This window comes from Diadema antillarum, unplaced genomic scaffold, assembly GCF_040938485.1.
Source record: "Diadema antillarum isolate AM-2024a unplaced genomic scaffold, OU_Dant_1.0 seq00001905_RagTag, whole genome shotgun sequence".
NCBI lineage: Eukaryota > Metazoa > Echinodermata > Echinoidea > Diadematoida > Diadematidae > Diadema > Diadema antillarum.
Genome location: NW_027272571.1, coordinates 161,957 through 219,029, shown reverse-complemented (window position 1 = coordinate 219,029; position 57,073 = coordinate 161,957). Strand labels below are relative to the sequence as shown.

The window sequence follows — 57,073 nt, the reverse complement described above, 5'->3', positions numbered from 1 at the left end:
AATAGTATTCTAGCCCCCCCCCCCCCACCCCCCCCCCAAAAAAAAAAAACCAAAGGCTAGGCATACGTTAGATCAAATTCTGACCTCCTGCAGCGACTCCCGCATTTGTTTTCGTTTGGTTAGTTTCAATATGCTCGCTCACAAACAATAACTATTTAATAATAATTTAATAATAATTGTTTGTTCGCATATATGCGAACAAACAATTTGGTGACTCTCATCAGGGAGGTGTCACCTCCCTGCTCTCATACACCACAGAATATGCTATCACATCTCAGTAAAGAAACAACATTCGAAGTAAGCCTACACACAAAAAAAGGGGGGGCGGCGGGGGGCGAAGAAGAATCAGAGCAAATGCCTTGGGTTGTGATTACATTCATCCGCCCGTGACCGCAAGCGCGCCCTTTGTTCACAGTCCAGCCGATCGAGGCGCACAAGCTTTTTCTTTGGTCAAGTCATTTCGACCGTGACCACCCATTCACAGAGGCACACTCTATTCTCATTATGCAGTGCAGCTTGGCGCCATATTCAAGCAAATGAGTTTCTACCACATCAGTGTACTCAGGTCAATTTATACTGCTTGAAGCAAGCACCGAAAAGCTATTTATATGAGCGTGTTGTCGCAACACAGCATGAACTAATTATGGTTTACGTTGTTTTAGTAAAACAAAGTAATAGTAGTAGCTCTACGATGTACTCAGTGATTTATTTTATAGCAGGGAAGCTCGCCTTTTAAGACAACCAAAGAAGAAAGCATTTCGTACTACAGAAAATATATTTTATAGGCCTACCTGACGCTACAGAGTTTGACTTTTGGAAATCCCTTTGTTGTTGTTTTTTTTTCAATTCATCAAGGAAACTAACCATTACAGAAATTTGAAGTTGAGATTCGTTACTTACGTCGTTACGATGGAGGAATACGTTCAAAGCAAACCCTAAACTGTAGGCCTAAGGCCATAGTTTTTGAGTGACCCAAACTATTACAGTATATTTTTGATCTTTTTGTTATTAAGAATTAACAAGTAATTCAGTGAAAACCCATGTTATTCACTCAAACACGTAATCTTATCAAACTAAAGCAGAAAAAAAGTTTTTCATGAAGTGAACTTTTACAGCCAAAATTAAATTTCAAAATATGCTTTTTGCACAAATAAAAAAAAAATCAATATAGGAGACTACACCGACATTGCATGACATGACTCACAAATGTCTTATTATGCAAATATCTCAGCAGTGAATAGAGATAAATTCTTGAAATTTTTGTATTGGTGTCATATCAATGTACAACACCGAGTAGAAAATTTGGAAAACCATTTAGGAAAGTTTGAAATATATTGTATATTTCATATGATAATATGTAGGCCTAATTATTCATATAATTATAGATATACATAATTATGATATAAAAAGGCACCAACACAAAAAATAGAAAAAAAATAAATTTGAAGAATTTTGTTTCCTGAAGGCCTATTACTAATATGGGCGGATCCAGGAATTCCGCAAAGGGTGGGGGGGGGGACTAATTCTTTATATTTCTTTTGTTCTAACAAGGAGGGGCGCGTGCCCCATGCTCCCCCTGCTGGATCCGCCACTGATGAGGTATCCTTTACTAAAAACTAGAAATGACGGCTGTGTGTTATGACTAAATCACACAACATAAAAAGGTGGGTATAAGAAAACGGTGAAAAAACAAACAAGTATAAAATTCGATAGGTTTCGTAGAGAGATCGACGTGAGAAACAGAAGTTCATGTGACCCGGCCTACATACCTTTCACGGACGGGAACGACTCGATTTCACCGAGGGATAGGTCTTACTGAAATCAGAGTTAGCCGGGGTGTTTCACGAAGAATTAAAGTTAATTAAAACAAGTTAAGAATTTTAACTTAAATTCTTCGTGTAGGGCAGGAAAAATTGAAATCATCATATCTAGTAGCTTAAGAGTTTGTGAAGAAAATGTTGGAGTTACTACCTATAATAACGAGTTATGAGTCTTGCTGTCGTGCTCTACTTAGTATTTCATCGATCGTTGCTGCAATCAAGAATATTACTGTAGATCTACCTACACGTAAACTCAGCAAACGTTTGTACTGAGCTGTTTACTAGTTAGTCAAGCAAAATACACATTATCGCGATATAAGATACTTTTTCACTTCATTTTGTTACTGATCATACATTCGCACATCAGTTTAGTTAGTTTATTTAATACAATAATGTACTGTAAACTGCAGAATGCTGACCAAAAAGAAAAAACGAGAGAGAGAGATTTCATGACTTCTAATAATCTTATTGATTCGTACAAAGCACGAGCGGCGTTACATACATCAGGGGGATTCGTGTCATCTTGTACACTCTGCTGTCCTATTTTACACCGTGTAGTATCCACATGCTACACTGCAGGCGAGCCACCCAAGATATTCGCAGACAGAGTAGAGTTGCGTTCTAACTAAATCTGAATTTGGCGGTAGTATGTAAATCTATGATAATTTACTCGTTGCCGCGAAAGCTCCGCCCTAAGCACGCTCCGATTGGTCACAGTACTTCCTGAAACGCTCTCATTGGACAGTCAGGAAATCAGACTGATTCACTGGATCCGCGCGGTGAGTATAAATAGGTTGACGATGTCTTCCGAAGCTATCAGTTTCTGAATCTCTTCAGCGCTAAACAAAGTATCAATCAACATGTCTGGACGTGGTAAGGGCGCCAAAGCTAAGGGCAAGGCCAAGAGCCGATCATCCCGTGCGGGACTCCAGTTCCCAGTCGGCCGTGTTCACCGATTCCTCCGCAAGGGCAACTACGCCAACCGCGTTGGCGCTGGAGCCCCCGTCTACCTGGCTGCAGTCCTCGAGTACCTGGCAGCTGAAATCTTGGAGTTGGCTGGCAATGCTGCCCGTGACAACAAGAAGACGAGGATCATCCCCCGTCACCTTCAACTCGCCATCCGCAATGACGAAGAGTTGAACAAGCTGCTCGGTGGAGTCACCATCGCACAGGGAGGTGTTCTGCCCAACATCCAGGCTGTCCTTCTCCCCAAGAAGACTGCCAAGGCCAAGTAAATACTTGTCCTTCGGTACATTCAACGGCTCTTTTCAGAGCCACCATTCACTCAAGAAAGAATCTGAAGTTTATCTCACTTTTCTAATCTGTTTCTATGGCTTTAAAGGGGCTGTAACAACACGTTATAGAATCCGCTACTGATTGAGGTGGGGGTTCATGTTTTTTACATTCCTAACGCTAGAAAAACGCTAAGTGAGATAATGAGAAACCTTATGAAATATGAAAGAGCATGTAATTTTAAGGATTCAACTTTTAGTAATCTGCTTTTTCTACATGACCCATTGCCATGAGGCCTAAGCCCTAACTGGAGTGTTAGGCCTAACATCGTTAACACATGTGTCACAGAAGTTGAACGTTGAAAATGATAAATTTTAGACAAGCATTCATTTTGTAATTCTAGGTAGGCCTATTCTAAGGTTAGATGTCTATTTAATGATAGACCCTCTTCTAGATAAGTTAGGGTCTAACGTTAGGAAAAAAAAAATTAACACTAACTTTAACTGTGTAACGAGTTAGGGAGAAACCATCCCCACCCTCTCCAATATTTTGATAAATGGATGGTCGAGTAGCGGTCCTACTGAGGATTCAGCTTTTCACCTTTTGCGAGATACCATAATTGTACCCGGTACTCAGTACAACAGTTCTAGCAATGTTAACGCTAGACTCTACATGTAATTTACAATGTACTTGTGAATGTAGGCCCCCTAACGTTACTTAGATTAGAAACCACTTTATCAAACTGAGAGGTGGCGGATCCAGGTGGGGGCTGGGTGCGCGCCCCACTTTATTTTCTGTTGAAACAAAATAATTTTGTAAAGGCCCCCTCTTTGGACTTTACGGGATTCCTGGATCCGCCCCTGAAGAGCGTACGTGTATTACAGTTAAATTATTCTAGAGGAATAGAACAAATCTAACGTGTTACAACGTTTATTTGACAGAAGTCACAGATATCTAACTAACGTTTAGAATCGGTTTTGTAATTTGAAGAGGGTGATTGTACAAAGACAAAGTATAGGCCCTAACTGTTAGATTTTCTAACCTCAAATTAATAAAGGAAAGCGATCCTAATAACAACGTGTTAGACTCTAACGTTATACAGTTACTAAGTGAATTAAAAAGTGGGTCCCACCGCACCGTTTTTTTATTGGGATCGCTTTGTTTTGGACATCTCGGCCATTTCATAACCAATTTTAGGCAAATAAACTTTGAATTCCTCTTAACGTTAGAATTATGATCTTTCATAACAGGTTTCTCGTTGTCTTAAAAAAAAATAATAAAAATTTAAAAAAGTCATCATCAAAAAACATTAAGTTAGTATTGAAGAGACCTGAAGACCCATCTCAACCGAAACTGTATAGAAACTCTACCATCCCTTTTTAAAGTGTCTCGGATATAGAGCTCCAGAGCCTAAATAGGATTTCGCAGACGAGGTATAAAATCGTAGCCTATAGATCTAAAGGCATATAAAAGTGGACATTATCACGATGTGGACATCTCTCATTTCGTGCAACATGCATGCTAGCGAGAAAACGTAAACACGCTATTTATTTCTTGTTTTTGTTTTGTTTTGTTTTGTTTTGTTCTGTTCTGTTTTTTTTTCTGTTTTTTGTTTGTTTATTTGTTTTTGCTTGATATCTCACTCAACTTCATAATTTGGTTCCGCGGAATATAAAACAAGCAAAGTTCATCTTACAAGGGTCGGAAAAAAAAATGCTCTCTCGAAAACTATGTAAACACAGCAGCGCCATCTCGTGAGTGATTCAAAGGACTGGTCACCCAATAGTCTGCTTGCATGCTACTGCCACTGCACAAACTGTAGTCTCCCGTAGTATTTTGTTGCAGGCATGTGATCAGTGGCGTATCTAGGGGGGGGGGGGGGGAGGGGGGGGCACGTGCCCCACCCGGGCGCCACTCCTTGGGGCGCAAAAAACGAAAAAAAACCGAAAAAAAGAAGAAGAAAAAGAAAAAAACGAAGAAGAAGAAAAAAAAAAAAGAAAAGAAGAAGAAGAATGTTTATTGTGTTCACACAAGAATTCCATGTTCTGTCAGCTGAAATACAAAAATTTTTGGCTCGCTCGCTGCATTCGCTCGCCAAAATTTAAAGAAGGTAAGAACAAAACACGATGATGACACGGACAAAATGACAATGTCTATCTGTGTTCACACATGTCATTTTATATTTAGCAAGCAAAATGTTTCACGGAGCAGCGGCTGCAATTTCTTTCGTTCTGAAGCGATCGCCAATTTGATCAAAAGAATGCGCCAAAGGTTTCGAACATACGGGGGAGGGGGGGGGGGGGAGGGGGAGGGGGGAGGGGCGCAAAAAATCAAGCAAGATAAGAACAAAACGTAATGATGACGAGGAAATATGCAAATTTCGGCTCACTCGCTCGTACAATTTAGAGTATTTTTTTCAAGTCCACAGTTTGTTGGTATAAATCGTTATCTATAAGGCCGTCACTATTATCTTGATTAGGATTGTAGGATTAAATAAGCAAAAAATGACAAGAATTCAACGTTTTGTAAGCTGTAATACAAAAATTTTCGGCTCGCTCGCTGCGCTCGCTCGCCAAAATTTATCCAAAAAAAAAAGGAAAGAAGAAGATAGGAACAAAACGTGACGATGACGCGCACAAAATGACAATGTCTATTGTGTTCACACATGTCATTTTATATTAAGCAAGAAAAATGTTACACGGAGCAGCGACTGCAATTTCATTCGTTCTGAAGCGATCGCCGATTGGATCAAGAGAGGACACCAACGGTTTCGAACATATGGGGGGGGGGCGCAAAAAAAAACAAATCAAAAAAGATAAGAACAAAACGTGATGATGACGTGGAAATATGCAAATTTTGGCTCACTCGCTCGTACTAATTTAGAATACTAGTATTATAAGTCCTCAGTTTGTTGGTATAAATCGTTATCTATAAGGTCGTCACTATATTTTGATTGGAATTGTAAGATTTAATAAGCAAAAAAATGACAAGAATTCCATTGTTTGTAAGCTGAAATACAAAAATTTTCGGATCGCTCGTTGCGCTCGCTCGCCAAAATTTATCCAAAAAAAAAGAAAGAAAAAAGAGATAAGATCAAAACGTGATGATGACGTGGAAATATACAAATTTCGGCTAACTCGCGCGTACTAATTTAGAGTACTTTTGAAATTCCTCATGCAGTTTGTTGGTATAAATCGTTATCTATAAGGCCGTCACTATATCTTGATTGGAATTGTAAGATTTGATTAGCAAAAAATGAAAAGAATTCCATGTTTTGTAAGCTGAAATACCAAAATTTTCGGCTCGCTCGCTGCGCTCGCTCGCCAAAATTTATCAAAATTTATTACATTTATATAAATCACCCTCAAAAGACCCCTTTAAAGTGCTTGAAAAAGCATATATTGTGGCAGGCGCGCCGGAAGCAGTTTTGGATTGGGGGGGGGGGGGGGGGCAAACATTGGAGGGGGCTCAAGATTAGACCTTGCATATGTTACATAATACACACACACACACACACACACACGCACACACATCTATTATATATATATATATATGTAAAGTGGCGTACGGCGGGTCGAAACATGGGGGGAACCATAAAGTAATTTTGACGGTCTATATGCTTGTGCGTGTGTGCGTGAGCAATAATGGGACTACAATACATTACGGAATGTGATACATTCAACAACGCAGTCATTGAGGAACATTGTAAGTTTTCCTTACATGGATTATGGAATGACGGTGTGAAGCGATCGACAAATTATATACTGTCAGCACTATTCTAAGGTGAATGGCATAACAATAAAATGCGAGCGAGCGAAGCGAGCGAGCTTGAAAATTTTGATATTCTACAGTTCCAAAACTGGAGTTTTAATTGTAGCTACATATTTCGCTTTGGAAATAAATGGGGGCGCATCGGGTGCAACTGCTGGCAATTATTGGCAGCAACATTAGGAGAATGGCATAACGATTCAATGCGAGCGAGCGAAGCGAGGAAGCTTGAAAATTTTGACATTTTACAGTCCCAAAACTCCCGTTTGTAGTTATATCTTTCGCTTTGGAAATTAGGGGGGGGGGGGCATCGGGCGCAACTGCTGGCAATTACTGGCAGTAACGTTAGGAGAGTGGCATAACGATTCAATTCGAGCGAGCGAAGCGAGCGAGCTTGAAAATTTTGACATGTTACAGTCCAAAAACTCCCGTATGTAGCTATATTTATCTTTCGCTTTGGAAATTAAGGGGTGGGGGCATCGGGTGCAACTACTGGCAATTACTGTCAGCAACATTAGGAGAGTGGCATAACGATTCGATGCTTCGATGACTCATTCTAGAGTCCAACAACTGCCGTCGTAGTTATGTTTTTCGCTTTAGAAATTAAGGGGGAGGCGCACCGGGCTCAAATGCTGGATGCGAGCGAGCGAAGCGAGCGAGCTTGAAAATTTTGACATTGTACAGTCCAAAAGCTGCCGTTTGTAGCCATATTTTTCCCTTTCATTCATATATATACATATTTATTTTATTTTCTTTGTTTATTCATTTATTTTTGTTATTACAAAATTATTATTCTTTCTTTTTTTTTTTTTTTTTTTTTTTTTTGGGGGGGGGGGCTTTTTTTTTTGGGGGGGGGGGGCAAAAATGCGTTTTGCCCCCCCCCCCCCCCCCCCCCCACTTCCGGCGCCTATTAATTATGTTCTATTATATAAGTGCAATGGGTGTGTTCCGTTCCTTTAGTCAAAAACAAAAATTGTTACAAGGGATAAAAAATGTTCAGAGGCCGTTGTCCAAGTCAAGCGATTTGCTTATTGATAACGGTCTCCCCCACCTGTACTCTTAAAGATCTGGAATGAAATTCATGTATTTTATTACGTGATAATATATCCCCCTTGTAATGTGAAATCTTGTTTATATTTTCATGACTTATGAATAATTATTATGTTTGATATTGTTGTAGGGCCTACATATCTTCTGTTATGTACAAGTGGAGAAATTTACTTATACAGAAGCTGAAAGTGAAACTTCAATTATAAAAAATGAGATCACTAAATCATCACCTATCCGATTTGCACGATACTTGGTGACCAATATCACAATTTTGTGAAAATGTGTGAAACCTCGGTATTGCCATTTTAACTTTCTTCATCTTTTTTTTTCTTTTTTTCGTGCCATTGCAATGAAATGTTCACTTCCCTATGATACACATAGCTGTAATAAATTGTTACTCAGTATTCTTGAATCCATCTAAAATGCTACAATCGTTACCCTGGATTGGCACAAACCCAATAGAATAGATTTAGGAATACTAGCAGTGAATGATGACATCTTTCTGAACGTGACGTATTAATGATCAATTACATTTCACCGGAATTGTCGTTTCTCAAACAAACTATACTTGTTTGTAGAAAATATGTTATATGTTGTTCCGTATACACAAATAGGTTGATAGCATAACCTTCTAGGGGATGGATTGTAGTACCTACATTATCAAGGAGAAACATTAGATAGGCACAGGTCTACAACAAAGGCAAACGTTCTGTATAATGTCTGTACGTGAACATATTTTGGACATTAGACCAGTCGGCCGTAAGGCAACAAGATTCCACTTTGCGCATGAGCAGAAAATGTAATTTGTATAGTGGCATGTGACTACAATTGTTATTATGGGGGTCTTCCAACAAGCATGTTGGTTTGTAAAATCACCTAGATAAGTAATATTATTGTGATAAGATGATTATTATGTGAAGTGGTGCTTGCCAGCACATCCATCAACACTTGACAGTTTATGTGTGTATTTTATTTTGGCTAACTGTTGATAGACAATTTTCTTATGCAAACCTACTGTATATGCATGAAATATACTTCCATTATAAGTGTCAATTAGATATGACTATACCATTCTGGTCATCTGCTCTGGGCAAGTTCATCACATTGTTTGAACATGAATTCCATTTAATTAGACGTCGGGCAATCCTGTACGTTTACTATCGCTGTGAAAACGAGTGAAAGAAAGGTATAGGCCTATAACTTTGTACCCGCGTGATCCTGTTTGGCGCCATCTGTAGGCCATAAACATCATAACGTATATTACCCAAATAAATATGTGGAGTGAATCAGCATGCAAGATTAGCAGATATTAGTGACAGTTCAGGAAAATCGGACAATCCGTTGAAAAGTTTGTGTAACCATCACTGGATGAAAGACCAAGTTATAGTTCGTGACATTGTGTATGGAAAACGTTAGAGCAAATTCCACAAAAATTGATAAAAAATAACAAATAAAAAGTAGGGAGTGCATTCCCTCGACTTGTTGCTGACATTATGTTGTAAGGGTTATTATTATTCCCCTGCTTTCTGAAGTAGGTAATTCAAGTGCTCTTTCATTAAACTATAGAAAATTAAAATGTGTTGAATTTTCTTTCTATTAATTTTTCTATCGTTTCCATCATCACAAAGACACAAAGTGTTGCTTTGATAGTGTGTTCTCAAGCAGCGATGGCATGCAGCACCAAAACTTAAAAATTCATAGAGAAATGTCCGAATTTCTTTACACTGTATGTCATTGATGTATTTTGTTAATATTATAATATGATATGATATAACATAATATAATATGATATAATATAATGTAATATCATATAATATAATATCATATCATATCATATGATATAATATAATATAAAGATTAATCTGTTTATACTATCAATAATCACCATATGCACATTTCTAATTCTATTTCATTTGCATTTCGAGTCGAAAAGAGAGGCTCGTGGGTAGATCACTAACTTATACTACTATATACTAGTAAGTTAGTGATCTACCTACAAGCCTCTCTTTTCGACTCGAAATGCAAATGAAATACAATTAGAAATATACAAATGTGCATGTGGTGACTATTGATATAAACAGATTAATTTTATATTATATTACATTATATTATTATATTATATCATATCATATATTTTATATTATATAACATTATATTATATTATATTATATTATATTATATTATATTATATTATATTATATTATATTATATTATTATTATATCATATTATGTTATATTATATTACATTATATCATATTATATTATATTATATTATACTATATTATATTATATTAACAAAATACATCAATGACATATCCAGTGTAAAGAAATTCGGACATTCCTCTATGAATTTTTAAGTTTAATGAATATATGCGAAACTTGTGAGTCATCATGCCTCATTGCCTGATTCTTATTTTGTATAATTCGTGGTTGCAGAGAAGAAAGGGAAAACCCCACCTCACCAAGGGATGCATAGCAAATTATTGCCCAATGAATAACTTGTGTGTGTTCGTCTATAACCCGAAGGTATACTTCTCTCCCATTTATCTATCTGACAGCATCACGGACCGGATATATTGAACTCTCTGCCCGAACGAATGAAAATCATGTCCAGGCCTATCACTTCTTTCAAAGCAAACATGAACAAGCATAATTCTTTATACATGTCATTTTATGGGGATTGGTCGATATCTGATTATTATAACCATAAAATGGTCAAAGTTTTATGTTTTTATCTCCCCTTTAATAAGTCTTTTTACAACAAACTATTTAATAAACATATTTAAGTTCAATATTACTGAAAAAGGCACCTCGTACCGCGCGCCTGCTGTTCTCATTCACTTGCACCAGCACTCACCACACTCACTTATTGTATCTAAATAAACAGTATTTTGTTGCAGCTGTTATCGCAATGTTAATTCCAGAATATCTGACAATCTGGCTTTTTCTTCTTTTGTTTTGTTTTGTTTTGTTTTCGATAAGTATATACACATGATGAATATGTTGCCTGTTTTCTCTCTCTTTCAAGGCTGTCGTATCTTCAAACTATTATATGCTAATTTGTCGACAGTCTTCTGCATTCACATTCCCAATACATGTACCACAATTCAGTCAGATCATTTTTGTCTCACTTATGTTATCCCGATTGCTCCCAATGTTCTTTTCTTCACTAACAAGTCTGTTAACGAGCCCATTGTACGCGTAAATAATGTTCGGATGTATACACGCTGCATGCCTTATTGTGTTGGAAAAAAAGAAGAAGAAGAAATGACTATATCATCTCTAATATAATTATATTCAATGCTGAAAATTCCGAATAAATTGAAATGAATTGAATTGGATTGAATTGAATATATTTTTTTAAACAGCCTTCATGTTGAGCAGCTCAGTAGGTCTGTGCGTTTATAGAACATGCGCTTATAGTCATGACATGGAGAAGCCAAAAAAAAAAAAAAGATGCACATATAGGCCTAACAGAAGGAGAGAAGGACGTGAGAGAAACGATAAAGAGAAAATGAAGAGAAAAAGTTTTTTTTTTTGCTTTGCATTTAACACAATAATCCTTCTTTGCCGTTTGTTTTAAGTCTCTTGAACTTTTGTTATAAAAATTATTGAAGCAAAATGTCGGCCAATGCTATAATGTACAGTATGTCCACAAAAAAAAATACAATCAGATTTTCGCTTTGATAACAACCGATGAGATTAAATTGTCTAAATGCTACTTCAGGGTCTAGTAAAATACATCATCTTAGCTCTATTTTGCAGAAAACCCCATTCAGTATTTGGTCACAGAGAAATGTGGATTGTTGTAAAGCATGTCATGAGTCTGATTCTTCCAAGTGTAGCACTTCAATGCTCATTGTGTGTGAATACAATAGACAGAACTTGGAGGGAAGAGATCAGTTCCCGACATCCTCTACAAAATTCCTCATTTCTCATTGACCACTGAAGTGAATCGAATGGGGTTTTCTGTAAGATGTGGGCAATGAGTTATAGTTTCATACCCTGAATTTGTATTTGGATTGATTCGCTACTCTTAAAGATATCATTGCGGATGGTTCCGTTGTTATTTTTTGGGACATATACGGTATATCAACCCCGGATCACCGCCACTTCCTCTTCCTCGTATTATACATGTATTTAGCATACTTCACTCGTTCACTACCCAGAGTTGCCCCTCAATCACTGTCGGAAATGTAACCTCCGCCAAAATTTTTTTTATATTTTAAATAAACAAAATAAATACCGGTAACATAAAGAAGTTAGGACGTTAGTAATCAAGCAAGTATATATCAGTAAGTCCAATTAATAGGCTAAAACACATCATGTAAGCTCTAAATGAATGAAAAAAAAAATGTAGAGATGAATAAACATAAATTATGATGTCATATAGGGCTATTCCGATTTCAAACATGTTGCAAACATACACTGTACATTGCTGCTGTTGATGGCAATGAATAATACCGGAGTTCCTATTTTCTTCATTTCTTTTTTTTTTTTTCTGGGAAGCGAACGAGCAAGGTTCCAGGGAAGTTTTCTGCTACAAAAGCTTGATCAGTCACCCCAGGAACAGTGCCGTATTATACGGCACTGCCCGCCCAGGAACATGAACGAGCTCCCTCAACGCACAGAGACTTCGCTGCTATGACGCACGTACTATGACCTGAAGGGGGCATAGTCGCTATACAGCTACAGAACTCCGTCTTCGATTGTCGTCGCTGTTCTGTTCGTGTGTGTACAGTGTATGTGTGCGAGTTGTGTTGCGGTGCTACGCTGTATTATATTGTGCCATGTGGAATGTAGCTAGCTTGTAACGATCAATCGTGAAGAAGTCCCTGAACACAAATCTTAGGAATGGCGAGCACAGATTCCTCCAACCACCGAGTTAGCTTTTCTGCTCCATCGAACGGAGAAGAAGCCTCCCAAAAGAATGTCATCTCAGACGAGAGGGCGAGGAGAAAACAGCAAAATGTCACATGTAAATACGACCGCAAAGTGATGAGAGTTCGCCTGGATATAGAGGAATGGATGGACGAGAAACTGCGAGAGCTGTACCAATGCGAGGCAAGTATTTCCCATCCCGGCCCGGGACGCCACTGGGCCAGGGACATGGACCCTGCCTGCTGCGACTGTCCGGCCCTGCTCGTTGCGGACACTAGTAAATGCAGCGTTCATTATTTATAGATGGCTAGGCATGGCATGGGTGTCGTACAACTTATAAGGAGTCTTATGCTCCTTTTTACTTGCGTTTAATATGTGCAGAACTTGATTTGGATTGTCCTTGATTTCAACCTTGCCAGCAATAACACACAAAATACAATGTATCTCCTTCATAAAATTCATGCACCTCCTGCATGCTTGTTATCACTTAATCAGGGCCAGGGCGGGGTGAGATTATATGGTGCAAATTCCATCATGCCTAGATCTAGTACAACACTATTTGGAATTATAGTCTAGACCACTAGTCTAAGGCGGTGTTTATGCTTCCCATTTTCAGGCCAGAATCAGCGTTTTGAAACGTGATTAGTGCAAAACGCTGTTGCGTTCATGCTTACTTCGATAGAAACGCTGATTCAAGATGCCGATCCAAAATGTACGAAAAGGTGCGTTTACTATCGGTGTTTCTGACTAATCACGTTTGACGGGGAAGCATAAACACAACAGCGTTTCTAAACGCGTTTAGAGTGACGTCATCCAAACGCCTTTCCGCTTCACGTGAAAAAGCGGGCGCCCGGCCAGCCAGCTACCCTGGCCTGTGCAATTTTCCCATGTACGCATGTCTTTCCCAGCTGCTCTCCCATGCCAGGCCACCGATCGCAGCGTGCCCCCCAATTTGACCTGCCTCTGCTGAGGTCAGCGAAGCAATCGCAAACGCTCTTTCCAAGGCTCGAAGAAAGTGAGCATAATTAGTGCTCCCGTGAACGGCGTTTTGAATCAGGGTTTTGAATCAGCGTTTCAAAACGCTGATTCTGCCTTTGCAAATTGAACATAAACACACCCTAAATTTAGTGACTTCTACTACAATTGCCAAGGCTCAAGGCCAAAATCCTTCATTGCAGTAGTAAAACAGGAACCATACAACCCACAGATCCACAATAAACAAAAAAAAGGTCAAAATTGCTTAGAAATAACATAAATTAATACTGTTCTAGACCTCTAATTATCAGACTAGAGATGTGTCTTCTACTATGCAGAGTAAAGAAGATTTGTGTAATACTATAGCACAGTCTAGACTACTTCACAACTAGCAAGAGGGATATGAATTTATGATATGGAGTCACTTTCACTTCCCTCTTGGCTCTATAGAGTAATTATTCCTGTTTACAGCAGGGGCAATTTCACTTATTGATAAATCAGCAAGAGTGTTTAATAAGAACAAAAGTGGGAGTTACAAGAGCTCAGAGTGGGTGGGAAGTGAGCGAGTACTCTCGCAACAGATTTGGCCTTTTCATCAACGAATGGAACGGTCCCTGCTGGAAATAGGCACCCTGTCGCAAACGGGGATGATTACCGAAGTTACTTGAAGGCTAGATGAGAAGATCTTGGTCAAACTAATGAATGAATTTTTTGATCTATTTTGAGGGAAGGGAACTGGTCCTTTGCCTCTTTCCCATGTTAATGTAGTTTCAGCTTAAAGCTTCTATGCTATGTTGTAGTTAATTAAGTGTTGTCAAGCATATGCATACATCACCTGGCTGGCTCTTGTCTTTACGTACATGTTTTTGGAGTTCATACAGGTCTAAAATGTGAGGAGAAACAGTTGTAGAGTTGGATCTTCATTATTTCATCATCAAATTTATCATCAAGAGCAGTGCACGCACAAGGATACAATTACCACGATCCAGGAGTCAAGAACAACACCAACACTCCTTCCCTAGAACCATGGTTAGGGCATGGAATGCTCTCCTATAAGTTCCAGCAAATGTAGTGTTGAGCACTCTCGTAGTGTCAGCCCCTTCGGTCGAAGCCTGCCGTCTTTACCTACATGTACCTTTACCTATGAATGATTCTGAATGCAGGCTTTAAGCCTCTCTATTCAGATCCAGCTTAAAGGGGCATTTTCCAGACGATTTTCGTAATTTCACATCATGTAGTACATAAATCAACAGCTCCATGTATAGATTTGTGGAATTTATCATCCATGGTTCTTCTTCTTCTTCTTCTTCTTCTTCTTCTGATTAAGTCTGCCTCCTTCAATAGGCTGAAGATTCTTGCAGACTGTGCTATTTACATTATGATACAGTTTATTTACAGATATTTACAAGTACATAACAAATTTGAAGAAAATAACTAGCCACTGTGGTCAACCGTTAGTCGGTTACGGAATGATCCTACAGATGGCGCTGAAACAATTTCTGACAACAGGGAATTCCAGCTCCTTACAGTTCTTGGAAAGAACGAATGAATGAATGAATGAATGGTTCTTGAGCAGAGAAACCATATTTTGAAAAAAAAAACCTTAAACAAATTACACTGAACAAGGATGATGACACAGGAGGCTCACATATTTCAGAAATGTAGCAGTGTAATTCCATTACAATATCTCTTGCTTTTTAATACGAGTTCACCTATGTATAATCTTCTTTTTTGCTGCTTCCTTGAGTCCCAACTCATGCATTCTTATGGTGACCCTGCCATGTCATCATCCTTGATTGCAATTTGTTATAACTAATTTATAGTTGTTCAAATGTAAAAAGCTGAAAATCATCCGGAGGTCTCCTGTAAGTCGATGCTTTACATTAGCTGGATCGTGGACACATGGAATGGCATCAAACTTAGACTTGATAAGTTCATACTAGTTCATACATATACTTCCAAAACTTGTCCAGACCAGTTTCAATAGCTCTATAAACACTGTGTGCATCTATTAAGTTTTTTGAAACTATTCCAAGGTTTCCTAATACGCATAAAAAACAATTTTTTTTTTTCTTGTAGTAGTATGTGATTTAAAATATATCTTTCTTTTTTTTTATGATGTCCTCTTGTGCATTCTTTTGTCAGACCTAAGTCAGGCACTTCATTCACTACCTTCATTTGGCGAGAGGCTGTATGTAGCAGCTAGATCCATAGCGATTTTTACTTGCACCCTTGTATAATAATTAGCACATGCACCCTACTCATGTGACACACATTGTATTTGAAGTTCTGCAGGAATTTCAAAGTTTGAAGGAAGCGGATTAAAACTAAGCAGAAAAAGCAGATCTACAAATACACTGTATTCTGAGTTTTCACTAGATGTGTGTTCACGTAAGCAATCATCTGCAGTGTATGCGTGCAATTATTGTATTGTACAAATGCATGATTAATCTACTTGGAAGAAAGCTTGAGATACAGCATTTAAGTTTGCAAAGCAACATCCCCCCTCCACCCATTAAAAAGTGCCCAATATGCGCAGTATCTACAAAATAGATCCATACAGATATATAATTGATTTGAAAAATAAGGTTTGTATTCTGTTTTTCATTTTGGGTGGCTCCCCAAAAGGAGCTCACTCTCTTTCGAAAGAAGAAATTAAAAAAAAAAATAGAGAGAGAGAGGAGAAAACAAGTTATATTGTACATGGGCAGAATTTACCTCTTATAAGGTCTTGCCATTCACTTCATTTTGACCATGACATCAGAGAAGTCACACAGAACTCAATTGCTATATATCTCTCCCTCTCTCTCCTATATCATGTCTGTCTGTCTGTCTGTCTGTCTCTCTCTCTCTCTCTCTAGCACTCTTGTGTCAAGAGAGGCAATGCATGCATTTTAGGCAAGAAAAAATATAAACATAATATGGATTGAGTTGCCATCCTTATTTGGTAAATTACATGCACTCCACTTCACTTAAAATGTGTGCTGGCACTGCTTGGTGGGGCAGTAGCCCTGACTTGAGAGTGTGAGATCTGACACCCAATCTTTTGTCCTCGACTGATGAGCAATCCACCTGGGTTCTGTGCACTTCTCTGCATTATACAAATGCACGATGCGTAGATGTGGGCAGGTTGCATTGAAGGGCTGGAGAGTTCATGAGTGTTGGGCTTGAATCATACAGTAACCGTGGAGCTACATTTGTAGCAAGCTCCGTGCAGTTGCTCAAGATCACGAGGTTCTCCTGTGAAATGTTGATTAGTATTTCAAACAATTGATTTCTTGGTCCTGCATGGAGGTGATAAGCTGAAATACCTTGTTACCCTGTCGTCAGTGATCTTTGTCTTTGAAATTTTCTCTTCATATCGCTGTTTTCGTAGCGAATAGTGTGGATTGGCAAAAAAAGTCTTTAAATCTAGAAGATTTTTAAAGTGTCTGAGGTTGCTTTTAAAATTTCTAAATGGTATATTACGCACGTCCAGGCTCATAGTGAGTCTTCGTCACACTGATGTTATGGGTAATTGAGTTTGTTGTATTTGCTGCCTATGTTAGCAGCCTCCATCTGCTAATACCATCATACCCACTGTACTATGAAATAATTCAAAGTGCAGACAAGGAATGAGCTTTGATGGTGTGTCAGAGTAATTTAGTGAAGGTTTAGCATCACTGCGAGCTAATGGGAAAATCTATGTCTGTGGCTTTGAAAAGTGTGAGAAGTCTTTGGGAGTTGTCACGCACACACACACACACACAGAGTTTTCAGAGTGTTCCATTCATGTCAAAACGTCATAAGTAGCCCATGCCAAATTTTGATCTGAAGAGGACATTTATCAATGTAGCTTGTACGGTTCCTTATGCATCATGACTATTATGTTCAACAAAGAAGTTTACAAACTGTTATCACACAGACCAATTCATTTATGGTCAGAATGAAACAGCAGCAACTAATTGATGAAAGTTTGAGTGAAAATGATCACCAATATTTTGACCATTTGGATGTTGGTACCGGTAATTGATTCAGTATGGCATACATCCTGATGATCCAAAGACACAGTCTCGAAATTACTGTTGTCTCCTACACAGTGAAGTCATTTCCCCATGATGTTCCTTGTGCTGGCATAGCAATCTTTTGCTGTTCTTATTATTGGATTTCATTGGAGATACATGTATAGCTGATATTTTGAGAAAATCAATATTGAACTTATTTTATTCAAGGCTGTCTAACAAAAAAATTGTATAAAAAATCAAGTAGTACATGAAAATGCCATTATAGATCAAAGTGTATGAACAAGTGAAGATGAATTCTTGCAGTATGTAGCCGTAGAGTGTTCTGGTAGATGTTTTCAGCGTGCAGACACGTTGTATGGGAGTGCATCTCACTTGCATGTTGCATACAGTCATTTTTATGGAGTGTGTTTCTGAAGGCTGCTTGACATCTGCCTAGCAGATGGACAGCATGGCTGATGAAATGGAAGTCTTCCATGGGGCCCCTTCTCCTTCGTTACCTTGATGGCTCGTTGGTAGTCCTCAAGGAATGTACTCTCAGTGTTTGATTAGAGGCCTAGGCAAACAGTCCCAGCAAGGGATAAAAGCATTTCAGTTGGGATGGGGAATGGGGAGAGATGTTGCCACAAAATTGCTTGTAGTGATGGCTTTATTATGATTTATGAAAATGGGCAGGGTTGTAGGTAATGCGGGGATTTGATCAATATGTAGCGCAGTGAGATCTGTGAGGCCTACATTCAAATTCACTTGTTTCTCTGTTCAATCTCTGTTATGTAAAGTACTGTACTTTCCTGGTTTGTCATACGTACCAATCTTGGCATGCATACATTGTAGCAGTCAAGCTTCTTCTCAGTAGTGCCTGAAGTTTGTGCCTACAATATCAAGCCAGGCAGCCAAACTTCACAAATATAAAGTTTGCTCCTTGGCAGTTGTACATGTATGTGTTGTCTTAATTTTCTTCCATTGTTGAGGTAAAACATCACATTCCATCTCTGTTGTTCTTCCTTTGTTTGATAAAAGTTGCTCTGATGAAAGTTTCTCTGATAAAGATATTATGCATGTACATTTTTTAAAAATTTGTTTACCTGCCATAAATGGGATGCACTGTAAAGTCCAATGTCCTGCAGTGGGACTTCTAGTTGGTGCTTGGTGCTCACTATCGCCCCCCCCCCCCCCCCCCCCCCCCCCGCAATCAAATGTAAGCCTATAGTCTACTCATGATTGTACATGTAGGTCTCCATGTTCTTTCACAGATTTTTTTTTCCGGCATTTAGGTATAAACAGAACATTGCACACTACTCGGGCAATACCAGAGAGGACCTCTGTGTTTCTGTGTTTCAACTACAACTATGTCAAATTATTATAAAAACAAAAACAAAAATTAACAGACTCAGCACACATAGTTTACACTGACTTGTTTGCTTGATTTTGTATTTGTTTGTTTTTCATTTAATGTACATAGTAAGTCATCTGGTATTGGACTTTATGATGACCATACTTGGTCAGCTGCTGTTTTATCAATTGTGTTCACACGTGCATGACAGTTTCCTATTTGTTCAACTCTTCTACTACTACTAGCAGAAGTATTGTGGGATATTGTTCTTTTGTCCACATATAAATCATTGAGCTGGAAAGATCTGACCATTGTGGAGCATACAAAGTTCTGTAAGAATAATCCATTTCTGATATCTTTGTCAATCAAAGACATTCTTCTGATCTGGACGTTTGTAATGGAAGATTACTGCTTTTGAATTACATGTCACTTCTAGGTCAGTGTAGTTCTCTGTAGTTCCTGCAAATTTGGTTTGCTGTAGTAAAGTCTTGGAGTATGAAAACAAATTACAAATGTTGTAGTTGTTCTCTACTTCAGGACTTTTGAAGAGGACCTTCAAAATTTCTACCAAGTAATGCCTGAAGCCAGCATCTGATATCAGAATAGCAAGGCCAAATAGGCCTATATTATTTTTCATATGGTAAAGTAGTAGGGCATACTATTACTCCAAATAACACAGAGTCTTAAGTGAAAGCAATGCATGTATTTCCCCTTGTCACAATCCTGTCCATGGAATTTACAAATTGTAAGTCTCACTTTCAGTATCAATATATCTGTGTGATTTGGGAGTATTTTCACTTTTATCATTGTCTGTGATCTGTGATTACTATTGGGAGGTCTGCTCCCAGTGCGTCTTGAATGTGTTTGAAAAGCGTTAATTTATATTCTCGCTTTCATCGCAAGTATTAGTGTTGAAACTTTTGAAGTGTATCGTTGTCAACATTACATAAAATACAACAATGCATCGCAGTGCAACCAGCATTTCTATTACCAGTAGTATATTGCATGTGTTCAAAGTCAATTCAAAAGCCACTTGATGTGACAAGTCTAGAGGATGTGAGATATTGCAAGTATGCCAAAACAAACATTTAACAAGTAAACAAACACTGATACAACATGTCACCAAGAAGTTATGGTGAACAAAAAATAAATGTATAATTCCTACTGAAACTGGATGTAATGTGTAGTGGTAGGTTTAAGTACAAGTAATGTATATTAGAGAAGGCAGACTTGAGCGGCTCCTTCTCCTGGTTATGGAGGCTTTATAATGATCATACCTTGTCCTGTGATTACGTTAAAGCCCTTTGTCAGCTGATTGTTGAAATTTAGCAAACAAAGGAGTCTTGGGCTGTTGAAACGCCAGGAAGGATTGAAACTGCCTTTCACTGCGCCCCCTCGACATTGATCTCAGATCAATATCCATCAACCAGGCACGGCGTTTCAACACATTCACCATGCAATACTTCTTGTGCATGAGAACAGGAATAGGTACAATGTAGAGCATAGACGTAGGGCTTCCACTCAGGTCGGTTTTAAAAATACATTTAGTAGTTTGATAATGGTCACAGACCCCCCCCCCCCCCCCCCATGTTTGAAGACATACAAAAACTTGTAAAAATTCTTTAACATAAGCCAGTTGTCACTCAATTATGTAGTGATATGGAAGACCACGGTACCAGGGTACCAGGTTAGGTTGGCCTTTGGATTGTTGGTATAACATATCATCAGATTGTCATTCTAATTGCATAATTTTCAAGATACTTCTGGCTGTCAACTTGAGACTTTCAACACCACAAGTATCATGTATGTGTGTACATGTATGAACTATCACTATAAATAAGGATACGATGTATCAAAACCCCTATCCTTCTTGTGAAACAAATTTCATCTCCCAGGCTTTGTGGCATTTTCTGAGATCACTGACTGTTAAAAATCCAACAGAGTCCAGTGAAAGTCTTGAAATCCCTCTGTAGATCATGTAATTAATGCTCTACAATGTAACATTTTATGTCTTGGTGCCATTATATTTGAGAATCATGCTTAACAAATATTTTCTTTTATTTCTTATACTCTCATCATGTACTCAAATCTGCTGCTTAAAGGAGAATTCCAAACCAGTTAAAAATGGTCTGCAAAGGAAGATTAAAGATTTATAAGCAAATATTGAAAATTGATCAAACTAGGATAAAAATTAAGGAAGTTTGAAACTGTGAAGCTTTGCTATTTTTTGCATTTTTAAACAATTGATGTGAATAGTATGCAAATGAGTGAGCTGATAATGTATCGCCTCACAATTTTCCATTGAAAAAAAAAAACTGATAAAAATTCAATTTTTCTGATGTAGAAGTGTTAAACATGATGTTATTCCTGACAGAACAAGTTCAAAGTAATGATCGGTTAGATAAGGATTTGAGACTGAGGCATAATTGCATTTGAACACACACGGAAAATGGGAAATTTCAAGATTTTGTGTACCAGATAAATAGGTTGTAAGGAGATGTCATCATCAGCTGTCATTTGCATATTATTCATTTTGACTGTTCAAGAAATGTTTTGTTGGAATCGGCACAGTTTGGAATTTCTTCCTTAATTTTGATCTGATTTTGATCAAATTTTCACTGTTGTACTTATAGAATTTTACTTTTTCTGATCAGACTAACTTTTAACTCGGTCTGGAGTTCCCCTTCAACAGTGTGTCATGAGTGGCTATCCTGTTTACTTCCTGTGTGAATATTTGTGGATTTGTGCATGAAAAGCACAGAGAAATATGGCATTTACACTGTGCACTATATCTTTTACTCACAAGTACTCTGATGTCTCCATGATGGACAGTCTGTGGACCGATTATCCTTGCAGTGCCCCATGATGTACCAGTGGGCTGTAACGAATGTCATTTGCCTCTTACGTTGTTCTTCCATGGAAACCGCCCTCAGTGATTAGCTTACCCACAATCCCCCTCTCAGAGCTGTGCCCCATCTTCTTACCATAATGAAAAAAAAAATAATAATGACATCAATTGGACTTTGAATGATGCAGAGCAATTTTGTGTTAAACGAGTACAGTGTAAATTGCAAGGGCAACTCAGCATCTGCAATGCACTACTGGTCACGGCGGAAATTATGAGGCCCGAAGCGTTGAAAATGAATTACAGGCACTTGCGAAAATGATATCGCTATTTCTTGGCTACAAGCGGGAAAGCACAGGCGACTAATGTTTTTAGTCATTACGTTTCTGAATATGATCAAGTTTCCACAATTTCCACAAGAAGCTTTGGTGAACTGCTGCTATCAGCCTTTTGAATGTGTAAAATTTTTTTGTAATGGTGTAATCACAACAGTTTAAGACAATTTTTTATACATGGGAAGTGAAATAAGAATCCAAGAAGTATAGTGACGCTGCTACAACTTTGTACCTTTATGACTGATGCGTGCAAACCTAGTGGTCCACAAGATGCGAGTGTATGAAATTCTACAGTGCATAGTAACTGATAATCATCACATTAAAATGAAATACAATTCTGATTGAAAACAATGTACGAGTAAGTTTCAGCCAGATGAATCAGAATATGGCTTCTTATTAGCTGAAATTCTTATGCATTGAGTTTTATCCAGTTTATGAATTTGATTTTGTTGTTGTTGTTGTTTCTTACCTGAAGAAGCTTTGTGTGATTTACTTGTTTTTCTTTTTTTAACTGTCTTCTAGTGGGTATTGCTGATCAGAAATCACTGTCACTGAATTGATTTGGCATTTCAAACCAGTTGCATTCAAAACTATTCCTTGGGACAAAGTGCTATGTGATCATTGTATCTCACAATTTTTTCCTAATAAGTCAATGCACATACATAAAGTGCATAGAGACTTCTCCCTGAATGTGATATGCGCTATACAAGCACAGTTTATTATTATTATTATACAGCAGGAAGACGAGTGGGTGTATTCTATCATAGTCTGTGGGCGCAAAGTAACAGCTGCCTTGTCTTTCGTATTTGAGCAACAGTCCCGTTTCGTGAAAAACTCAATCAGATGTGAAAATTTGATTCCAGTTTCATTTATGGAAAGCCAACCACCCATGAGAACCAGAATATTGGATTGTCCACGTGATGGGCCATAACAACTGAGTACAAAGGATTTCGAGGCCACATGGTAGAAAAAAAAAAGGAAGTTTATCATAAGAGAGGGCTGGAAGAATGGGACAAAAGAAACATATAAACTTTAATTTCAGCAAACTGCAAAAAGAAAGAAAAATATCTTCATTTCTGAACATTCAGTGTAATTTCCAGACAGAGCGGTGACCTGTGGTTTCTGTTCAACAGTATCCTTGTGTATCATATACGAATTCATGCACTACTTACTATAAAAAAATGGAGAGATTTTGTTATAGTATTCACAAATAGTCTTCCACTGTGATCAGTTTGGATAATATATTTAGTCTGTCCAGGGCTTTTAGAAGTGAAAGGCCACTACGTCATACATTAAAGATGGGTCTTTTTTCATGCTTTCCAAAGCATCAAATCTTTTCTCCCCCTCCCCTCTTTCATATTCTCTGATTGGATTGTGTGCCTGTCCTCTTTATGGGCACTGTGCCTTCCTGGTAAGATCTTGGTTGACCAGAGTAAAAATAACCCAGTTTGTGACTACTGTACTGTCAATTTTGTAGGCACCGAGTACTCAAGATTCTTCTTTCTTTCTTTAAAGCACCCTTTATTTATAGAGCCCCTTTTTCAAAGTCGCTAAGCACACTCCATGCTGTCTACAGAGGCATTGTGCACTGTTTGATGCTCAAATTGGGGCGGCTTAGTTATGTAACAGAGTGGGAATTTGTCTTTAGCATTGTTGGTAGGCCAGGATCAATAATGGGGCTCTTAATGAGGAAGAATACGGGAGCGGATCTCCTCTCCTTCGTAAAGGACTGAACATCATCATGAGAACAAAAATTTTGGTTAGGGTTTCGGTTTGCTATTAAAAAAATCAGTGTCACCCATAAGTTATATGACAATCAATGTACAATGGTCTTACAAAGCCATGTCTTCCTTTGAACTGTACTGAAGCTCTCTTTAATGTGCTAACATTTCTAAATATCCCCCATATTTCTGCAGAAGATGGATGTTGGCATAGGTAAGGCAGTAATCAGATCACCCTAAATTCTTTTTTTTTTTTTTTTTACCCATATCAGATGTAGGCCTATATAATGTATCGTATGAAAGCGTTCATTCAATTTTCTGTATTATGTGTATGTATTGTCCACTAGCCTTGGGTCTGCGATCTCAGTGAACTGTCACATCGGCAACCCAAACCATTGAATTGCTGTGACTCGAGTTGCCGGCGTAATGCACGTAGCATGTTTTGCATGTGAATTGATATGTCTCTGTAACCACATCATGTTTCATAGTGATTGTCATGAAGGGAATTGCTCTACATACGCAGCCAAGTGAGGAACAATAGGATGCTCATTAACATCCATAGACTTCATACAGCATTAATTAGTTTGTGGTTTCAGTAACAATTTGCATTCTCTCGAGTGGCTGGTATGAAAATGTAAACATGTAACATATGCCCTTGATTTTTTTTTTTTTTTTAATCATGGCATCTACTCAAACACTGAATAATTGATGCTTATTTACATTGATGAAGGGCAGTTTGTCAATCAACAATATTAGTGTTATGGTGGTATTCAGGATTAAAACCATTATAATTGTTTGTCTTTTTTATCACTTGGATGAAAAAATAAATGTCAGTGCGATTAAAGGTATGGGGTGCACCTAGTTAGAAATTGTGTTGATTGCGCTCTTATTTTCAGTATATTATACAAATGACACACAGCGGGAATAATGTGCATAAGGTAATTATACTAACTATAGATTGTTTGACCCATGAAGCGAGTTGAGCGAGTTTATTGTTAATTCCATCATTACTGCATGCACATTATTCATACTGACACATGAAAAGATGTGTGTCATACATCTGTATTACAGAAATAGAATGGGGGACATTTTTTTTTTTTTTGGGCCATATATTCATTTTTTGATATACTGCCTGATGGCATATTCACTGAATGCACTTATTTTTGGCTTGCCATAGACGAAAATTATGCAATCCAGTACTTCCAAGTACTTCCAGTAAGTCGACTGTGCATCCAGTAATTACTGGATGCACAGTAAGTTTACTGGATGCATGGTTTGCTAGCCAACAGGCGTCTCTTACTGAATGCGCGAACACTTGCTTAGTCCACAAACTCTTGCCACAAGTGAGCGAACTCTTGCTACAAGTGTGCTTGGTGATAAAGTGTTTATAGTAGCTATCGTCAGGAAGCAATATGTGAGGCAAGTGAAAATCAGCAGACGGCTCTCGACCAATGAGATCACAGGAGTTTTGCTACCCGTTCTGTAACATGTGATTGACTTATAGAATTTGATTTCTGAAATGTTTGCCAATTTGAGAACGACTGATTCCCATCTGTGGTGATCATGAGTGCAAATAGAAATCTTGCATTCTCGTGAGTAAGATGCGAATTTATGATGGAGATGGGGGGGGGCAGAAATTGTTGGTTTGTCCAAACTGCACACAGACTTTAACAACAGGGCAGGATGTGGCTTTGTTCACAGACAGAATAGATCCCCAGGAGAATCCCTGGATTATCCTGTCTCATCAGGAGGGAAGGTGTATGAATATGCCGAATGGACACACTGTAAAACGTATGTGTGGGACTTACGCTTCTACTACTTGCTCGTTATAGCCATATTATTCAGTACATTGACATTTTCACTGCATTAGTAATGGAGTTGGAGCAAATTCTGTTCACACTCTTGTGATATGTATGTCATCTGCCCATGCTTTACAATGTAAAAAAAACAAAAAAAAACAAACAAACAAACAAACTTTTAGATGTGTGTGGTGGACATTTATAGTATTAAAACCACTGCCAGTACCATGTTATCTTCAAAGACAGTTTCCCTCCTTTGCAAAGCATGGCATACCCAGGATGTCTCAACCACAAGATTTGTCACAGTAGTTTAAAACTAACATGCTCAACACAAAGTTGGGTTTATGATACAGCTGTCATGTAAGATAATTTATATCATTGTCATCAGCAGGAGTTAGATGCCTTAAAAACATTTAGGAGGGGAAAAAAGGATGCAATGTAAATGAAGCAAACATCCAAGAATATTTTGAGCCCCTCATAGGAGTAGAATGTATTTTGCTTGTATAAATATATCTGTTTGTCATTATTTTGACTATAACCATTCTTAGATGAAGTTTTGTTGAATTGACTTTTGAGATTTTCTGTAAGAAAGGGACTGCTGCCTTGATAGTGTTCCATTTAAAAGATATAAGATACCATACATGTAAGCAGCCAGAGATATACCTGCTTGTTTAATATTATTGTCACCTCATGTTGCAAATAGAATATTGTTACAACACAGTTATGTCAGGATGAATATATTTGCTGCCATGAAGCAAAATGTTATTTGTTGCAAGTTGGTCATATTTCATGTACCAATTTATCATTCTCAAATTGAAGTGAGCTGGTATAGGAGCAGATGTGTCAATGCTTGTTAATTTGCTGGAAAGTCCTCTTTCAGGAAGTAGGCCTAATGATACTTTTATCATGCCGAAGTGAAATGTTTTCTCATTGTGACAGGATGTCCTCACTGTAAAGATAGTAATGTGAGAAGGATTTTTATTTTGTTGTACACTATTAAATATGCATTCAATGCTGAACAAAATTTACTGCTAATTTGCAGTGCTCGGTGCAGGATGATGTACCAAGCCCACTTGCTTGCTCGCCCATAACAGGAAAACCAAAACTCACTACGCTGTATTGGACTAGTGCTATGAAGGATATACTAAAATGCCCAGTGGTCCATTCAGGCAATTAGGCCAAATATATTTTATCATAACTCTGTGAAGTGTAAATGTTGTGAACTTCTTAGTCTGCAGTCCTATAAACATTATTGCCCCAACTCCCATTAGACTTGGGTTAAAAACCAGTATCTGTTCTGCGGTATGGCCTACAACGTACATGTCAGCTCTTGGACCCAAACCGTGACATGTTCTGCCCTCAAAAATCTTATGCGAAGGTCTACCTGATTAGTCCAAACATGGAAAGGCCAAGGTCTAAGATTTTTCTGTATGAGCCTCCTTGTCAGTACCCCACTTTAGCCTACTGATGTTCTTACTCATAGCTAAAACACGATTGATTGGTATGTTGAAACTGGGCCACAAATTATGCTGACAGCAACTTCCCCACGCCGTACCAATATCTCTTAGACGTGCACTCGCCTGGATTTTGATTTGTAGGTTGACTATATTGATCTTGGTCCAAAGCAAGCACACTTGACAATGAGCAACCATCACAAACTCTGGCAGTGGCGTGTTAGGTATGTGTACACATGAGGGCCCATAGAATCCTTCCCCACTTTTGCGCTTGTGGTCATCATCTTCATCACCATCACTTATTAGCAAAGGATGGGGGTCCAAAGTCCACTTCCAGACTTGCAATTCCCTGCTCGCACACACTGAAGATTCCTCAGGATGGCTCGAATAGAACGGAATAGAACAGATCGTGTGTGTGTGTGTGTGTGTGTGTGTGTGTGTCTTGTTTCTCTTCAATTCTACTCTATGTTTGTGGTCCTTGCTATTGTCAACTTTTACTCCCCCCCCCCCCCCCCCTTTGTGTGTACCTCTTGTGCCTAGATCCACTCCCTTTTACTTTTTTCCTTTCTGCTTATATACAATGTAGATGATATATCTAATGTACTTGCTTGATCTAGAAAGGCTGTGTGTGGTTAACCTCCCTCCGGTACATGATTGAAAGATTACTGGTATGTGCATTTTGTGCACAATCATTCCCTGTTTGCAGATCAATTCATTATCATTGGACGTGACATTCAGCTCGTAGCGAGTCAAGAAGAGCTTTTGTGTAGCATGATCTTCATATTGTGCCATAATCCACTGAACCTCCGCTCATAGTCATAAGCTGTTGGGTTTTTTTCCCCCCTTTTGTGTTGCTAAAATGATAATGGTTCAAATGTGAATGAATCATCCATTTTACAGGTACGCATCTCTATAGATCTCATAGTTGGGGAAGCAGCATTTTTATGTGCAATTTTGTAGCACATGGACTTGAGTGAGCTGGATTAAAAATGCTACAAGTAGTAAAATCCTAGTCCAGCAAAGCTAGCAGTTTTTCCCCATGCAATGAATGTATTAAAGTTACTTTGAAATGATTTGCAGTTTCTTAGTCTGAAGATATGTTGATTTTATCAATAGCAAAAGATGGAAATTAAAAAGACACAGGTGAGCATAGCAATCTGAAGGAGCTGTAGCTTTCATGTACGGCAGGCAGTCAAATCTACCTTTCAACTCCTACCTTGTGATCAGAGCCTTTTTGAACATGATTGTGAAGCAAACCTGGTTTGTTCTCCCCCTGTATGCCACCATTACCAGATCTCTTCATACCAGATGGGTTTTGAGTGAGAAACGTGCACCCCATCTTTGCTAATTACAGGTTGATTGTCAGCGATATGTACCAGATTTCTTTTGTACTGTCACCCAAGATATGTACTACAATATCCCATTACATATCCATATCCTCAGCTCTGGCCCAAGATATCCACAAACTTCTTCCTCATAAACATAGAGAGGTTGCAAATGTTTTGAGTGCTTTGAAGTTTTGAGAGGCACTTAAATACTGGGCATGGAGAGATTAAATGTCCCGTGCCTCAGGGTTTCCTGATCTCTCTGTAGAAATGGGCAGAATCTGTGATTTCCTCGAACATCACTGCTGGCATTTTCTGCTAATATATTTGCATTCACAGAATCTACTTAAAAGAATTTGATTGCGAAGCAAATCTACTCTTTTCTTGTCAGTTTGAGATGTTTGTGATTAAACCTGCTCTAAAAACAAAGAAAATGATATGAAAATATGGGATATTTGTATTATAATTGAAAGTATATTTCCCTCCATGCAACAAGTGAAATATCTTTTGGGAAGATAATGATAATTGGATTCACTTGAAGATGGTGCTTATTAAACCAGTTTTGCAATCAAACTCATACAGTTGAACCTCTCGTATCTGGACAAGTCGGGACCGGGGCTCATCCGGATAAGGGATTTGGCCGGATACGGGAGACTCAATGCTTTATACATGTACATATACATACACATGTACTGATGTAGCCCATTGTAGTACCACATGTAGTAATGTGTATACTGCAACCTTTTCACTGTACATTCGGGGATGTTTGGGGATGTTAAAATGTCTGAAGGTAAAGCAATTTGGAAGGAAATTTGATGTAATATGTATGTCAATCATGTTGGAAGTAATGTGTAATTCATGTGTGTTTGTGTAGGAGTTCTCAAGGAGTTGGGAATCCCCCTTTCCTCCCGTATGGCTTTATTTAAAAAAAAATCACAGTGAGATTGCGTTCGTATAATAGAGAGATCCGGATAAAGGGAGGCCGGATAAGAGAGGCTCAACTGTATATCAATTTTGGCTCTGCTTCCATTCAAATGAGGAAAATGGAGGTTTGAAATGCTTGAGCAGTCATATCAACATAAAGGCCTTAGATATGTAATGCAGGCATACGTCTGATCAGTCAAATCAGAGTAACAGGCTCAAAGTCAAGTTTCCTACTGAGCTCTACTGATTGGACTTCAAGTTCAAAGTCAACGACTAATGCATGTAATCAAGGTGAGCTCTGACTGTTTGCTTCAAGAAACCTCCCTTTGTTTTGTCAGCTGTAGCTGAATGAAATTGCTGATAGGATCTATAGAAGAATCTACAATGTACACGTCACCCTCCTCCCCCCCCCCCCCCTCCCGCCAACAAAAATGAATAAATAGATAATATGAAGAAATGCGTATGCAGTAGAATTTATGTCACTGAAACAAAGAAGTCTGTGTGGTGAGATTGTTTTCTACTTGGAGAGGTATATTGTCGATAATCAGACTAGATTACTGATAAACATTGGATGTGCTGATGTATCACTCAGTATTGCCTATCAGTCGTGTTTGTAGAAGGTAGCATCTAGCAGTACAACTTACCCTTTTCATTGTACATTATCATTAACATGAGCCCACACCCAGTCTAAAGGAGACTGTAAGGACATTTTCCTCTGTCGCGGGTTAAATGTAGCATGACATTATGTTTGTCATTAACAGGTGATGTATCTAGATAGAGTACAGACCCCAATGCACAAACACAAGGAAATGTGCAGTGCTGACGTTACATTGAATGCATACATATACATGTGCCACCCACAGGTTCACAGATGATCCCTGTAAACCTAAATTTGGTCTACTTCCATTTGTCTAACAACAGAGACTTCAATGGTGTGGGACCAGGGATAAGGGAAGGGGTTTAAGGTAGGGATTGGACCAGGATGTACTATTCAGGGTTGGGTTTTTTTTCCCTCCCCCAACCCCCCCCCCTCTCTCTCTTTCTTTCTTTCTTTTTTTTTTTTTTTTACTTGTTGTTATGTCGTAGGAATTGAATCTTTCTGGGTGTGGTTACTGAGACATAGTTTGCAGTAGACATAATTGGACGAGATGAACTAATGGTGATTAGCCTTTACTTCTGAGCAGTGGCATTTCAATATTGGTACCTTCTTCACATAATAGATACACTGGCACCAATGTCTCTCTTGCCCTTTTACAATTGACTCAATAAACAGTAATATCATTATTGTATTTTTAACTAAAAAGAGAGAAAATGCAGGTACTTGAGACTACATGCCCCCATAGTGTCTCACAAATAAGCCAGTTCGGTGATAGCTCATGTGCACATGGGTACAAATGACCTTTCATTTTTCTCAGTTGGTTAGGCACTTCACTCAATTCAAAGCGACATAATGCAGCAGCTTGCCCAACGTAGCAATTTATGGAACTCGTTTTCTAACAAAGAATGAACCTGTGTAGATGAAGTGACCAGAATGGTTCGTCAATCAACACTTTGGGAAGCATCAATTTCATTGTGCTGTTTTGAATACATTAACAAACTTTTTCTGTTAACATTGCCAAATACCAGGCATGCTGTCAGTCAGGTGGATGTACTGGCAGGCACCATTTATAAGGATTCCATGAATAATCATAGCGTTACAGATGCTTATCTCAGTGAAATTAAAAAACCAACCTGTCTCTCGGTACAAATGACCTTTTTCTGCTCATGCTCAAACTGGAACCCCGAACTGGCTTATTACTGTGGACCATCTCTGTCTTGGATCAATGACTACGTAGACACATTCATGTGTGTTCCATTCTGTAAAATACGATATATTTGCAGCATGAAATTTTCGCGTATTGGAGTCGACGGCCTATTTCGCGGCATGAAATTTTCGTGAATTGCCACTGGCATTCAATGCATCTAGTGTAGGTAAGAACTTTCGTGTGCATTTTAATTTCGCGAATCTTGGCTCTCGCGAAATTAAAATGCACACGAACATTCCTTGTTTTACAGTATGTTGAACATGAAGGATATCTCTTGCGTCATCCATGGGTCCTCCTTTCCGTGCAGGGTGTTTTTATCAATGAACAAAGCTTTGTCATGAGATCATACAATTAGCAACGTTCTAACCTGCAGACGTGCGCAAACAAACTTGCTGCTAAACAGAAACGTGGTAACTTGCATTTGCAGCAGCAAGGACACCAATGCAGTTGACTAAGAATTTTTACAATTCAGATACCTAAAAAGGTCATATACACGTACGTGGTAAGATGAGTGGATGCAGAAGTATAGAGAGCAGATTTCAGCGGGACTGGTTTATTACAGTGAAGTTTGATACTGAGAAATTCTGCCTTGGACTTTGGCATGTACGTGTGCATTTCTATGTAATACCCCTTTTATACTGGAAGTTAGCTAGCTTCAGGTCCTGACCTGAAACGAGCTAACTCCCAGTATAAAACGTTTACAAATATTCATCCCAAGCTGAAGTTAGTCAGCTCTCTGGAGGTAGCTCAGGTTAGTTTCAGGCCAGAGCTAATGTCAATATAAAAGGTATCTCAAATCTCAATCTCGGGCTAAATTCACTGACCCATGAACCTGAAAGCATGAATGACGCTTCCAGGTTACCAACACATTTGATAGGTGCTGCCGTACTGCTGTTCTGTTGCCACCGTTGCTGATAGCGCTATTTAGTGAGATTTCCATGTCCACGCAGGTAAAAATCTCCAGATCGCGATGCGAATCTCAAGGTTTGCATCCCACTAATTTGCATCAGTGTGAATCCCACTATTGAGATGGATGGAACTCCATTTTCTTTGCTCAATTTTCCACTCTTTAAAGGGAACGCAAACCCAAAGAGCAATGTGGATTGAGTGAAAGCAGTAACATTAGTAGAACACATCAGTGAAAGTTTGAGGAAAATTGGGCAATCGGTGCAAAAGTTATGAATTTTTGAAGTTTTGGTGTTGGAACTGCTGGGTAAGGAGACTACTAGAGGTAATGACGTATGAGTGGACTACAATATAAAGAATTATATAAACGGAATTCAATAAGAATTCATTTTTCATGAAAATTACACATTCCATCAACTTGATACTGACATAATTAGGGGTAGCAATTATTCCTGCTTTCTGAAAGCGGTTAGTCAAGTACTCTTTCATTTTGCCAGAAAAGTAAATTTTTGTGGAAGTCCTTTTATATTTTCTTTATATTTTTGTCCACTCATACGTCATAACCTCTAGCAGTCTCCTCATCCAGCGGTTCCAACACCAAAACTTCAAAAATTCACAACTTTTGCATCGATTGTCCGATTTTCCTCAAACTTTCACTAATGTGTTCTACTAATGTTAATGCTTTTACTCAATCCACATTGCTCTTTGGGTTTGCGTTCCCTTTAAGGATCACGTCTCTGTTGTCACTGTAAAGTGTAATTTGGCATTTCAAGACTTTGAATATCCACTCTGTGGTGCATATAAGTACCATGCAAAGTAGAGCACACATTTTCACCAAGGTTAGCCCTATTTTTGTGTTTGACACTCCTTCTATTGATTTGCATATTTGGACTGCTACTGCGGAATGACGGAATGACAATGTGGTTGTCATGCCATTCCTACTGAACTACCAATGCCATGCCCTTTCCTATAATGCATGAATCCAACTGCCCTCCATATATGCCTTGGGCCTCTAAATATCCTGAACTTTGCCGCTCAAAATATCCCAAATATTTCTGTGAGGCATTTTACAACTTCAAATATCCCATCGCAACCTTGGCAAATATGGCAATTCTTGTGCAAATATACGCTTACCCGTGTAAACAAGTCCGCGCTCATCACACCTCCTCTTTTTCTATCCAAAGATTGTGAATGTAGGTCACTAATGTGTGATTTCTGTGTTTGTACAAACACATAATGCTAACATCAGCCACGTAAACTCATTGATTATATGAAAGCATGTCCGCAATGCTTTACAACCAAAGATGACAAACTCTTTGGATAAACTATGTTTTTAGTAAACCATTAGAGAAGAGGGGAAGATACCTGAAGTTTTCCTTTCAGAAAACTAAAAAAAAAAAAAAAATCTAAAATGTGTTTACTACAGATACTCATCTAAGGCCATACCTTGTCATACCTTTTGTATTCCAACAAGAACAGAAGGATGCAGTTTGCTACCTCTGGGTACTCCCCATTGTAGAACATGCACAGCCTTGATGGACAAGAAGTTGTCCAAGGCTCTGTTTATGCCTCTGAAGGCCTGTAACTTCTGGTTGTCCAGCCCATACATCACATCCCCCCCCCCCTTAAATCATGTTTTTCTGTTACATTCTTTCACAGCCAAACTGTAAAGAGGCCTGGGCTAATTTTGCGTAAATTAGCTCGCATCATCAAGGGTTGTCTTCTAATATTTTATGGACTAGTAGAGAGATGGGGATTGTTGCCCGCTCTATCACAGCGTATATTTGTACATAGTGCAGGTGATTGTGTGATTTACATTGCGCCTCATCGGACTGACAGCCAGCATGTACAAATATACGCTGCACATTGTATGTGAAAGTAGCCGCAGGCAGTTTTTGCACATTGACGGTATCAATGGCTACATCTGCACCAGTTATCCATTATGCATGTTGCATTCAGAGCACCTTAAGCTGGTTTCCTGTCCGTCAAAGGTACCGTAATGTAGTGGTGTGTAAAGGACATCAGCTGAACTGAATATCTCTCCAATCTCAACTGTCAAGGCAAGGGGTGATAGAAACTGCTGTTCAAAGACTTGGGCCCTATTTCATAAAAAGTTGATATGATAGCAACTCTTGCTGGAATGGCAATTGCCACGGCAACGACAAGAATCCAGCTTCCTGATTGGCTGTTACTATGGAAAGTTGATATTCCAGCAAAAGTTGCTATCTTAAAGGGATGGTACAGTATTGGTGGAGATGAGAATTGGGCTTTTAACTTTTTGCAAGATACCAAGAAAACACTTATGATGTAGTACAGAGCATACCATTTAAAGAGGAATTCAAAGTTTATTTGATGAAAATCGGGTTTGGAATGACTGAAACATCCAAAAACAAAGTAAAACAAAGCAATCGTAATAAAGTGTGGGTCCCACACTTTATTAGAATCGCTTTTTTTTTCGATATCTCTGCCATTTCGAAACCAATTTTCATCAAATAAACGTTGAATTCCTCATAGAATTACGTGCTCTTTCATATTTCACAAGAGGTTTCTCATTATTTCATCAAAAAATGTTAGAAACCTGAAATTAGGTCTCAACCAAAACTGTACGATCCCTTTAACATCTTTTATTGAATGGGGCCCAGGTAGCGTGAGGATTCATGGGTAGCCCAATTCATTCGTTGCACATCGGGGTACATCAGAAAAACTCAAATAGCACTGGTCAGCGAATATGTGCATTGGAGCGTATGCACATTGGTGTGTATGCGCATTGGTAACAATCGACTCCAGTCAAGATTTTGCGGCTATGTTTGTACTTAATACATGTACATTGAGATCAGTCCCATGCACACAATTTGTTCGGGAATTCTGAAATATATCCAACCAGGGCCAGCCTCCATAAGTCCCCATGCTACAGGGTCTAAATTTTAAGCTGTGCTTTTCAATTCTGTGGCATCGTAATTTTGTAAGACATCGCTAGAATGTTGATCCACTCATCATTGTGTTCAGTAACAATCGATGTGACAGCGAATCTGAATTAGACAGCAAGTAAACGTCTTACCACTTTGGTGTTAAATGAAAGAAAGATATTATTCAGAGGGGTGAAGGTTCAAGTGTGAGTTTCTTCAGTTTGTCTCCCTCTACAAATTAAATTTGTTAAGATCGCAACTGCTGATCTGTAAATTAACAAACATGTCGGGGGGGGGGGGGGGGGAAAGGAATCAGTGGGACTGTTTGTTTGTTTGTTTTTTATTTATCCTATGCCTTGTCCGCCTTGGACTACTTAACATAACAATGTCGAAATTTCGGAGCTTGGGTATTTGTTTCATGTTTATCGTGTCACTGCCGGCAACCAGGGACTGCCTGGTGGTAGTGTCGCTGCCCGGAAAGCAGTAGATGACAGGTTCGAGTCCCACTGGTTCCTTTTTTTCCGACATGTTTGTTAATTTACGGATCAGCAGTTGTGATCTTTAACAAATTTAATTTGTAAAGGGACACTTTGGTGTTATTTTGAATTAGTTTAATAGCTCTTTGCGTTTCATGTTGTAAACCCCTGTGTGCACCATTGTTCTCAGACTGCAAAGTATGAACACATTTGGAAAACTTTTGTAACTTTTTATTGAAGCATTCATGCTAGAAAGGGTTGTAGAGAAACTTGCAAGCTGTGCCGTGATATGAAGTTTGTGACAACGCTATAGCTATGATGCCTTCAATGTGATATAGCATAGTTTGATCGGTTTATTCGCGGTTGTGTGTTTGAGCCAAATGTGAGAAGTTGGCAAGCCGTCAACCAAGTCTGGCTTTCAAACATGGCACCAAAGGAGTTGAGGAGCACATGCTGCTATAGGCAGTGTTCCAGTTGGTGTTACTCTATTTCTATTTCTGCCTTCCCAAGAGAGTGAAATGACATCCTGGTAGATATTTAAGATCGAGTTGCGGTTTGGATGTACCATAGAGACTGGCGGGTATCTGGTTCCCAGTGACTGCTCGTGTCCCAAGCTTTTTGACAGCATGTCCGGTGTCATGTCCTGAATGCTTTCAAGTTAATAGTACTGTATACCAGGTAATTTCTGATGCTTGAAAACTCTGTGAATCTTCTTCCATCCCTTCCACAAGCATCCTATGTCAGTTCCTTCTGATCCCTGGGCGATCACATATTTCATATTTCTAAATTATAGACATTGGCAATCATGATATTACTTCCTTCAAATGAGCAAAAACTGACCGACCAACCGACCCCTCTCTAACCCCTTCCTACTCCAAGAAAAGAACCTATTGTAATGTTACAAAGAATATTAGTATCTCTGTGAGCAGCATACAGTCTGAGTTTTGAGACATTTAGATCCCTGCTGCAAGGAAGTGTGCCCCCCAAAAAAGACAATGAAAAAAAAAGGCAAAATGAATAACAAAACACAATAAAAAGAAACCTTCCCTTTTGTGCCACCCCCTCTAAAAAGAAGAAAAAAAAAAAAGTTTTGAAAAGAGACTGAAATCAACTAGTTTTTGGTGGCCAGCTGTTTTTGTAACATTTCAACATTAAAAGTCTTGTCTCTGCGACTGAGTAATCTTGTCAGCTGTAACCTTGCAAACATGGTCACAAATTTGAATGTCCGCCCAGGAGAAATCATGAACAGCCGTGTGTAGAGAGTCTTATTCAGTTCTGTAGAGCTACATGTTCACACTTTGTCTCATTATTTCTTCCATTGTTGCCATTTCATACAAACATTGTAAACGTTGAAAACTCAAAATCAAAACATGTGAACTGACTGAAAGCACACATGGTGAAATGTGGCAGTCTGTAAGCAAAATGATTCAGTCAATATATCATGGAAAGAAAATGGAGATTGTACATTGTTTCTGTAAGGAACTGTAAATTCGTGCTCGTATGAAAATTAGGCATGATGGACTATGCATCATACCATCCCTCTTGTCCTGTTTGTCCCCCCCCCCCCCCCCCCCCCCAGCTAAATACTGGTTGGTGATAAGGTTAGACTAAAGACTAGGTTTAGGGTTAGTTTTAGGGTTAGAGTTTCGGTTAGGAATAGGTTCAGGATTAGGATTAGGGTTGGGGCCAGAGGAAGGGTCTGGGGTAATTGTCCAGGGGGTAATTGCCTAGAACCTCCTGGATTAGTGATTCTTGCCGTTTGTTTTTCTTCCTTCATATTTTTTTGTTTTTGTTTTGGTGTATTTGTTTTAGATGTAGGGGCAGCATTTTCTAACATGCCGTGTTCCCATTATTGTATTTAATTCAGGACCCAAGTATTTGTTGAGTTTCCTCTTCACAAAGATTAAGCCCCTGCCCTTTGTGTTTAGAAGTCTACAGACCTCTACTTGGTGCAGTCGAATGCCGTGTTATGCGTAGGTGTGAAAGGTAGTGTTTCTCCGTAATCATTGTAGGGAAAAAAACAACAACAACAACACCCGGTGCGATGGCAGTGTAAATGTCACAGTGCCTGAGAAATTCTCTGAAATCTGAAGCAACCTTCAAGCACTTGTAGGATGTGCATGGGCAAGGGACAAGTACTTCCTTGTGTTGAGCAGTGGTCATTACATTGTTTTCTCGTCTGAAGTTCCTACTTCTGGCAAAAGTGGGCATGCGAACTCATTCTCCAAGCTTGTTGAACCCTCTTCTTCAACCCTCCTTTCCCTCCCCCACCCCTGCCCCACCACCACAAGCAATTCTAATCAGTATCATGTGAAGGGAGAGTATTTGGTATCAGGAATATGTGTAGCCATGTGAAACAGAAACTCAGGGCTTGTGATAGATTACCTTTCCTCATGTCCTCGTTAATGAATTGGTCTGATTTGATTGAGATTAATACCTTATTCATTATCATGAATTGAATGTTATAACTATTTAATGGACGCTGTCAGCTACCTAAATTTTAAGCATGGATCGTATCGGATCTCCCAAGGTGCTTTGCTGATGATGGTAGTCACATATGATTAAAGTTTTTCTTTCTATTTTAATAGCATCTTTCTATAATAATAACAACCCTCTCATATCAGTGTAAACATTTGTACTGTCCACTCTCCATTATTTAAAACTTTTAGGATTGGAGATTAAAACTCCTGCATGGTATGGGCAATACAGTAAAACCAGAAATCTTCGTGTGCATGAAATGTTCACAAATTTCACATCGCAAGGAGCCGAGATTCACAAATTTAAGTAAAATGCATGCAAAAGATTTTGGCTACACAAGGCATTGAATGCCAGTGGCAATTTGCGAAAGTTTCATGCCGCGAAAAAGGCTGTCGACTTCAAATTCACGAATGTTTCTGGTTTTACATCATGTGACTTACATGCTGTAATTGACAAACACTTTCCATATTTTGGGTCGCAGACTTTACGTCAACTCTCGCAAAAATGTAATGTGTTCATTGGTGGATGCAGATTTGACTGTATTTAGATATTCATAGAAGGTAAATTTCCTTGGTACTTGTGATAGATAATGATTTTTCTGTAAAAATAGAGATCATATAGAGGAGCACTTTTTTGTTTCTCTGCAGATTGGTTTTAAGAGTTTGTGTGTGTTCCCATATTAGGTCCATGTTGGTTGCTCCACATTTATAACCCTCATTTTACCAACACTTGATCGATAAGTAAGATAGACTTGGTATTGCACATTCATAAGTGAAGGAAGAGTTAGGACCTATCCCATGGAGAAAAACTTTCCCACCATATGTGTGTGATGGATGGGGTGTTAAGGCCAATGGTGAAAGTGAAAGTTTATATGGAAAGTTAGGTGTTACACAGTATGAAGTTACAGCATATATGCAAGTTTTTAATGTTGGCAAATGCCTTTCATATGACATCCCATCATAACTACTAAAGTGCTTACATTTTTGAGGAACTCACAAGGCAGTAGAAAAAAGTGACCTTGTCAATAGGAGGAGGTAATATTTAGATTCAGACCCACAGCAACACAAAACATAAGTTGTAGGCTGCCCTAAAGGGAAGGGAATCCAATTCGAGATACCTTTATAGACAGGTAGTTCAGAAATAACCCATGCGATGGGTATAGGAGTATGGACAGTTCATCATTTTAAAAGCAGTAAGTAGTGTCATCTGCATTGTCTAAGCAGTTTATGCAGGCGACATCTGCGCATCCAATAGCTCTAAATCTGAAGACAGAAAGAAAAGAAGACAGTGTGCTTTTCGCCCATTGTACCTGCAATTATCAGCTATTTGTGCTTGGTATGAAAGATCGAGCCAGCAGAGCATGTGATTTGCTCATCATACTTTATCCGTAATCTGCTGCGGGTTGCCAATTTCCTGCCCAGATCCAAGGAGTAATGAGGTACTAGGTGGGCCTACTGTTCGTGGTAAAGTTCTCGACGTTCAAGTATGTGTGTGTGAAATTGGATTTGCTACAAGAAGTGAACAACTGGTACGCAAGGAAATTTAGATGTATGGTGCATTGTTGGTCACACAGTGTTTGATGTGTTTGTGTGTTTCTGTTTTTATAGGTTTTTTTAACCATATTTTTGATACTTTCCAGTCACACATTTTGCTCTATTTACTAACTGTTTATAAAGAACAATTCACTTCCATATTCAAGCTGACTCAAATAGGATAAAATCAAACAGCCAGCAGTGGTAGAATTTACTATTTGAAATTTAACGTAAGATAATGTTAGAGGATTTCAAAGTTTTTGTTACCTATGTAAAACTGTGAGGGGGGTGGGGGAAATGGGGGGGGGGGGATGGGTTGGGGATGGGTTGGAGAGTTTACAGAACATGCAGAGATGACACATGTTCCCACCACATAGATTCTCTCTCTTTCTCCGCAGATATCCAGGCACCATTAGTTTGAGTGAGCAGTAGACCGACCAATGTGTCTTTTGACTTGTGGTGACATTATTCACCGCCATCAAATACCCTGTTCAGCTCCCATATGAAGCGTCTTGATTCACCAGTGGGGGAGACAAAGGTTCATCTTAGTCCGCCGCAGGATAGCGATGAATCGTGTTGCAGGGATTACAAAAGGGCGAGAACATCGTTCAGTTATGTGATGAGCACAACGTGCACCCCACCCCCAGCTTGTATAGAGCTGGTTTGATAAAAGGAAAATTCTGTGCCAAAACTGCTCCATTCATAATTTTCCTCTCCAGTATATTCTTGTACTACTAGGTATCTTTAGGACCTCGCTTGGTTTACTCTTCATGAAAGAATGTGTTCTCGTCTGAAACACTGATTACACAGAACATTTTAGATGGTTTGCATGTAACCATGGTAACTTAATATAAGGATACATAACAAAAACATAGTGCCGTTCTGAATTTTGTGCACCATAGGTGTACTGGTCGCGAACTTCATATATCTTATGAGTGGGGGGGGGGGGGGGTATTCTCTTGTTTTTATTCTCTGTTCTGACAAAAAAAAAAGAAATGATGGCAGAAGTTCTGCACCTGTTGCTTGCTAACGATTACTAGTGATTGATGAGCACAGAGGGAATGAAAGATGGTAGTCTTTGCAGGGATCCAAGAGTGCTGTGTCGTATCTGATCGATGAATGTTACACAAAAACTGGAAATGATATTGATAAGCCCTGTACAGGCACGGTCTACATTAGCGCCCAAGTTGCAAGATGGATTGGATGTAAGCCATGTATACAGTGTAGGCCTACACCGTTGTGTGTGATCTGAGTGGTTATGTCATAGGCTGCATTTCAGAGAGAGACATGGTACAATATTTTAGGCATAATAGTAGTTAGTCTGTTGAATGGCATTGGTCTGTTTTTGCTGTTCCAATCTTTACATATGTGTACATGTATACCTGTGTCATTATTTCAGCCATAACAGCCTATATAGCTGCCAGAGATTTTCGTGTCATGTCCCATATTTGTACAATATGTATTTAGGCAGTATGAGATTTTAGTGTGTAGCAGAGTGGCATAAATGATTTCTTTTTACAGTATACATGCATGTATAAGAACATGTCCTATCCAGGGCCTCCTTACAGATCTATAAAGACATTGACTAATGAAAGATAAAGTAACTGAATTGAATTCAATTTGATATATCGTCAGCTGAGAACCAGAAGGGCGTTATCACAGTTTTGAGGGTATTGAGTTATTGGTATCACGTTGTAGAGCTTGATCTCCTCTACATTTTGATGTTGATTTTAGATTGTTTTCATTTTTAGTAAAATGTTTCAAATCAAAACCACAAGGGCACTATTTTACCCAATATTTAGGACAATGCTTATTAGTCTTCCCATTTTTAAGCCTTTTATTTCATGAAAATTCATTATTTTTTGTCTTAATTTATGCTCAAATCTTAGAATGCAATAGCACCCTTTTGGTTCTCAGCTGATGATATACCAGTTTAAAACAGGGGACTTCTCTCTTCAGTACTTGCCTAGCAACAAATTGCTTTGATGGGTCTTTAGTTCAAATGGCTATTTATGCATACTGCACACACACGCACACACATGCACACACACAAACAAACAGTTACAGTTGACAGTTCTTTTCATTCAAATGTTTATTCACTCTGATGGTAAGATATATAGTTGTAAAATACAACACCCCTCACAGGCCGGTATTCCCCCCAGAGTCTACCTACTGTGTGTCACAATTTAGTGACTCGGCAGATTGTAGGGAGGCTGTGATAAAACACCAGTTTCTTACAAGGAGATTGTCTTGTCTACACAGCCAAAACTCTAACCAGTGCTACCACTGGAACAGGTTGATTGATTAAACCTGCTCCTTGCTTCACGTGTTATTACCAGAAGTATTTTGCCCTTCCTCTTCCAAAGTCCAAGCAATATTTGCCCAGGAATATTGCTGTACATATCCGTCCCCTGAGAGGTCTCGTTGTTTGATCGTAAATGCAATTTCTCTTTTGTCAATAAATATGCACGGGTTTTCCACCTGTTTAAATCAGAATTCTTGACTATTTGCACTGGAGCAGTGTGGTGCTGATATTGTTTATTTTCTGAAAGGAGTCATGACATCAGTAAGATTAATTTTGTATTCGATAATTACTTCTATTTTAGACCAAACCATCAGTGGTTGTGCGGCAAATGGTGGTTATTGATTGAAGTATGTCCAGATGCATGGAGATCGATGCCAAAAGTTGAAAAGCCGGCAGCGGGGTAACCATGCTGTTTGAGCGGGGAAATTTCATGAGGGGATACATACAATTGAGCTATCAGTGTTTGCGCGATAGATTCCAAGGTATTTGCTACTGGTGCAGCATGTTATCATACAAACAAAACCCACGCATTAGATGGACACTGATTGCTATGTTACATGTACCGTACTCGTCTAGTAATGTCCATGAAAATTGTGCTTGATTGCCCATGAATGACCTCTATTTTACCATCATATAAAAAGATGTTTAGAGAAGAAGCCATCTGTGCCATATTTGACTACCAGTATGCTTTCCATACATACTGTTACACCCCCTTTCTTAGTCCCATTGCAATGTATTGATGCAGTTCAGATGTATCTTGTTATATATAAATATGTGTATGGATTTTTTTCCTCGACATGCGATACTGTGGGCTTTATTATTCCATTGCTTTTTTTTTTTTTTTTTTTTTTAGCTTTATGCCACAAAGACCCTTCTGTGTTTTGCAGCAAAAAAACAGTCGGTTCCTGAAGTTTGCTCTGTCATTCATCAGGACTGTAAATCATATTTGCTTTTCTTCGTCCGTGGGCGTACGTGGTGGCCTCTTATAGATAAGGGGAAATACCATGCAGGCATGGCAGAAGAAAAAAAAAAATTGATGCACCCCCCCCCCCCCATGAATGTTCAGTGACATGTAACAGTCAAGGCAAATGTTTGTTGTATATTTGAAATAGAAGCTGTTTTGTGCCGACAGCCAGTTAAACTAGAAGTAAACAGTGATGTAGGTAATTTTGGCTTAATTGGTATGTTCACAGTATTTACTCATTTGTGAGTCTGGCAAGATGCTTCACGGTAGAATTCACATTTGATTTTCAAATGTATTGTGTCGCGGTGCACCTCAAACGGGTAAATGCTGACATCATGTATATTGGAAGTATAAGTTGTGTTTTTTTCTTCCCCATATGAAAGCTTTCATTCTTCATACATTGTTTTCTATGATCTACTCAAGTGTAGAGTTTTCTATTAAGATTCTGGAATGTGATGGAATGATATTCTTATGATAATCTTATGAAAGGAAACAAAAAAATCAGTGACACAACATTTGCTCCTGCAACAATTGCTCCAGTCTTATTTTTTTCAAGGACTTACAAATTGTAGGGTTAGGATTGTGATTGTGTTTTAGGTTTAGTTTGATGTGAGGATTAGGATTAGGGTTAGGGTTATGTTTGTGGATAGAATTTATGTTTTTCTGAGTGTGCAGATATTTCATGGGAGCAATTGTCACAGGAGCAAATGTCATCGAACCCCCTAAAAACTCACAGTACCACTGGTCAAGTTGGAGTGTAGATATGCAAGATGATGAGTATTACATTTTGCTTGTATCTGCTATCTCGTGTCACATTTTCTATTTCGTAATGAAAATAACAGTGTTTCTATCATTGTTTTCTCCCCATGGTCTCTTTTCCTCTCTCTTCCTCTGCGTGTGTGTGTTTATTTCTGTTTATCCTTCTTAAATCACATCTTCCTCTCGCTGCTTCCGTGCTTACGTTCTTGGAACTGCCGTTCCTACCTCCTGTTGTCTCCACTGTTCTGCTTTCTCCACCTCCCCCCCCCCCCCCCCCCCACTTTCCTCACTGTTTATCTCCTGTGTTCTCCCCATCTCACTCTCCATCTCTCTTTCCATCTCACCCCTGCCTCATAACAGGAAGACGAAGATTACCCCATAGAGATTGACATCGACGATCTCCTGCGGCTCACCGGCGATGACAGGCAGCGAGAGGTCGAGTCCCTTCTCAGAGACGCCTCGCAACCCTCACAGGTAAACAAGAGCCGCCATCCCTGGCACATTTTGCTCAGCTCTAAACATGCGCGACCAGGCCAGAGAATGTGCGTAGCAATTCGAAGTTGATTTCAACTGCTTGACAAATTGCCCTACATCAACGTAAATAAGCACTGAATTGATCAGTGTTCTGGCAGTACCTACTGCTAAATAGGGCAATTTTTCAATTGTATGCAATAAAAACATCTCGACGGAAGGATTTCATGAATTTGAAGAATTGGAAGTTGGTCACACAGAGAGAATGAATACTGCCCCCATTTTGAATACCATGCAATGTTCCCACAAAGTCTTCTTGACGAATTGTTCTTCTCATAAAATTGAAAGTGGAGTTAGGGTCATAATATATAAACCTGAAGGTGAATGAAAAAAAAAAAGGTCATTGACATCTAGAAGCAAACAAAGTCAATTGGCAGTATGGTATATGCCACTCCCATTATTACGAAGTCCTCGGGACTGGCAATTTCTTTTCATTATGTTGAAATTTTGTTATAGCCAAACAAATTAAGTATGACAAGATACAAAAATGATGATTTGGGGACCTGGATATTTACTTCGTTGTAACAAAAGTTTATTATAACCATGTTTATTGTATAAAGGGAGTGCACTGTATAAGTAGTGATAGGAGCAGGTCAATGGTTGAGAGGCAATAACATGGATGGAAATCCCTCATTAAAAGCTGAAAGTCAATCTCAATAACACTGTTGGCCATAGGAGACTTAACGTGAGTAAACCAAACCTCTAAAGTGGGGGAAGGCTTGTTTTCTGAAAGTCTTATTTACTTGCGTACTACTGCGTATGGCACCAGTTTGTGGGTGAGGACACTGTTCAGAAATAAGATGCGTCCTTTCATTCATTGAACTGCTGAGCTCATAGACATTTTTTGACAGCTCTGATGAAACCATGCATACAGGAAAGATGTACATCAGATTTGTATTTGGTCACCCTCATGAAATTTATCATGCAAATACTTTTTTGCCTGATTTTTCTCCAACACTGATACATAGACAATGCCTTTCCAATAATTTTGGTAAAATGGGATGAGAAGTGTGAAAATTTGTATTTCTTATAATCGCCATTATATGTTAATTATTTGTGAATGTCTTTTTAGGTACTTAGAAATGTTGTCATTTCTACAATAAAAGAAATGTGTTGTTACTACTGTACTGCTGACATTGGAGCATTATCATTATCATTATTAGTATTTTGATGATGATGATGATTGTCATTATTATGAGTATTAATATTACTTTTATTGTTTTTGCTGTGATTATTTTGGTATTGTCATTATCATTATGAATGTCGTGTTCAGGTCATATTAATGGTATCTGTCATGCTACTAGCGAATCGCACCTAATATCAGTTCACTAACTCCCATATGATGATATTTTAATGAATTGTATTTTTCTCCCCTCTCTCTCTTTCTTTATCTGTCTGTCTGTCTGTCTGTTTGTTTGTCTGTCTGTCTGTCCGTCTGTCTCTCATTTTCGTCTTCAACCTGCAGGAATTCATCTCAGAGTTACTCACAAAGATCTTGCAGCTCCAGAAGAAGTCGCACTCGGTATCATCGCCCAGCCCAGCCTCGAGTATAGACTTTCAGTCATGAACAGATCTCTCCCTGGCCCCCTTCTCCCCCATAGGGGGCGCACTTCGATCTGTTACCCGCACACAGTTGTACATTTGTAAAAAGATAATATCGCGACGGAATTCAAAGAGAGAGAGAGAGATATAGATGGAAGGCGCAAACAATCCAGCCTCTGCCCCATCCTCCCTTATTTCTGTGGCTCATGGATTCCATTTTCCGGAACTTTTCTGCTCTCCAACCCGAAACTCAAAAGTTGTCCGAGTGGATGCTTCAAATTTCTGGCGTCCGATTTTGCGGGGAGAAGATACTCGAATGCACTCGTGGAGCCGACCCTGAGAATTTCGGCATCGGATCTTTTGCTTTCTGTCCCGGGCTTTTGTTTCCAGCTACTTTTGATGCTGTAAAATATGTAGATCCATTTTTTTTTTTCCAGAAGTGTTGTACTTCTTGCAAATATGGTTATTGTGTATTTGATGGACATTGCTACATGTATGTCCTCTTCTGGTATCTGTGACGTAGATAGATATACAAGTGGAATGTTGTCAGATGCAGTGACTGAATTTGTATTTATGAATTTCTACTGGCCATAAAGATGCCCATAATATATTGTACCCCTCCAGTGGTATATTTCTGTCAGATGCAACATGTCAGTTTACAAGTTGATATGCGTACTGACTTCCAACTATTAACATCCTAATAGGACGCCAGAAGAACTTATCAGTGATTTGTTCAAGTCAGATCGCAGTTTGATCAGAATTCTGCCTACACACCAGACAAATGAACATATTGCATACATAAACTTTTTTTCTTCTTTTTTTTTTCATTTATATACACAGAGGAGAGACTGCAGCGGTATTCAGGATTAACATCGTGGATTACAAATTCAAGTAACATTTTCTTTTTCCTTCAAATCTTTTGAAGGATCTACACTGAACTCTGACAGGCTCACAAAGATACTGAAGAGTACAATGATGGAACTCCGAACAGACACTGTCTTTCTTTAAGCGCCTTCATGTTTTCTAGGATTGCTACAGTAATAATAGAAGAACATTTTATTATATTCTGTGTGTTCTGAGCTTTCCATTTATCTCTACAATGTTTCCAAATTTGAGTTTTCCAAATCGATGTAGACTTTAGGTAAATTATTCATATTTAAATGCAAAATCTGGAGCAAAAGTGAAGTTTTCATTAATGCTACATGATGCATGGCAAGAGCAGGATATGTGGGTGGATTGAAATGATGAAGACATGGATTTTATTAAGGCACAGCAATATCACAGCTTATCATATTTGACACTTGAACCTCTCGTGTACAAACAGCATTGTTCCTTTGCCAACAAAAAAGTAATTAACCTCAATAGTAAAATGCTTTAATACCACCCCCTTCCTTTCTGTCCTTAACAAGAATAGCCTCAAAATATTATCTTGTCCATGAGCTGAGTGTGATTGAATGGACAAGACTGAAACTGAACCTCTCTTTAATATGTCCCAGGCTGTGTTATAAAAACTGATCAGCAGGCTCAAGATTGGCCTGTCTTTCCCGGTGGTTGAATTCGTCGTGACAGATGGCTTTCAAGTGTGACATCACCCCCCCCCCCCCCCCCCCCCCCCCCGCCCTTTCTCACCATCTCTTCCCATTCCCCCCGTTTCCCTCACCAGTGGAGGATTGCCGGAAATGAAATGTGAAATCTTGGTCAAGGTCATACTCCTTCATGCGCAACCTCATGGGGGTCACATGATCACAGGGGATCTATCAGCGAGCACAACACCATCTGTTTATGTTAATTGGGGATATGGGAGGGGGGGGGGGGGAGATGGGAGATGGGAGGGGGGTGTTTCAAAGCTCAGGCCTCCAGCCACCCTCTTCCCCCTCTTGTAGAAGGAAAGAATATGCTAATTAAGCTGGATGGCAATTTGTCAGCTGATGACATGTGGATGCGGGCATGTCATACTTCTCGTATATGGGAAAAATGAAAATGGTGTCATTTGAAAACGTTTGTAGTCTGCTGCATGTGATGAGAGCAATGGACTTCCACATCAGGCATAGCATTACAATAACAAAATTGATTCAAATTTAGACAAGCTTTCATCTGCCGGCCTCAACTAATATCCAGAGAATTAGAAAATGAGGGCAGTGCCAAGAGTAAGCCACAATAGGCAGATTCTACCATGTAGTGTGGGAGGTGGAAAAAAAAAAGCTTCCATTGTCACTATGGTTGTATAATCAAAACATTCGTCAAGTACATAATTCATGGGGTTTCATTTCCCATGGCCCGTATGAACCATACCCTGTTAGCTCTGTGGTAAATTCTCTTTTGTCTTTATATTTTCCTGGCTTGTTGGCACTGTGGTTATCCTCAATAGATTTGGCATACGATCAGGACAGCGACAGTCGGCAATTGACAGTGCGAGGAAGGATATTTGCCTCCTGCATATTGCTACTCGTGAATGTACTCGGTGTCACGAGAGCATTACATGAAATCATGCACGTTCAGTGTTTCATTTCAGTCTGAGGGGAAAAAATGGAAAGTCCCATTCGCAAAGAAGGGAAGATGTCAGGCTTTATAAATTTTGTCATGGCTTTTGCGATCAGGATATAAAATTTTCATGATGAACAGGGGCCATCCTCAATAGACAAGATAAAATGCCTAAAACATTCAAAGGATGATAAAGGAATATCCACAAAATATCTTCACTCCTTCCATTGTATCCATTGGGAAGTGGGCTCAGAAACTTGGCAGGTTCCTCACTGGTACCCAAGGCAATTGATGGCTGCAGCAATATTTAAGAGAAAAGGGCCTCAGAAAGTATGGCTACTTCATGAGATCTATGATCACCTTCCTTCCACATGGAACAAGAGGGTGAGGGTGGACATAATATTTAGAGGGCTGTCTCTTGCCTGGCTGATTAATATTGTGAATGAAGCTTGTTGAAGATGAGCTTTGAGAAAAAACAAAACAAAAAACAAAACAAGACACTATACCAGTTTCAGGTTCTGAAACCAGAACAACTGAGACCTTACCAGGAATTTGTAATCAAATCCTATATAAACGGAGAGAGACAAAGCAAAATCCAGAGGCGGGAGAATAATCTGTGACTCATTGACTTTCAATATCTCTCTTCCCGGCAGATGTCTTATTGCCTGTGGAATCTGCCAGCGTCTATGCAACAATGGCCTGGTGGTAAATATCGCAGTAGTCTTGTGACAGCCTTTAGACTAGAGGAACATGGCTTCCATTGAAGCCTCTGCCCATTTGGTGCCTTTAATTGTGATAATTGTTTTGTCTGCTAAAATCAGCCAAACTTCTGTACACTCTGTTCCATGCACCAATTTTAGTTACTCTTAAAAGTAAAAAGTGCAATCCATTCACTGAATGAGATTCACAGAATGGAGCACCAAAACTGTGAATGATAATACCATGTCTCACAAACTTCAGGCATGTATTTGATCGTAAAATTGCTCTGTAATGCAGTCCTTCAGGTTGTAAGTGAGATATGCGATAAACAAAACCCTTGAAGAAAATAGCTCATTCCTGCTTGTCGTCTTAAATCTGCGATGTCTTCTCTTGACATTTGGGGGCCTTGCAATCTGAACTCTCAGAATACTCGGAGGACGGACAACAATCTCACCGACTGTTTACCACCAGCCATCAAACAAAATGTCAAGTATGCACTTGGTACACGACACATGTCAGCTGTGCACTCACATGATACTCTTTGCATTCTTTAATTCAAAGGAGGAAGCCCTACTTGATAAATCCATTCAGCTTGGCACAAGTTCCATGGGCTATTGGAGCAGCGCGTTCTATCATTTCATTTCTTTTTTATGTTCTCTCAGAAAATCATCACTTCCTAAATTTTGCAAAGAGGTGTTAAGTTTTCAGGGCTTCCTTCCATATAGTCATAATATCCCTGTTTGTGGAGTAGTATAATGACGATCATATTTATCGTAAATGTCATACTAGTATTTCATAATGAAATTACTACCATTCTGAAACTTTGCTCGGTTGGAAAAATAAGTTTGATTCCAAGTACACTCGGAAAAATCCTCTCTTTACTTTGAAGTGGGGCTTGGGCTTTCCAACGGCTGGATATTTTTAAACAGAGACAGAAAGTAATAAGAAATGAGAAGAAATGATGTGAAGTCGAGTGAAGCTTGGCTGAAATCAGATCAGAGCTGTATACCAAGAAGTTTTAAGTTTCACATTTCGGCCGCAGCCACCACAGCCTCCCAATAATGAGTAATCTTTTGGTGTGAAACAGGATACAATCTTCACATTCAGTGCCTGATAACGCCACCAGCTTCTCCGGTGTGCGATGTTTTATTTTTAGACACAGAAACGAGCAGCTGTAATCCTATTACATGGCTGACTCAACAAACCACATGGCTTCGTACATTCATGTGACCCGAACCCAGTCAACATTTAAGTGGCCTAGGATTGGAGTGCCTGACATTTTTAAAATTATTGTTAGGAAGTGTTCCTCTCTCTTCACATAGTCTCAATTTGGTGTATGCATTTTCCATGTATGCTGTTTGTCTATATCATCATGTTTTCTATAGTCTAAACATATAATGTGTGCTCTGTGAGATGTTAAAAAACAAAAAAACAGAAAAAACTTGGAAAGAAGAGGAGCTAAATGCAACTCAGTACATAACAATACAGTGAGGATTCAAGCGACTGTAAATAATCAGAAAGGTCAAACACTAGTGATGACTTGGAGTTTTCAGATTTACTTGGAGTGATTCTTCTTCTCGATTTCCATTTTCTTTCTTGTCTAGTCTTTGCGAATATTTTTAGCCTTGTGGCATGCGTGAACCTCAACTGCGGGGATATACGGTGTGCAAATGCCTCGGTATATGATATGAACCCCTTCTTCAAAATTGTATGTTGGTACCAGGCCAATAGTGTTTGTTCCTCTGGCAGATGGTTACAGATCAGCAGTAGAGGGCAGTATGCACTTGGAATGAGTGTGTTTTTCTTGACAGAAAGATGTACACTGTATGTTTATACACTACAGGTGTGTGTATTTATTGCATATAGAATGTAGGTATGGGTGGGAATACCTATGCCGGATGTGTCATTATATATGTTGGGGTTTTTTTTAGAACACCGCCCAAAATGGCTCTTGTAAATTAGTGTAGTAGCTCCCTGCCTGAGATTAAAATTGATTCACTCTCAGTCTTGTGTACACTTGTGGCAGTTTTGTACATGTACAGCTGTCCATGTGACAGCTACTTTCATCTTCTCTCACTCCGATGTGGCCTACACTCACTCGTCCACACATAGAAATTAGCCTTTGGTGCTGTCAAGTACACTATTAGAGCAGTTTATGTGTCCAGTCTTGAATATATGTATATACATATTTTATTCACATTACTGTGTGTCCCGATGTTGGCTAGTGTACAGAGCGGGGCAATGGCATGTTACTATGGGCAGAGCTGCCAAGTTTCCCACAGTCTACAGGAGGCTTCTCGAAAATGTGATTGTTTCTTTCATGTCATGGCAAGAAACTTACAAACCGCCCGAAGTTGGGAATTATATTTGCCACCCGAGATGCAAGTTACACAAAAGTATCCCCCCGCAGATTAATTCAGGGGAGTTCCCCGGACTCTGACACATGAAAGTTGGCAGCCCTGTTTGATGTACAAGGTTGAACACCCAAAAGTACAAAGAGAAGTGGGTAGTGCCTACCACCAACAAAGAATTTGATATATTTTTCTCTCGTGGCAATATCTGCGCCCACACATGACTGACAATATTTAAGGACCGTGAGGTGCAAATGCAGACGGTGAATCGGGATGAGGGTGATAACGTATCAGCTGCTGAGTATCACATGTTTCATGTATCAATTTGTCATCTTCAGTAGATTACGGATGAAACTCCGCAGCAAGAGAGAGAAAAAAGAGAAATGTAGAAGCTTATGCATGTTGTGTGTCATATTGACTTACATTTGACAATTATCTTTCATGCTTCCACGTGAATGTAACGCCATACTTGATATCTGTCCAAGGTATACCATCCTTGAAAGTAATTTCTGAAATTTTTTTTTTCCACAAATACTTCCATTCTTTCGCTCCATATTCTTTGAAGTCATGCAACTTTGTAGCTGAAAAGGACTGAATACTTAACGATTGCAATACGATGTGTCTTTCATGCTATTTATTTCATGTCACTGAGTAAATCCTAGAATATAAGCAATTCTGATTGTACAAATTCTGTCTATTGCACTTTATCATCAGAAATATAAGAAAAAATATATGCCTTTTTTTATGGTTAAAGCTTGCAATTGATATTGATGGTGTTCAAAAGACACAAGGTGAACTTGGTTTTAGAGGCAAGGATTCTACTGTACCTAATGTTGGTGCAATGTCATGACAGCAAAGTGGTGGAAATGAATATTGCAAAGAATAGGCGTGTACTGTAGGTACTATGCACCATATATTCTATGAGTATAATTTTTTTTTTGAATCTGGACTTCTCAAGACGATTTCTCAAGTGGTTGATTTCACCATGCAGAGTCACATGAGTGGAATGAAGTAGAAGTATTATGGATTTTCATGAGGAAATTAGACAGTTTTCATCTTGGATACAGTATACATTGCGCTCCTGTTACCAGAGGCAGTACTTGTTCAGGGATGTTAAAATATCGGTTGACTCATGAACACAAAAATAGTGGGCTTATACCACATGTACAGTACTTCATGAACTTATTATGTGAAAGAAAAATCAAAACTGTGTTGGCAATTCTAGTCTTGCCAGCTTGTGTCATGAAGAGTGGATGTAGTGCTGTATGTGACGGCTACTTAATTAGGTCAGAGCTTGTAAATATCCCTATATGAAGTAAAGACCTCTTTAACCGATCTGTCCTAGTTCCATTGTCCATTTCACCGGACGTCATGTTTTGAGGGTCAAACGTTGAATCCTGACCTGACACGCCAGTCCACTCATGCTGTTGTTCCGCTCGAAGTGCAAAGCTTACCAATTCTCACTTTCAGTTTCATCTCCCCAAAACGAAACAAAAACAAAACTCGTATCAAGTCATGCAGTATATCCCTCACTGATTGCACAAAAGTGGTCTGATGTTTGAAAATCTGTTTCATAATTTTAGTAAGGAAAAAGAGGAGTGGATGCAACCATGAATAATGTCATAGATAGAAAAAAAAAAAGGAATAAAAGGTGCACAACAAGCAAGCCTTTAACCCATTTAAGACCAGTCCCGAGTATACTTGGGCAGGTGTCCATGAGAAATACGTGTCATAGCAAACTCAACCCGTCCTTAACGGGTTGATTGATGTACATCACCACTTGCACATTTCTTACAGATGATATGGGATATGTGTCATGTAATGATGATCCAACTGATATGTAAACAGTATCTATTGTATACTTTTAAATGTCAGAAAGCAAGACGACATTTCAGGTGTTGATGGCATACGTTTTGCTCACCTGTGGATTTTTTACTCCTGTAGATGTCGGTTCTATTGAGAATAAGAAGAGATGGTGGAAATGGCTGATAGCATGTTGTCTGTTGAGAGTTGGTAGTCCGTAGAACTACTTTTTTATGCATCTGTTTTGCCACAGGAGAAGCCTTCTTCCATTTGATTGCTCTTTACTGTAAAGCCTATCTTGTTTACTCTGCTTTGCAGGAGTGTGCATGTGTGAATAATATGATTAATGATTATCATAATGATTTTAAAAAAGTTATTAGCTGTTTTTTATTGCATCATGTGTTCAAATTGCATCGTATTAAGCAAAAGTGATACGAATGGTCACAGTAGAAATGTTTGTGAGTTATAAATGATTCGTCTGTTTGTTTGTTTGTTTGTTTGTTTTTTTATGAGGAGGAATGATGTAATCTCGAGTTCAGCGAAGCATGAAAACTGGCAATTTACAAACCTTGAATCTTTTTCCTTGAATGTTGCTGTGTGTAGAACAAACACAAAAGCAGTTTCTTTGTCACCGCAGGAACTACCATGTTTTAAAAGCGTTCTTGCTGCCTTGTCCACTCTATATATGTAGTAAAGCTTCACACTCAAAAGATTTCACGTGGCAGATAGTTGAACCATTTACTGTATGCATCAAAATTTCAAGGGTGTGGATATTTTGTGCATAACTACACACTGCAGAGTTGTTTCCCAAATAGTGGTTCCAGAGCTGTATGTAAATATATATATATTTTTCCCCCGCCTCATTTATGAAATGTTGTGTTTCATGAGGTGACATACTTTTTTATTTTTTTATTTTTTTGTGAAAGACAATCAAGTATGTCATAGAGCAATAGTTTGATTTCAAACATCTTCAGGAAGAACATGCATGTATTATCAAGGTGGCCATTTCATGTGTGCAAGCAACCTGCATAATCATATTCATCTCAGTAAACTGCATTTTTTTGGTCTTTTTTTTGTTGCTTTTATGCAGAAAGCATTATACTTCTTACCAGCCATCATCATAAAGCAGCAGGTTTTAGACTCCTTTGTACAGTTGAGGGTTGTTGGTTTTTTTTGTCTTAGTGAAATAAGTTATTGTTTTGATTTGGACTTTCTGAAATGCATGCGGTATGAAACAAAGCAACATGTTATCACTCAAAAATATTCACTCTCTAATGCCGCGCTGATAAAGTGTAGAGGGAATAGCTGATTGCCACATCGTCATATATTCCCAAGAAGTCCTGATAATCTTTTTTAAAGTTCTGTGTTTGAAGTATAGCTCCAACTGTTAGGATGCAATGGTGGAACTCAACAGAGGGGGTAGAACTTTGGTGGTAACCCTTTCAAAAGAGGGTTAAAGGAATGTGCGTTCAAATGTGTTACGTATTTGAAGGCAGAAAGATCATCCATTCTCCTTTCTACATGCAAGATACAACAGCAGAAGAAACAGGAGTATTTCATGCATGTCTCTTGTACGAAACTAAAGTATCCAGTGATGTCATAGTAACATCCAAACATCACAGTGGCATTTGTTTGTCTTATGCACACCTTATTCCCATTCCCTGGGCAAAATATTAAAACAACTTCTTTTTGGCCAACTGTTTGGTATGTTGCTTCTGTTGGCATCGGCAAAAATAGTCAGAACAGGCAAGAAAGATGAATATTAAGTCACTGACTTTTGCTGGCCTTGTGGCGAAGGTTCTGTTTTGTATTGTTTTGCCACACAACAGTTGGACGATGTGTATGTCTCTGAGGAGTCCAGCACTGTCAGACTTTAGAGGAATGTGCTCTGATGATGCATTTGTTGTTGTTGCTACAATCATCTTCCATTGATCTCTTAATTTTCTTGATTGTGTGATTTGCAAATAATTTCTTGCTTTTCTGGAGCAAATTTCATTGAAATATCTTGGATGAAATATGTGAAGAATAAATTTCTGTTTTGTCCCTGTATGACTGCCACCCATGTTTCAGTGTTGTATTTGAATTGACATGAACTCGTTCATTCTCTTGAGATCTAATGTCTGAAATACTGCACAAGCTGTTATTTTCGCAAGGGTTAAATTTTCATGAATTTTAGGAATCACTGCTAGACTGTAGATTTAACAACACACAAAAATGTTGTCATACCCAAGAGTCATAGTGCACTTACAATAGCCTTGGTGTCAAATTGCAAAAAAAAAAACCAACATCTCGCAAAAATGTCTGTGACCCTTTCATTTGCAAAAGTATCTGTTTGCGGAAAATAACAGCTTTTACAGTACTCCCCTCAAGTAGAAAGGGGTTTTAAAAGCATTGAATTATATCCTGGTATCCTAAAGTATGTTGCTCCTGTACAAAGTTTACACAGTTCCTGATACTCCTATTATACTTCTCAAGTGATGATGGGTGTGCATTGTATTGGTGTGAGTGTGTGTGTGTGTGTGTATAGATATGTGTGTATATATATATATATATATATATATATATATATATATATATATGTATAGATAGATAGATATATGTTCGGTACCCTTGGAGGCACCGTATGAAATGGTAACTTAGAAGGACACCTTACATATGACCAATTTACAATAATAAACAACTTAAGAAATTGTATCCGTGGACCTCAGTTAATACTCATCCCTATCTAAAATATGCATAATATAATTTTGTAGACATTGTGATCGGAGATGATATATTTGAGATACATGGTTGTCCACGCATTGTACTGTGCTGCAGAAGTACCATTTTGAACAATTATTGCTGATACACTTAGTGTAAAAAACACTAATGTACATACAAGAAGGGTACAGAAGAACTAACTATATTTTTTCAACAGATGGCGCTCTTCACTATTAACAAGCAGTGCCGTATAATATACGGCACTGTTAAAGGACAAGTTTACCTTCATAGACATGTGGGTTGAGTGAATGCAGCAATATTAGTAGAACACATCAATGAGAGTTTGAGGAAAATCCAACAATCCATTCAAAAGTTATGAATTTTTAGAGTTTCTGCTCAGTCATGGCTGGATAAGAAGACTACTATAGCTTGTGATGTCACATGAGTACAACGGTATAAAGAAAGTATAAAGAAAATTCACCTTATTTTCACTTTTCTCGCATAACAAAAGGACACTCGACTTCTCTCTTTCAGAAGGCAAGGGGAATAATATTATCCTTAACATACATCAGTAACAAGTCCAAGAAATGTGAACTTTATTCAAAAAGTAAAATTTTGTGAAATTCTCTTTTTATTTTCATTGTATCGTTGTACGCATGTGACATCACACACTGTAGTAGTCTTCTCATCCAGCAGTAATTGCGCAGATACTTCAAAAATTCATAACTTTTGAATGGATTGTCGGATTTTCCTCAAATTTTCACTGATGTGTTCTACTAATATTGTTGTATTCACTCAATCCACATGTACATGAAGATGAACTTGTCTAACAAGTAGACAACATCTTAGCCCTGTACATGTACCTTCCTGCATTGAGTCTTATGTAAAATACAGGGGGAACAATAGCTATAAATGTCATTCAATTGTAACTGTCCTAATGTACTTATTTTTTTTTTCATATGAGATGTCCTGCTATTGTACCATGTAGGAATATAATATATTGATTATATATATATATATATATATATATATATATATATATATATATATATATATATATATGAAAAAATAATTGAATATATTGAAACTTTGCTCAAAGAATTCACTATATTGAAACTTTGCTCAAAGTTTTCACTATATATATATATATGCCTATATAGATATTATAGATAATATGTTCTATGTGTGTCTGTGTGGGGTCTAGGGCAATCACCTCAGACCCTGGTCCTAATCCTAATCTTGAACTTAATCCTAACCCTAACCCAAACTTTAACCCTAAACCTAGCCCTAACAGTGCTTGTGTGCAGGTAACAAAGGCTCTCATCCGATCAAAACACACCATACATATTTATTTTTTTCTTTAGAGAAAGG

At 38.6% G+C, this 57,073-nt stretch overlaps 2 protein-coding genes across 2 annotated transcripts; both read left to right on the top strand.

Moving 5' to 3' along the window:
- Positions 1–2,653: 2,653 nt before the first annotated feature.
- LOC139713103 (late histone H2A.3, gonadal) lies at positions 2,654–3,120 on the top strand. The gene has a single exon (XM_071624859.1). The coding sequence runs from the start codon at positions 2,681–2,683 to the stop codon at positions 3,053–3,055; it is 375 nt and encodes a 124-aa protein (XP_071480960.1). The 5' UTR covers positions 2,654–2,680; the 3' UTR covers positions 3,056–3,120.
- A 9,454-nt stretch (positions 3,121–12,574) lies between these two features.
- Positions 12,575–46,250, top strand: LOC139713100 (protein phosphatase 1 regulatory subunit 14B-like). The gene is made up of 3 exons (XM_071624855.1): positions 12,575–12,935; positions 43,956–44,069; positions 45,592–46,250. The coding sequence occupies exons 1-3, from the start codon at positions 12,726–12,728 to the stop codon at positions 45,691–45,693; spliced, it is 426 nt and encodes a 141-aa protein (XP_071480956.1). The 5' UTR covers positions 12,575–12,725; the 3' UTR covers positions 45,694–46,250.
- The last annotated feature ends 10,823 nt before the right edge of the window (positions 46,251–57,073 follow it).

Coding starts and splice junctions, on each gene's coding strand:
- LOC139713100 (XM_071624855.1), top strand. CDS start 12,726: ATGGCGAGCACAGATTCCTCCAACCACCGAGTTAGCTTTTCTGCTCCA. Junction 12,936..43,955: donor GAGAGCTGTACCAATGCGAG/GCAAGTATTTCC, acceptor GCCTCATAACAG/GAAGACGAAGATTACCCCAT. Junction 44,070..45,591: donor ACGCCTCGCAACCCTCACAG/GTAAACAAGAGC, acceptor TTCAACCTGCAG/GAATTCATCTCAGAGTTACT.
- LOC139713103 (XM_071624859.1), top strand. CDS start 2,681: ATGTCTGGACGTGGTAAGGGCGCCAAAGCTAAGGGCAAGGCCAAGAGC.